The 72,089-nt window shown below is 37.6% G+C and overlaps 1 protein-coding gene across 1 annotated transcript; it reads left to right on the top strand.

Moving 5' to 3' along the window:
- Nucleotides 1–23,796: 23,796 nt before the first annotated feature.
- On the top strand, nt 23,797–63,707 carry SYDE2 (synapse defective Rho GTPase homolog 2). Its single transcript, XM_004369114.1, has 7 exons — nt 23,797–24,532; nt 34,284–34,967; nt 39,184–40,286; nt 45,086–45,212; nt 53,274–53,455; nt 56,216–56,447; nt 63,208–63,707. Exons 1-7 carry the CDS (start codon nt 23,797–23,799, stop codon nt 63,705–63,707), a joined length of 3,564 nt encoding a protein of 1,187 aa, XP_004369171.1.
- The last annotated feature ends 8,382 nt before the right edge of the window (nt 63,708–72,089 follow it).

Here is a 72,089-nt window from a genome sequence, read left to right as displayed (position 1 = left end):
TCTTGATAGAAATCTCTTTCTATATATATACATGCTTTACTGGTTTTTCTTCTCTAGAGAACCCAGCCTAAGACATTGATATAACATCATTAACAACTAGAGCCCCCAAATAACTTAATTTTTGGAACTGGATAAACTAGTCTTTAAGTTCATGCATAAGAATAAATGTCCAACAAAAGCCAAGGAAGTTACGGAAAACAAATAATGTCAGGTATTAAAATATTCCCCAAAGCCACTGAAATTAGAACAGTATGATTTCAGTGGAGGAGTATACAGATAAGTCACTGAAACAGAATAGAGAACCCAGAAATAGATTCAACTCAGGGCTGCTATTCACTTGGTTTGCACGGTTTCCCTGTAACAGTGGTTTACAGATAACATCTGTTCTGACTGGTCTGTGCCCAGGCTATTCTGATTATTTTTATTTTACATATGTTCCTAGTCCCTTGGCATAAGGAAATGTAGTACATGCAAAATGTGGTTCTTCTAATCAGTGGTTAACAGGATGTGGGGCCAAGATGGAGGAGTAGTCAGACGCTTCTGGTGGACCCTCTTACAACAAAGACCTGAAAAAACAAGTGATTTGATTACCTATGGCAATCTGGGAGCCCTGAACAACAAAGGCAGAGTTGAGGAACTGGACTGAGTGGCAGGGGGAGGGAGAGACAGTTCGGACACAGCAAGGAGTTGTCAGACCTGACCCAACGAGAGCCTGAGCCCTTCAGGCCTGATCAGCTCAGGGGTGAGCAGTAAGACAGGTAAGCATCGGTGCTCAGGAGGCGTATTCCACATCAGGAGAGACACAGCCACTGAGGGTCTACTCGGCCACCTAGAACCAGTAAGAAGTTGCCCTCGACGAAAGATAAGTACTTGCATACAGCTTACCAAGCAAATCAAAAACACCCCTCTTAGGGAAAGACCTCTCTCCCATTTACCTTCCCGCTCCCTGCTCTGCACTGGGTCTCGGACTGGCTTCAGCAATTGCCGAGTCCCCTGGGCAAGAAGTAGGACCCGTCACACTCCCTGAGCCATTGTCCTGGTCTTGGAGAGTGAATAAATTAACAAACAGGAAAAAATAAACTGGCAGCTCCCCTAAGCCAGGAACCCAGGGTAGGCACAGCTCCTTTGCCTAGGCACAGGCATAAGAGATCCATGGACTTTGAGTGCCTTTCCCCCTGCATAGACTTGTGTGGGCCCATTTCAAATGCGTAGGTCCTCATTACTGCAGTACTGCAGGGTATATACCAGAACTCTAACTTCAACTGTTTCAGCTGTGAAGTGGCAGGTTCTTAACATTTGACACTGCTCTGCCAATTAAGCAGGGTCTTCACCTATCCATATCAGGGGCCTGAAAACTGGTGGCTCCACCCATGCCACCTAGCCACCTGCCATAGGGGCCCATGAATAAAAGGTACCCCCCAGTCCTTACAGCCAACAGCATTAGCGGCTCATAGTCAGGCTGCAAAACTCACCCACTTACGCGCCATAGGGAACAGGGACATGCCTTCCTCCTGGACACTTGCGGGTGGCCGTCAGTCCCCTGCCTTGCTCAGAGTGTGTCCCCCTGCTGCAGACAGATGCCTGTGCCTACACCAATCACCCATGCCTGTCTAGGACTTTAAGTGAGAGCCTACACCACACACTTGGTGGCTATCTATCTGGGCACCTGAGCTGAATCCATACAGGAGGAGTGGGCAGACTCTTGAGCTCACATACCTAGTAACAGATCTAACCACCTGGTGACAGGACAATAGAGCTTCAAAGGTGCCAATAATCAAACTAGCTCATATAAGCAGCCTATTTGGACATATCAAAACAAAACAAGAAGCTAAGACACAGTAAGCAAACATAAAATAAATAAATATAATAACTTATTGATTGCTCGGTGACAACAGTCAATATCAAGTCACATAAACAGGCAATCTATGATGACTTCAGGAAGCTCCCAAAATAAAGAATCTAGAAATTTTCCAGAGGAGGAAAAATTCTTAGAATTACCAGAGGCAGAATACAAAAGATTAATATACAGAACTCTTCAAGAAATTAGAAAGGAAATTAAACAAAATGCAGGACATGCAATAGAGGAAATTAAAAAGATTAGAGAAGATCAGTGGTAAAGGATGATTTCTTTAAAATAGATTGCTCACACATGCTTGGCTATACATATGTGTGATGGTTAGGATTGTGTGTCAACTTGACTAGGCCATGATTCTCTGTGTTTTGGCAGTTGTATAATGTTATGATCACTTCCCTGTTGAAATTTGATATGGTATCATCCCCATGATGGAATCTGCTGAGCAGTACCAGCAGGGGTGGGGCCTGTGGCAGCTCACTGCCCCCTCAGCCTTCATCTCTCCACTCTCCTCAGGCTACTTCCTTCCTGCTCTCCTTGCCAAGGTTTTTGGCTTGTTCTGGACCAAGAGGCTGCCTCTTGTCATCTCACCTCTGGTTTTTGGGACTTGAGCTAGCAGCTTATCTGTTAATCTTGGGATTTGTCAATCTTCACAGCCTGTGAGCAAGAGTCCTGCTCTCCAACCTGCTGATCTTGGGTTGACCAGCCCCTGCAGCTATGTGAATCAGGAGAAACCTTGTGGTCTTGCCTGCCTATCTTGGAATTCATCAACCTTTGCAGCCTGTGAGCGGGAGCCCTGCTTTCTGACCTGCCAGCCTTGGGTTCACCAGTTTCTGCTGCTGTGTGAATTGGGAGAGGTCTCTACCCTGATCCATGGACTTGGGACTTTCTAGCCTCTGCAATCATGTGAGCTGTTTCCTTGATATAAATCTCCCTCTCTCTATATACATACGCTTTACTGGTTTTGCTTCTCTAGAGAACCCAGCCTAAGACAACAAGGTAGAATAAAAAGTAAGACCGTTGCCTTATACTATATAAATACAAACTTCAAAGAGATTTGAGATTTAAATGTAACAATGGACATTTAGCCCTAGAGGTTGGAGGGACTTTTTAATACAAGTCAGGAAATCCAGAAAAGTAAAAGTAAAGGTAGAAAACTACCCAAATATAAAAAAAATATAGACAGAGAGTGTGGGAAAATATCACAAATTCAACAGACACTGATAGATTAGGAAAAATGTTTCCAGTGCATGGGAAAAATAAAGGATTGAGTTTTATTATACAAAGAGCAAAGAAAAAGATTACCTAGAAGAAAAATGGAGAAAAGATGTAAATAGGCAACTCATGTAAGAGCAAATCCAAGATGGTCATTAAATATAGAAAAAGATGCACAATGTCATGAAGAGTCAGAGAACTGCAAATTAAAGTAACAAGGAAATATCCCTTTACAGACTTAAGATTGGCAAAAATAAAAAAGAGGGATAATAGCTACTGATTTCAGGGATATGTGGAAATGGGCATCCTCACACAGTGCTGTTGGAAAGGTGAATTGCTACAGCATTTGGGAAAGCAAAATAAAAATAAAAATAAAAATAAAATAAAAAAACACTTTTCTCCCCCAGCAATCTCACTCCTAGAATAATTTTTTCATTTAAATAAAAGCACCAGCATGAAAGGATATATGTACAAGAATGTTCATTCAGCCTTGTTTGCCGTTGGGAAAAACCTTAAACGTTAGGCATTCAGTAGTGTTTTGGATTGACTTGTGTCTCCCCAAAAGATACGTACCGGTGATTGTGACCTTGTTTGGATATGAGATCTTTCTTTAAAGATGTTATCAGTTAAGTTAGGAGGTCATACCCTGAGTAGGGTGTGTCCTAATCCCTTGTGAGTGGTGTCTTATAAAAGGGGAGAACAGAAAGGGAGACAGAGTCACACAGGGGGAAAACAGACATCATGTGAAGATGCATTTAAAAGTCAAGGAATGCCAAAAAATGCCCTGGGTTACCAGAAATTGGAAGAGACAAGGAAGGATCTTCTCCTAGAGCAGACAGAGAGGGCACGGCCCTATCAATGCTCTGTTTGGATTCCTAGCCTACCGAACTGTGAGACAATAGATTTCTGTTCTTTAAAACCTCCTACTTTGTGGTATTTTGTTATGGCAGCTTTGGGAAACTAAGATAAGTAGAAAAATGATTAAATAAATTATGGTTCATCCATACCCTAGAAAAATGGAAAAAGTATAGTCATTAAAAAGACTGAGTTAGGACTATATCAAGTCTTTGAGGGGTCTCCACAAGGTAGTTTAGTTGAGAAAGATGAAATGCAGAGAAGTGCATATTACACACACACACACACACACACACAGAATATATGTATCTGATTATATGAGCATGGAGAAAGAAAAGGATCAATTCATAACGTGTTTTGACATTAGTTCCCCTGGGATAAAAAAGAAAACAACGGCCCACATTCTTACAACCGCATAGTTAGTCTTCCTATTTAATGGTTTTATTCCTCTGCCCTGCTTCCTTCAATTTGATTGAACTTTGTGGTAATCAAATTGCTACGACAAACTTATCATTGTACTTTGTCTCCCTATGGCTGTGACACAAAGAATTTATATTGTTGTCAGTTATTTTTTGTGAGCCCATTCATATGTATACGTATCTTCTTTTAACGAGGTGAAAAGCTATTTATAAAAGAAAAGCTGAGCCATAACCCTGAAAAGAACTCGACCCCTTAAGCTACAAAGTGGTTTTATAGGGAGAGGACAGCTAGCATTGAAAGCACTATCAGAATAAACTCGGCACTGATTAGACATGAGAGATACAGCACTAGACATGTAAACCACATTTTTCTCATTTCTGACTCCTTTGGGCTTCTACATTCCAGCCCTCTTAACATTGTCTACTCATTCAGTCTTCTTCTTCTTTCTCTAACTAAAACATTTCATGGTTTTCTTGAGTATTATGTTCCAGTAACTTTTCTTTCACACTGAGGGGCTTACTGGTATCTAGTTTTAACAAGTGTATTTTTTCTTCAGTGACCAGAGTTTTAAAAGGCAAAAGGTATAGGTCCAGTGGAATTTCAGGGTATTCTCGGATCCTCAGAGGGACATGTTATTTTGGAGCAGTGGATCAGGTCAGTTGTGCTGTCAGAGCATTCCAGAGCGGCCCTAGAGCACTAGGCAGCTCCATTCCTCCTCTGGCTGGAAGCTTCACTTTACTATGGGCTGTGAGTAGTGTTCATTTGCTCCCTCAATTCTGCTTCTCCAGAGGCAAGAAAACTTACATGCTAATGGGTAGTGCAAATGGCTAATGCTTTTGGCTACCAATCAAAAAGTTGGAGGTTTGAGTCCACCCAGAGAAGAAAAATTTTTTCTACTTCCAAAAAATCAGCCACTGAAAACTCTATAAAGCACAGATCTACTCAGACATACATGGAGTTACCATGGGTCAGAATTGACTTGAGGGTAACTGATCAGTTTAATGTTAAAAATGGGACCTGTAATACCTACCCAATAAGGAAGTTGTGAAACTTAAGCTATGTTTTTATGGCACTTTTCAACCCATTTCTGAAAGAGCTGCTGAAAGCCAATGTTAGTTTTGTTCCTATGGCTATTGTGACTCATTTTGCTGCAATGATGCAACAAGTAAACAAACAATGGTTGCTCGTGATCAAGATTAAGTTTGAGATTTGCCAACGATTTACTTTTAAAGAAATAAAAACTTGTCATCTACCTTTCCTTAAGGAAAACTGTATTCAAAAGACCCCCTGTAATGATTAGGTATTGGAACATTTTCAAATCAGAGAAATTGTTTTGATGTTCTGGAAAATTCCAGTTGCTCTTTGCCATTTCCTTTTTGACAAGGGCTATCAGGCTTTCCAAGAGGGTCTTATCTGCAAGCTGCAGCAGTTACTGACTGAGCTGCCAAACAGGTTCAGTGGGATTGCACAGCTGCCTGAGAGCTGGAAGCCAGGCTGGGTGAACTCGCAGCTTTCTCCTTTCAAGGCCTGCAGGCTTTGACCTGTAAATAGGTGCCTAAACAGGGTCTAATCTGTCACACAAATATGCTTTAACAAAAGTGGTAATGCCCCTTTATTACCTGGTTTAGCAACAATTCCAGGGCATATATTAAGAGAGGTACTTGCATAAATTGCTATACTTGAAGTTATGCTTGGCATTTCTATAAAACCCTCTTAAGACATGATATAATGATTCAGATTTTATTTATAGCAGCCAGTGGGAACACATTTCTCCCTAGAATACCCTAGTTATCAAAAGCAGCCCTAAAATAACAAACCAGCACGTGCACTTGATGGATGCCCTTTAGGGTGAGCTCAACTGTTCTGCTCTCTGGGTATCGTGTTTTACTAATTTGAGATGGCTTTTCCCATCTCTGCCTACCATGATTTATGATCTTAATGCTTCCATTAAAAAACAGATTTTTTAATTTTTTATTTTTTCTTGATAGTTCAGAGAACTGTTTATAATTTATGAAGAAAACTTCCTAAAATTGGAGTGATCTTTGGCATTCACAGTTACAAAGTAAATTCCTAGCTAAGATTTGCCCTGCTTTATTCCTAAAATAGGAGCCTTGTGGCACAACGATTAAGTGCTTGGCTCCTAACAAAAAGGTTGGCGGTGGAACCTATGCAGCCACTTCTTGAGAGTAAGACCTGGCAATCTCTTTCCGTAAAGATTACAACCAAGAAAACCCTATGGGGAAGTTCTACTCTATTGCACGGGGTCACTACAAGTCAAAAATTTAATCGACGGCTCCTAACAATAACGATATTCCTAAGATAGGGGACCAGTTGGGATAATAATACTGTTCTTCTGGTAAAAAAATTGAAAGTACTTGTCATGGATTGAATTATGTCCCCCCAAAAATGTGTGTACCAATTTGGCTGGGCCATGATTCCTGGTATTGTGTTATTTTCTTGTACGTTGTAAATCCTGCCTCTGTAATGTTAATGAGGGAGGATGGGCGGCAGTTGTGTTAGTGAGGCTTGACTCAATCTACAAGATTGGATTGTGTCTTGAGGCAATCTCTTGAGATATAAGAGAGATAAACAAGCAGAGAGACAGGGGACCTCATACCACCAAAAAAGCAGTGCCAGGAGCAGAGCTTGTCCTCTGGACACGGGGTCCCTGCGTGGAGAAACTCCTAGTCCGGGGGAAGATTGATGAGAAGGCTGACAGAGAGAGAGGCTTCCCTGGAGCTAACGCCCTGAATTTGGACTTTTAGCCTACTTGATTGTGAGAAAATAAATTTCTCTTTGTTAAAGCCATCCACATATGATATTTCTGTTATAGCAGCACTAGATGACTAAGACGGTACCACTCAAATGTAAGTTATTCTCATGAAGACCATTTGGCAGGTTGCTTGGGGAAAAAACTAATTAGAAGAGAGATTAGGCCTTCCACTCATGAATTAATGTAAATATTTTTAATATCTCCAGCAGTTTGCACACTCTAATAGCTAAAGCCTTATCGGAGTAGCATTTTTCTTTTGAAGTGGGAAGAGTAACAACTGGGTCATTCTGTTCTGCAGTATCAAGCCACAACTCATTATCATAAAAGACATTAAACTATTAAACATTCTCTTTATTAATGCACATTAATTGATTTATTAATGTCAATATTTTATAAAGAAGAACAGCGGTTATATTTACAAATTATTAAAAAAGTATTTAGCATTTAGTATATATGGTAGGAGCCCTGGTGGCACAGTGGTTAAGAGCTTGCCTGCTAATCAAAAGGTCAGCAGTTTGAATCCACCGACTGCTTCTTGGAAACCCTATGGGGCAGTTCTACTCTATTCTATAGGGTCGCTGTGAGTCGAAATTGACTTGATGGCAACGGTTTTTTTTCTGTTTTATATATGGTAAGTTACCTTTTTCTTAAGAGGTATACCTTTATAGAACTGGCTCTGTTGTGGTAAAAAAAAAAAAAAGAAAAGTTAATTATCCAATGTTAAACAATGACTTATTTACCTCTCCTTTTTTTTTTTTTATTTTAAGATGATCTTTTTGAAGATATTATTTAGTGGCTTTTATTCAGGTTGGAAGAACTTTATAATTATTTGCTCCCATCATTAGTTCTAAGATGGAAAGAGATAACAAATATTACAACAAGTATTACCCCGTGTGACTCCTTTTTCACTTACCTTTCGTTCGTTTATTCATTCACCATATATTGACCATGTGCCATACCCTGAGGATATCAGTCAATATTTGACTGAGACTTGGAGATAAAATGGGTTCTACCTCTTCTTGTTCCCTGCCCCTGTGAAGCTTACATCCTAGTGGTGGAGACAGTAACCAAGTAAAAAAGATCAATAAGCAAGATAATTAGTTTCTGATACATGCTATGACAGGAGACTCCTTGCTCCAGTGGTATTTGAGCTAACACCTGAAGGGTGAGCAAGAACCAGCCATGCATTTCCTGCAAAGAGAAATTCTTGTGCAAAGTCCCTGAGCGGGAAATGCTTTGGCAGGTCTAATAAACAAAAAGGTGATTGGTATGGTTGGAGAGTGAAGGAGAGAATGATATGAGGTGAGGACAGAAAGACAGGCAGAAGCCACCTCCTGCAGGCCTTTGTAGGCTGAGGAAGTTTGGAATGTATTCAACCAGCAAGAGGATATTCTATGACAAGACCCTGAAGGGCTTACTTTAGTGGGGGAGGGTCAGGTGGATATGGAGATTATAGGTGCTCAGGGTCAAGTGTCAGGCACATGCAAATGGATGGAGGTAGGAAGAAGTGTGGTAAAATTGTTAAAATTCAGGAACGAGCTCCATGTTTAGAATCTTGTATGGAAATAGATATGATAACTAACTCAAGCATCTTTCTGCACCAAAATTCTGTCACTAGCCACAGATTGGAACCCTCAGAGTGGTGTAGTGGTTAAGAGCTACAGCTGCTAACCAATAGGTCAGCAGTTGGAATCCACCAGCCACTCCTTGGAAACCCTATGGGGCAGTTCTCCTCTGTCTAATAGGGTCACTATGAGTCGGAATCGACTCGACAGCAACGGATCGAGCCACAAATTAAAGGATATCCCATTAAATCCAAAGATTTGAAACACTGTGCTATTGCAATGAAATCAAATCTATATTTTTAAAAAATTAATTTGTAGTGCTCAAATGACATATTAAATGAACCAAGTGAGCAACTTCGACCCATTGCTTTTCTTTTAAAGGACACAAACAGTATCATTCTCTTCTTTTTCTCTGGGTCACAGGTGGGAAATCATTAATGATCCTTCTTATATTTACTGGTTCATTAATTACCACCTTTCTCAAAGGTGTAAGGAGATAATTTATGGTAAAATTGTTCATAGAAATGTGTCAAAATTGTATTAATAGGATGTAATTTTATACTTCTAGGATGTTCAAGTGTTTGAAGAGAAATCCATTATGTGTTTCCAAAAATCTCATTAAATTATGAGTTCAACTTCAGCCTTTGCACTTGCTGTTATTCATCTTGCTGATATTGATGAATATTTGCTCCACATCTTCCCAAAGGGATATTTCTGGTGGATTCTTCCATTGATAGCCTTTTCAGTTATAACTCATCTTCCTAATTCCCCTTTGCCTTTTTGTCTTGGACTGTAACTGACCTCATTCTTGCATTTTCTCAGGTCCTTAAGTATGCCAAGCTCTCCAAGTTTCTTCAAGAGCAGTTTTGGAATGTTTACCTAGAGAATTAGTTTATAGTTTGGCTCATTCTTCTGTTAACATTAATGTTATGGAATGAAATCTTTACTTCCCTTCAGCCTTGACAGGTCTTGGCAGTAACTGCTAGTTTCTTTGTTGTTATTTCCATTTGGGGGAAAAAGTACTCACCTATCTTTTCATACAACAGCCTTGCCTCAGACGTTCCTCCAAATGGTATGTTAAACTTTTTCTCCCTCTTCCCTTTACCCAGCAGCTATCCCCATTTTCTTGTGAAAGCAGACCCCTTGCTTTTCCCAAGCATGTTCTGTACTTTCCTACCTCTATGTCTTTTCTCATGCTGTTCCACTAGCACGGATTCCTTCCCATTCATCTCTACCTAGACAACACTGGCTCCCTGCCTCCTTCACCAAGCCTTTGAAGAATGCTTCTATTGGAAGTTTTTGTTTGACTTCTCATTGGATTTTTTTCCTAAGACCATGAACTATATTACTTAGATTTCTCAAATATAATAGCTATAACCCAATAAATCATTTGATAAACAAAGGGTTAAGTCTATGGCTAGAGTAGGGAGTAAAATAGCCAGGTGTTTGGGGAAGGAGTGGGGTGTAGAGTGGAAAAGCTTAGGCTTTGGAATCAGGTGTATTTTTTTTGGTATGGATCCTAAACCAAACCAAACCCATTGCCATCGAGTCGATTCCAACTAATAGCAACCCTAATAGTCACTTACCAGCTCTGTGACCCTGGATGAGTTACTTTCCCTCCTTGAGCCTCAGGTTCTTCATCTATGAAGTATGGGTAGTGAGCCCTATTTCTCAAAATTATGAGGAATAAATGAGATGATATATGAGTTAGTGCTTGACACTGAGTATGATCTTCATAAATGTTAGTTCTTTTCCTTTAAGTTCTATATGGGAAGAGAAGCAAGGAATTGGTCTAGAATTCCTACTAGCATATGGAAACTCAGTTGAGGTTCCAGTGTGTGTAGGGCTGGAAACAGCATAGGTTAGCTGATGGAAAAGGGGGAGAATACTTACAAGTTGAAAATTAGGAAAGGAAGCAGGTTAGAAGATGCCCAAGGGAATGGAATACCAAGTTGTATCAAGAATGAATAGCAGGGTTTGAGGAAGACTAAAATCAGGACAGCCCATAGGAACTAGTTAGAAATTTAAAGCACAGAGACTGGAAAAGTTGAACGTGTGCCTCCTTGAACTTGGCTGCATGACTTCCTCTGGCAAACGCAATGCAGGCAGAAATGACATGCCAGTTCCAAGTCTAGGCCTTAAGAAGCTCGCCCCAGGTGGTTACTGCTTCCTAAGCCAGGGAACAGAATGAGGCATGTATAGCCAAGCTGACTGGTAGCCTGATAGCATAGCTGACTTACAGACTCATGAGAGAAAAGTAAATAGTCAATTTTGTATGCCCTTAGATTTTGTGTTTGTGTGTTATGAAGTCCTCACAACTGGGCCAATAGACAGCATCATGATAAATGGAGAAGAAAATTGAAGTAGTCAATAATTTTATTCCATTTGGATCAACAATCAACATCAATGGAAGCAACAGTCAAGAAATCAAACAACTTTTACATTGGGCAAATATGTTGCAAAAGACCTCTTTAAAGTTTTCAAAAGCGAAGATGTCACTCTGATGACTAAGGTGTGTCTGATTCAAGCCTTGGTCTTTTCAATCACCTCATATACATGCAAAACTTGGGTAATGAAAAAGGAACACAGAAGAAGAACTGATGTTTTTGAACTGTGATGTTATAAAGAATACTGAATACACTATGGACTGTGAAAAGAACCAATGAATCAGTCTTAGAAGAAATACAACTAGAACGTTCCTTAGAAGTGAGGATGGAAAGACTTTGACTCACTTACTTTGGACATGTCATGAGGAAAGACCAATTGCTAGAAAAGGACATCATGGTTGGTAAAGCAGAGAGTGAAAATGAGGGAAATCCTCAATGAGATGAATTGACACAATAGCCTTGCTGCTGCCTATTTTTGTCCTCTGGCCAACAAGCTGAGGCTTTAGTTGCCTCGCTCTGCTGTATACTTCCATGACTGTGCTCACATCCTGGGCCAAGAGGCAGAAGGACAGAGAGAGAAAGAAAAAGGCAATGAAATTTTGTCCTACCCTCTTACCTACCCTGAATAGCTCCACTATTCAGAGAGAAACGTTCTCCTTCCTTAGAGTTTTGGCTCCTGCAGGCTTCCATTGTGGTCCCTGCCATCACCACCACAGGATTGTTTGCAGGCTGGAGCACAGACAAAGAGAAGAAAAATACCAGTGGGGATTTTTATACTCTCTCTAAGTGTTAGTTCCTTTTCAGCTTTTTGAGAGCAAACTAGAGGGCTTCTCCTGGAGCTCTCCCTTTTGCCCTCAGTGCCAACTTGATTTCAGGCCACATTGTTTTCAGGTCAAGGGATACTGGAGAGAAAAAAGGTAAACGCATCACTGGTTTGGTGATACTTTGAATTCTGATCTTCTCCAATCTGTTATTTACTTTTCAGAGTCATCAAGTAGATGCTGCATGCATTCTGTCCATGTTTTATTGTTATGTTCAGTGTGAGAGATAGAGTGGAGTATACTTAACTCCATCATACCCAGAACCAGAACCCAAAGTTAGCTTTTTTTGCTTTGCAGTTATTTTATTGCACTTGCCATGTTTGCATTTGGGGGTAGGAGGGGGCTACTATTCAAAACTGTGGTCATATGTTCAGTTTTCATTAATAATTTTATCTAAGAAATAATTTCTTGTTTCTCCCTGCCTGTAGTATGTAGACCAAATATAACTGTGATTCATAAATTAAATATGCATTTATTTAATTGAATCCTGAGGTAAACAGAGACATAAAACTTCCATACCTCCAGGCAGTCTTGACTTGTGCATTGAACTTTGTTTAGGAGCTTTGTTCCCTTTTTATTTGAACAATCTTTGGGTATGTAATTATGAGGTTGATGACTAGTGTGTTCATAGTAAGAAAAAAAAGTTTTTGGATTAGTAAACCTTGTCTGTAATTAAAGAAAAAAATTTTTTAAAATATTATTTCACAGAGATCCTGGTAGAAATGACATTCCCTATCGGGGCCTTTGAAATTCCTGTTGCAAAATAAGTTTTTGTGTTTTTTTTTTTTTTTTTACTTTTTTCTTCTTCAGGCATGCTAGATCAAATACACTAGCATGTGCCATGCTGATGTTTATAATAAAACGTCACACCATAAGATAATTGTTCTATATTACCAGAATTTTTTTTTAATACTACTAATGATGTTGAAATATTGAAAAACATGTTTTCCCAGCAGCAAATACACTTCATGTGAAGTTGAAAGCTGAATTCCAATTTAATAGTTGTTGGGTGTGGTGGGCTAACACGAGATGTTTTTTCATTTATATTTATTTTTGTGTATTTTCCAAGTTATCTACTTTTTTTAAAGCATCATTTTCATCAGATAAAAATGCTTTTTAAAATGAAGAGATCAAATGACTTCCCTCTCTGGTCTCAGCTATGTCATCTGAACATAGTTATGATAACCTCTGTTCTACCTACTCCCAAAGGATTTGGATGAGAATCAGACTAAGAGGTAAAGTGAAAACACTTCACTATTCATAAAATTCTGTGCAAACATGAGCCTTATGCTGATACTGAGATCATAATAATGAAAAATAAGGCAAGAGAAGGAAATTTTATCATCACCATAGACACTGGTCCTTTAGGTCATGGAGCTGACAGTAGGCTATTTGAAATTATGGTATTAACTTTTCCTTTCTTCTGGAAACAATTTTTGTGTATTATTTCCTGATTATCAGAGGTCAAAAACTGGCAACTAGCACATAGGTTTTGTCTGACCCATCCAGAATTAGCCTATATAGTATTTTTACAAATGTGAAACTCATCTCCTTAGACAAAGAAGAACCTGAAGCAAGGGTGAGGGAGGGTGTAATGTAGTGGTGTCAGACCTCTTCTAACTTCAGGAGAATAAGGAGAATCACCATCATCAGTCCAAAGCTGATTCCTATGAGGTGGAGTTCAGACACACCTCAATTCTCCAACTTTTTTACCAATTCTGACACCACTGTCCCTCCCATGGCACTCTCTACTTCTCTGCTGGGCTCGATAGTTCATGGTCACATAGAACTCACAGACCATACTCAAGATTAGGAGGTTTACTAGGGAAATAACAGATTACAATTCAGGATCAGTGTCAGCTTGGAAGTAGCAAGAACAACTCAAGAGACAGAATACAATTTGCCAATCAGCTCTCGGCTCCTACTGTCACTGGGCCCTTCGCTCGGGCCTACTGCCACTGGGCCCTGCTGCTTCTTGGCTGCTTTTCACCGTTTCACACTGTCTCTTGCCATCTTCAATGTTACAGCTCCTTCTTCACTCTCTCTTCATGTCTCTTAAAACCTCTATCGGGTAAGCTGCTTATATAGCAAGCTCCTAGTCAATTTCAAGGCATGACCCCCACTCCCACCCCCAGAAAGCCCAAGAACTAACCAATCCCCTAGGTAGTCCACAGTCACCTACTTTGCACAGTAACTAACCAATTCCTGTAAGGGTTTTAGACACCTTATTTCATAGTAAACTGTCCAATCCCTTTTCAAGATTGCGGGCTAGCAAATCATCTTGGCAGAACTACAAACTCAAGGCCAGGAAGGCCATATGTAGAGAGAAATCCACTGCCCTGCAGAGTGGTTCTTTGCGTTTCCTTTTTCCTTGAGCTAAGAAAGTAGTTGTTCCATTTGAACAGGTGAACATAGCATCTGGTTGCCATACCTGGACTGGTACACTCGTTTACATGACCTGTCTGGCCTCAGTAGGCACTGAGTTTGGAGCCCTGTTGTTTGAGATCAAGTTGTCTTTGCATGAAGCTCTTCATTAGCTTCTCTCAGAGCAATTAATGAATTTTCATAAGGTCACTGGTCACTCCATTGACCATGACAATATTGCTGATGTTTGTAGACTCTCATCCTTTCTAGGCCCATCTAAGAAGATCTTCCTTCATGTTTCATCATAAATGAATCAATAGAGGTGATGATTTTGTCTACCCTAATGACAAAATAGAGGGTCCTATTCTCCATCTTGGATTCAGTATTTGATGAAAGAACTTCGTTAACTTCTGGACAAGACATTTAGTAAAATGGTAAGAAGGTGTACTTTGTGAACAGGAATGAGATTTGAGACTGGCATTCAGACTTCAAAAGATAAGTAAAGATATGCAATGCTGGGCCCTATGGATTCAAAGAATAAGACATGATGCCAATCTTCAAGGAAAGTGTCATCCAATAGGAAGCAGGAAAAGATGTCTTTGGGGATTACTGCCTTGTCATGTGATTAATAACTGGAGGCAGAACTCTTCAGAGTAAAGAAATTGCTCTAACTTTTCTGTGTGATTTATCAAAACCCAAGTATGCAGAAACACAAAACCTTTTACTGTGTCCATTTCCTTATCTATAACCCTTTGAAAATATGTTACTTTTAAATCTCTTCTGTTATGAAAGAACCCACTTGAAATGTGTTTCTTGGCATCTACCATTCCTACACTGAATGGACATTTCTGGCCTTACACATACTATGTTCCACTTTCTTGTGTGTGCCATAATTGCATACATGCACCACAAGTTAAAATAGCAACAGAAATAAGATTGAGATTTTTCTGTAGTAAGACCACAGAGTGATTAATAGTTATATGTACTCTTATGAAAATGAGGTTGGTAGAAAAATAGCTGATTTTGTACAATAAGAGTCTGGCGTTCCTTCAAGATTGCCTGAAATGGTTAATAAGTCCTTACCCACAGTTCACTCTTTATATATAATTGAATAATCAGAAGATGATTTTTATCAGGAAAGAAATTATTAGGTGGTTTTTGGTTTATATTTTTCCCTTAAATTGGTTCCCTGCTATTCCAAAATGTTAGGTAATATGGAGCTCCTTACCCTGTAGTTTAGAGAAAATCCTTCAGTAAAGAAATACAAAATGCTAAAGATGTGTTTACTTATTTACCTCTTTTAGTATAATTATGCTTTTTCTCAGTAGTCTCTTGCTTATGAGTGTAAGCAATACTTTTTGGTTTTGTTTACATGAAAGAATCATGAATTTCCAGCAGGGAATGAAAAACCCATTGCCTTCAAGTAGATTCCGACTCATAGTGACCCTACAGGACAAAATAGAACTGCTCAAAAGGGTTTCCAAGGAGCGGCTGGTGGATTCCAACTGCCAACCTTTTGGTTAGCAGCCTGAGCTCTTAACCACTGCGCCACCAGGGTTCTTCAGGAGGTTGTTACTTCTAGATGCTGAAAAAAATTTTTTTCCCCCATTGGTGGTAGTGAGAAGTTGAGGTCAGAAAAGTATCGTTGCTTTGTAAGTCTAGATTTGAATTCATTTAGTAACTGATAAAGAAAAGTAAACCTTAATTAAGAAGCCATTGCATTTATTTTTGAATACGTAGAATTGAAGACTCTTGAAACATGAAAGCATTTCTGACAGCGATTGCACAATGAAACAGCTTTCAAGCTATTCTTATTGCATCTCCAATTCTCTCTTGATGGTTCCTATGAATATTAGGGAGTATAACTAAAGATAGAAGGGCAGGAAAACAGTTCTCCAGGTGAATCCTCATTGTACCTAGCAGGAGGATCGACACTGCCAGCAATGGTGCTGGGGTGCTGGTGCGTTACATTGTTACCTTTTTCTTTCTTTTAACTCTAACTCACATACCATAAAACCCACAATTTTAAAGTGTACAATTCAGTGGTTTCTAGTATATGAGGTTGTGTAACCACCACCACCATCTAACTCCAGAACATTTTCATCACTCCATCAAGAAACCTCATACCCTTTGACAATCACTACCCATTCCTTCTAGGTAACTCCCCTCGACACCCCCTGGAAGCTACTAATTTAGGTGCAGGGGCAGCTATTATAAGAGTGAGCAAGGGAGAGTATCAGAGTACAGATAATGCTGGTTGGTAGACTTGGTGGTGAAAGGATGAGAAAGTTTTCTCCTCCATGTAACAGGGAGAAAAGTGATAACCGAAAGTGACCAATAAGTGGTGGTATCAGAAAATTCAGAGAAAAGGTAAGAGAGCGAATGGACTAGTGTAGTTACCTGACAGTGCTAAGGGACCACTTGAGGTTTGGGATGTGTTTTTCTCCAACTATCAAAGTGCCAATGCAAAATATGTGGGAGAATTCCTTTTAACAAGGTGTCTTAGTTATATAGTGCTGCTATAACAGAAATACCACAAATGGATGGCTTCAACAAATGGAAGTTTATTCTCTCACAGTCTGGTAGGCTAGAAGTCTGAATTCAGGGTGCCAGCTCCAGAGGAAGCCTTTTTCTCTCTGTCAGTTCTGGAGGAAGGTCCTTGTCATCAATCTTCTGGTCTCAGAGCTTCTCCACGCAGGAACCTGGGTCCAAAGTATGTGCTTTGCTCCCAGCACTGCTTTCTTGGTGGTATGAGGTCTCCCTGTCTCTCTGCTCACTTCTCTCTTTTACATCTCAAAAGAGATTGGCTTAAGACATAATCTAATCTTGCATATTTCGTCAATATAACTGCTGCTAACATCTCATTAACATCATAGTGATAGGATTTACAAAACTTAGGAAAATCTCATCAGATGACAAAATGGACAATCACATGATATGGGAATCATGGCCCACCCAAATTGATACACACATTTTTGGGGGACACAATTCAATCCATGACATAAGGGTTGGGGTTTTGCCAAGGGAGTAGGACAATGGGAGACAGGGACAAGAGAGTTGGGGATGTATACATGCAAGGGAGTGATTATAATGAGGACTGTGGCATTTAAACTGGGAAATCTGGGAAGAAAAGACTCATGATGGGTGAGAGACTGGAGTATTGTTTGAGTCTAGGTGCCAAGAGGGAGTGAGCTGGAAAATAGGAAGTGATAGTTGCAGAGTGGGATGCAGCTATTGGTTATGGCAACCTATGACTCTGAGATTAGGCGGCGGAGGTGGGTGAACTACGTTATTAGAGAAGAGACCCAAGAAACCAAACTTGTCGATTCCAACTCATAGTCGACCCTATAGGATTATAGTGACCCTGTAGGACAGAGCAGAACTGCCCCATAGGGCTTCCAAGGGGCAGCTGGTGGATTTGAACTGGCCACCTTTTAGTTAGCAGCCAAGCTCTTAACCACTGTGCCACCAGGGCTCCTGGAGAAGAGAAGTTGAAGAAAACGATTGGCCTAGGTATTGAATGGATCCTTTTTGTAATAATGAAATCACCAAGAGTGATGACAAGAAAAATGGTGGAGAGGAAGAAATAGTAAGGCAGATGCTAGAATGAACGAAGGGGAAGTTGCTAGGTGACTACAAAAAGCAGAGGCAGTAGAGGTTATGGTTTATTGCCAGGTATTTTTAGGAGAGAGGAATAAGGGTCTGGAATTGGCAAAAATAAGACAAAGCTCACTTCCAAGATCAGTGATTAGTTGGTATATGACTGATGAAGTCGATTTGAACTAGTTCTGATTTCAAATCCTGTCCATTATACCACTTCAGGTCTGAACTGTAATTGTAGTTCTTGGACCTAGATTTCAATATTTTCTCACCATCCTTCCAGTGAAAACCATTCAGCTGCCCTCAAAGTTGTGTTGCTCCAAATAGTTGCCAGGATTTATTTTAAAAGTCTGATTCCTGTTTTAAAAAAACGTATTATGGAAATTTCAAACATGTACAGAAGTGGAAAGGCTGGTATAATGACCCCCCACGTACCTATCACCCAGTTTCAACAATTATCAACGTATAACCAGTCTTTGTTCTTCTATACCCTTATTGCCTTCCTTCTTGATTATTTTGAAACAAATCCTTGACTGCATATCATTTTATCAATAAATATTTCAGTATTATCTCTAAAATATAAAGAACTGTTTTTAAAGAAATTACCCCTAAAGTTACAATAATTCCTTATTATCATCAAATATTAGTCAGTGTTCAACCCTCCCTGATGGGCTAATTATTATTATTTTTTCACAGATGTTTATTCAAATCAGGATCCAAATAAAATCCATACATTGTAATTGGTTAATATGTTGAAGAAACTGGGTTCTTTGTTCTGTAGTTTCCCAGGGTTTAGACCAGGCTGATTGCGTCCCTGTGGTGTTATTTAACATGTTTCTCTGTTGTCTGTAATCCCTGTTAAGTTTGTAGTCAGATCTTGAGGCTGATCAGACTCAGGTTTGATTTTTGGCAGGAATATCTCATAGGTAGTGTTGTGTACTTGATCAGTGGTCACATAATGTTAGGTTGTCTCTCCTTGTGATGTTAGCAGCTACTGATGATTTTTGCCTATATTCATTATTAGATCTGTTATTTCATTAGAGTATAAAATGGTGATATTCTATCCATTCTCCTTTATTTATTAGACTGTGAACTTTGAAGCAGAGCAATTTCCCTTAATTAACTCTTTGGCTACCATGAGGCACAAGTCTTGCAAGGCAGGCTTTACTTCTTATCTAGTACTTTTGAAAGGCGCTTATCTGAGAGCTCCTGTGGTTTTAAGGGATGCCTAAATTTTGCCTTTATTTAATTGTAGCTTGTCCTACTTTTAAACAGTAGGATGTTTACAGGATGCAGTTTCACATTGTGGTTTAATATGGATAGATTTATGGTTAAATGGGAATATCCTATAGGATTTAGTGTTAACACTCTTGAAGAGGACCATACTGAGAAGCATTCAAATGTTCAACAAGCAGCTTTCCATTGTTCAGCAGCATTTCACAAAAGCTACTAAAATATTAAACTCTTTTTTGAAAGGTGATCAGCTAAGTAATATACAAAAAACAAAGGTGCATGCCAATAAAAGTGTTAGCAACTGTCTATTCTCTTTTTCTATTCAAGGAAATGTCATGGGGGTGTAGCGGCTTTGGAATCAGACAGATGGGGTTTGAATTCCCCTTTACATGTGAGGACCTTGAGCAAGTTGCTCTAAAAAAACACACACAAAAAAAAACCCGTTGCTGTCCAGTCGGATTCATACTGACCCTATAGGACAGAGTAGAACTGTCCCATAGGGTTTCCAAGGCTGTAATCTTTATGTGAGTAGATGGTCAGGTCTTTTCTCTCACGGAGAACTGATCTTTTGGTCAGCAGCCGAGCGCTTAACCATTGCACCACCAGGGTTCCTGCAAGTTACTCTACGTATCTGATATGTAACAAGAGAATCTGAAGTATCAGTGAATATTCTAAAATGTTACACATTTCTAAAGCATTAGAAAATACATATTTAGCAAAAGTCTCTTTTTCATTACTTTGGTGGGGGTAGGGATGAGGTGGGGAATGTTGCAAATCGCCAGGTATTGTTAATTTAAAACAGTAAAAATTGCTGTATTGAGAACATGGCATCATTGATGCTCAGGCCAGTGGTACTGCAGTCAGTCCTACGCTGAAGTCCTTCTTTCACAGCACTGATGGAGCTGCATTTGAGACCAGGCAGGTCTACACCAAAGGATCCTGTAAGGCAGTTTAGGGAGAGGGAACTGGGCAAATGCCAGAGTTAAACTTGTCTTTGGTTCCACTAAGGGTATGATGGAAGACTAAGCACCAGTGAGACAGAAATGCACTCTAAATTGACTAGAAAATAGCCATAATATACCTAGACGTTTCTATTTCATTATTGTTAACCTTAGCCCCATGCCTCAACCTGCTCTCTTTTCTTTTTTCCCTCTTCCCAGACTGAGTCAGTACTATCCCATTCCTAGTTTGGCTCCCTGCCTTATTGGAGCCCTATTATCCCACAGTTGTTTCATCTTTTGTGACAGCGCAAACACAATTTCATAGTTGTTAATTCATGGGGCATCCAAATGATTTCCAAGTCGTTGAGAAAAATGTATAAACACTGGAAAATGTATCCCTACCCCCTAATTTACATGGGTATCTATAGATTTGAAAGATATGAAAATTAAGAATAGTAGGGGTACAGGGTATAAACTGTTAATACACAAAAAGGATTTTACAAAGTATAGCTTATGTTCATATCTTGTCACTGTCTTAATCATGTGTATAATTTAAGTTTACATTTTTACAAACTTTTTATTGAAGTGTAATACACATACAGAAAAGTGGGATTTACATTTTGGGATTTATATATTTAAGGTCATTAAGTAGTGTCATATAGCCATGACTGCCTTATTAATTTCTGTGATGACCCCAAATACTGTTAAAATTGTGAATTCATGTGATGGCACGTTCTCATCTTTAAAGTAGTATTAAGTTCAGTTGTGCTGTGCTGCATCACACTTAGCTCTGAGTAGAGTCTAGAACAATGCATAGTTTTTTATATTAGCTAATGTGTCTTATGAGCTGGAACCAACTCGATGGCACATAAAAACAACAACAACAAAAAACATGTCTTATAACTCTTGAACTCAACAAGCTGACAAGCTGAATTAAGGATAAAGTTCAACCTAGACCTTCAAGGTTATACTTTTTACACACATACACACACACACATTCGAGAACAATTTATAGTTTCCTTAACAACGAATATGTTAACTACAAAAAGTAAAAAGATTTTGCAACGGAGAGTTGGAATGGAAACAATTTCTGAGATAGAGATCAAATTGTGCTTATAGACAACCATTACTGGCAGTTTTACTATCAGTCATTTCCTGTGGGAATAGTTCACTGGGATGGAAGTTTATGCCTCGACTCTTCATTAAATAGTTCTAGGTCCAGGGAATGAAAATATTTAGAAGTAGAAACACATATAAATTATAGTATAAAATTTCATAGCAGTACTTTCCAGAGATGAGAATTGATTACTAAACTGTTTCTTATTCATCACTGAAACTGACTCTAAGATAACACTAATACAGTATGGTCTAGTGGAGAGTTAGGCAATAGACTAGAAATTAAAGCCATTTGTTTCCTCTAAATTAAAACTGATATGAATTCAACAAATATTTATTCATTAGTACAGTACGTAGGATGCTACACTGGTTCTGTGGAGAGTGGAAAGGTGACCTAAATAGTCTCTGCCTCTATGGAGTTTATGATTTTTCTTATAAATGAGACAGGGCATGCATACAAATTGTATAAAACAAACAACAATAAATATACTACAAATGGGTATGAATAAAGTACTACTGGAGTTTGGAAGAATGAAAAATTACATCCATCTGGAAGATCAGAGACAACTTCATGAAGGAGAAGGCAGTTGAGCAGAGTCTTAAAGGATGAATAAGATTTCTGCAAACAGAGATGAAGGCAAAATTATTCCAGGATGTAGAGATTAAGTACTAATAAAGGTATAAACCAAAGCACATTTAAAGACTGGAGCCTCTGACTGGTGCAAAAGAAATTTACACAGGAAAAGATAGCTGGAAATAAGTTAGGCTATTTTCTTTTATTCAATTATGCAAGCATTCACTTATTCAACAAATATGTGCAGATACCGTACAGGTTTAGGAGTGCATTCACAAGCAACTCAGACAAAAGCCCCTTCTAATATATAAAGACTAAAATGTGTAAATCTGAAGTCAGGGGTGATGGCAACACTGATTCTTATCAATCACTGATTTCAGTTGATCTGTGACTACAAGAGGTACTTTAGCTTAGAACTGATACACAGAACATGGGATTTAGTGTTTGTGGGAGAGAATTAGAATTTCCAAATAGCACTGTTTCTCAATTTCAATCCAATTGTTCTCAACTCACTGTTTTAACTGAAATGAAATGTTAACTGTTTTTTTTTTTTAAATATTTGAAAGCTGCAAAACTATGTTTTTAATATGGTAGTGTTTAGGCAGGGTGGTGGGGCCACTCTATTTGCAGCTCCAGCTTACAAGTTTTGGTTAATGTGATAATTTTGTGCTAGAATGCATTAACTGAAAAAAGAAAAACAGACTTAAAGGAGAGACACCCGTTGGTGATTCTTTTCTTTCCCTCATTTTTTTTTTTTTTTTTGGTGAAAAAATACACAGCAAAAGATACACTATTTCAACAATTTCTACATGTGCAATCCAGTGACAAATTCAAGTCGTGCAACCTTTCTCGCTATCCTTTTCCAAATTATCCCGGTGATTTTCTTGACAAAAGGATTCAGCTAACTCCTCGTGCAATTAAAATGATTCGGAACTTTTCTAGAACACACTGCACTAAATGAGATACACTTATACTTTGTTCTTCAAAACAATCTCTGTTTTCTCTCAGACTTAAGACCTCCCATCTTAGACAAGCCTCAGGCAATGGTGACGATGGCGGATGCTAACGGTGATGGGGTGACGGTCAGGACACTTTCCCTTTCTGCGGCTCCCTAACCAAAACCTTGCAGCCTCCAGTCGTCCCAGACTCACCCTCCCGCTTGTTTTTTCATCCTTCCATAACTCTTACTGCACCCCTCCCGCACTGAGCGCTAGCCGTTGCTTCCTAGGTCTGCTTTACCTCACCCTCAACCCGGCTCCCTTCCCGCGCCCTCCGCTTCGCCCCGCGCCGCGCGCCCCGTCGCGGCCCGGAGGTCCGGGGCATGCGCGCTGCGGCGCCGCCGCCCTCCCCCACCCCTTCCAGCGGCACAGTTATGCCAAGTATGTGAGGAGCCCGCGAGGGCCAGCGCCGGTCATGGGGAGCAGCCGCCGCCTCCGCGAGCGCGGCATTCTCTGGAGCGGAGCTCAGACCTCTCCCCGAGGCGGGGGCAAGCCTGGTTGCTGAGGCGGAGGGAATGGGCGATCCTCTGAGGAGGACGTTGTCCAGGCTCCGGGGGAGGCGGGGTCCCCGCGGCGCCGGGGGTCTCGGGCTTCGGGCGGCCGCTGTAGCGACTGTGGCGGCCGCCTCGGGGGACTCCGGGAGTGCTGCGGCCGTCCCTGCACGCGAGCACGCGGGAGGACCTCGGCAGAGCCTGGGGCAATCCCCGCAGTCGCCTCCGCCGTGGGGGATCGAGGCGCGGGTTCTGGGAGGGCGCCCGGAGCAGTCGAGGGCGCTGGGGCCTCGACCATGCGGCGGAAAGGAGGCCGACCCCCCGGGCAGCGGGCTCACCGGTGCCTCCTTTCTGCACGCTCCGCGGGGCCCCGAGGGCAGCGGAGAGGAGGACGACGAGTACGCCGCAGACTATTACGAAAACCTGCCCGGCGGCTCGCAGCCCACGTCCCAGGCTGAGGGGGCGGAGGCGAAGTGGCGGCCCCCGCCTTCCCCCGCGGCGGGCTCCTCCCCGGGGGCGGAGGGTGGCCGTTTGGAGACGGGCAGGCTGCGGACCCAGTTGCGAGAGGCCTATTATCTGCTGATCCAGGCCATGCACGACCTGCCCCCTGACTCGGGCGCGCGGCAGGGCAGCTGGGGCTTGGCAGATCGCTGCTGCCCTTCGGGAGCCTGGGCTTCGGGCCAGCCGCCTTCCCCCAGCGGCGCTGCGGACCGCCGAGACTGGGAGCGGGGAGGCGGCGACCGCTCTCGGCAGCAGGTGTCCCCGCCCCGGTCGCCTCCGAGGGAGTCGGGGGGAGGCCGCCTGCGGACTCCTCGGATGCAGCTGTCCTGCAGCAGAAGCCTCGAGAGCCTCCCGGTGGATGTCAAGCGGCCTCCCTTCCAGCGGTGGCCGAGCGACAGCTGGATCAGGTGCGGGACACGCGGGGACCGGGACGCTCCCCCGCCACGTGGAGGTGGAATGGACGGCTGGAACCGCGGTAGCTCCCCGGCCGCGGCCCCAGCCGGCTTCCTGCTTCCCCAGTCCAAGGACCCCGGTCGCTCCTCGCGGAGCACTTTCAGGGATCCTGCGGGGTCCTCTGTGATACGTAGCGGCAAAGGAGACGTCCAGGAGGGGCCCCCCTTCCTCAAGCCGCCCGCGGTGACAGTCAGAAAGCTGCAGAAGTGGATGTACAAAGGACGCCTTCTGTCCCTGGGAATGAAAGGTCGCGCCCATGGGACACCCCCCAAAGTCACCGGAGCGCAGACAGCCTCCCCAAATCTGGGCACTTTGAAACTTCATGAAAGCCAAGCCCTCGCGGTGCCTACAGACCAAAGAATTACCCTGACAGGTAGAGTACTTGGCAATCAAAATGCTAACACTGAGAGCTTTCATGTTTACCAACTAGGCTTCTGCCTTAACGAAGAATAGGAATGTTTTTGCAGACAGGTGCGTGAACGTGCTAAAGTCAGTGTCATGTAAGTGGCAGCTTAAAGCGATTTCGAGGTTACTTAGTATAATGCATTCACTCATTTTGCTTTTTTAAAAGGAGAGTGGCATGAAGTTTTTTTTTTATTATTTCTGTAAGAACCGATGTGCCTACTTGTCAGCACAGAAGTGCGTAAAGGTTAAGTTCGCCACACTTTTAGTAGTTTTAGAGAGGATAGTGCTGCCTTGGTTTTTGTTCTTTGTAGCTCTAGGCAAATCCGTAGACTTTTGTGGAGTTTGTGAATTTGAATTTGATCCAAGGTAGACTTTATCAGCTTCATAAACTGTCATTTTACTGATTATACCTTTTTCCCCTCCCACTCTGCCACGCAGAAAACGCACACACACCAAGCCAAACCAAAGCTATCATGAGTAAAAAAGTTTTTTTAGTCAGGTAGGATTTCACATACTCCTTCCCGCCACCCCTTCGGTGTGTGGGGGGGGGGGCAACAAAGGGAGTTACCTTTTTCGTGTGGAAATCAAGGGTTTCCTTCTTAACTACATTTTTTTTTGCGCATGTGAATGCGCAGTGGTTAAGCGCTTGGCTGCTAAAAGGAAGTTGGAATCCAGCAGTTCCTCTGAGGGAGAAAGATGTGGTCTTTCAGTCTCCCGTATAGATTACAGCCTCAACGGGTTTTTCAAATCCAGTGTCTTATTTGGGCACTAGTGTTTTAATCAAAAGAAAGATGTTTCACATGTACTTTTAAAAAGAGTGCACACTTTTAAACTTATTTGTAAACTAAAATCTTGTTTATATTAGAAGTAAATTAGTTTAAAAAATTATATCTGTTCTTAGAATAGGATTTAGGTCTCTATATGCATGATTTTTAATTTTCACTGAAAGTGTAGTTTATCAGTTGTAGAAATCTCTTAGCTGTGTTGTAAATAACAAAATATGTTGTCTAAAAGAGGTATAATACCTTCAAACTGAGCAAAAAACAAAATGGTCTTTTGACCTACATACTTAAATATAAAGATTTTTAGTGATCTTAAAGACTTACGTGTCAATAATTTAAAGAAGATTAAATGCTGAGATGTAAAAAATGTGTTCAAAGTAGTTGGCAGTTTTTCTGGTAAGAATTACAAATCTTACAGGATTGGGTTTATACAGGTTAACTTTGTTTAACCAATAAGCAGAAAACAGTGGGGGGAAACAAAGTTCACAAAACTTCTAACGACACAATGAAGACAAATCAAATGGTTTATTTTGTATGCGTATAAAAGAAAAAAATTAAAGCTCACGCAAACTTGAAAAGTTTTTGAAAGTATAAATCTCTAATATACAAACTTTTCCCTCAAATTTAAATATTCCATTTCATTGGAATAAAAGGATGTTGTTGTTGTTAGGTGCCATCCAGTAGATTCTGACTCATAGCAACCCCATGTGACAGAGTTGAACTGCCCCATAGGGTTTTCTAGGCTATAATCTTTATGAAAGCAGATTGCCAGGTCTTTCTCTTGAGGAGCTTCTGGGTGGGTTTGAACTGCCAACCTTTCAGTTAGTAAAAGGTTAGCAGCCAAGTGATTAACCATTTGTGCCACCGGTGCTCTGTATGAAAGGATAGTGGAATGTAAATTCTTTATGAAGTTTATTTTAAAATATGCATTTCCAGGAGAAAAGTGTTTGTAATCCTTTATTAGATTTCATTGCCACAATATCTTTACCTCCCCTGATCTTGGCCCAGTTAACCTTTTGTAATCTAAATGTCAGCCAGTACTAAATCTGTATAAAACTTTAGTCAGACATTTTTTACCCTTTTGTTACAGAGGTAAAACATTTACCATCTGATGGCTTTTAATGCCTTCAGTCCTAGTGTAAACATTCTAGGGTTTAAAAAATAGTAATAAAATAGCTCCTCAAAGGAATGAATTAGTTGATTTTTCCACTGGGAAACTAACCAAATGAAACTAATAACTTTAAAAGAAACCAAAATGAAACATTAGAACTATGATATATATGTATAGCTAATTACATAGGTATATTGAAAACTTTTGAGACCATGTGACAAATGGAAGCCAAATGATTTTCTGTGCGATTTCTGGCTCCTACTAAAACCAAACCCGTTGCCATTGAGTCAGTTCCAACTCAGAGCGACCCTGTAGGACCGAGTAGAACTGCCCCATAGGGCTTCCAAGGAGCAGCTGGTGGATTCAAACTGCTGACCTTTTGGTTAGCAGCCGAGCTCTTGTGGGTCCTACTAAGAACCACTGAAACTTTTGCTAGTAGAGTCGGCGCTCCCTGCGGATGGAAGATATTCAGGAAAAAAAAAAGTTCCCCAAAACAAAACTTGAATTTGCTGCAGGCTGAGCAGTGTGCTGAATTCACACAAATGAAATGAAGCATACCCTGCTGTAGCCTCCCACCATTTCACAGATTCTCAGTCTCTCTTTAGCACTTGTTGTTTGAGCTTGCAAAGACTGAGAAAGCATTAATTAACCCTTTCATGACCCAATTATTTTTTTCCTTTTAATTTTTTGTTGATACTATGTGTTTTCCGTAACAGAGGGCATGCTGAATCATTGAGTGTGTCTGAATTTTTGGTAGGTAATACGGTTTTTGTTTTATGCCTCATTCCACAGATTGTACACTTGGAGTCTAGAGGTACATATGCGTACCCCCTGTGAACACAAATTTTACCCCCATAGTCCAGAGGTACATATATATACCAAACAAAAATTTTCAAAATTCATGTTTTTCCTACCCAAAATTCCGTGATTCAGCACCACCTCATACAATACCCTGTAAAAACAGTAAATTGCAGCACATGCCTGTTTTTTCTATGTCAAACTGTTATATAGGGCCCTGCCTGCTGGCAGCACATACTGTCAATGGGACAGAAGCTTTCCAGTGAACCCCAGAATTACAAAAAGTAAATGGTGTGCTGCTGGTCCTGAAAGGGTTAAGTGTTAAGTGTAACCATTAGCAACTATTTACATAGCATTTACATTGTATTAGATATTATAAGTAATCTAGAGATGCCTGCATAGGTTATATGCAAATATAGCACCATTTTATATAAGGGACTTAAGCATCCTCAGATTTTGGTATCCTCCAGGGTCCTGGAACCAATCCCCCACAGATGCCTAGGGATGACTGGACTATAATGCAGTTATTTTGATTTGATGCAGTTGGGTATTTAGTATTCACAGATTAGTTAATTTGTTCTAATTGAGATGATTATTTAAGAAATCTAAAGTCATTGCACATAGTAAATATTGTCAAGTTTCTGCAAGCTTTAAGATTAGAAGGAATCAATTTATTTGCCAACTAAATCTTAATGAATTTATACTGCTCAAGAGAGCGTTGGTGGCATGGTGGTTAAGAGCTAACGAAAAGGTTGGCTGTTCAAATCCACCAGCCATTCCTTGAAAACCCTTTGGGGCAGTTCTAACCTGTCCTACAGGGTTGTTATGAGTCGGAATTGACTCGACCACAGCTGGTATACTACTCATAAGTAAATTCAAAGGCCCCAGGTTGAATTGAACTCTTTTGTCTTTTTATTGCTTAAAAAAAATTAGCCTACTTTGACTCCATTTTTCCTGCTACATGATCTCTGAAAGAAAAAAATTAGGGCCTGTAACTTGTTAATATTTTGTCTAAAATCTTTAGACGGTTCTTTTAAAGTAGTATTAATTTGTCAGTATGACCTTGTGCATTATATCTTAAAGTGAAGTTGACACTTACTAGGATGCAGACTCCTGTCTATTTCTCCTAGTTTCTCAATTATTTATAGCTCTGATTTCTTATATTTATGAGCTGCATTATCTTTGTGTATTTTTTCAGCAAATTCTGTTATGCATTGGCGCTCTTCAAGATTAGCCGCAATAGGCATGTAACTTTTGGCTGTCTTCTAACTTTAAATCCCTCTGAGAAATTCTGACTTGTGGCCCTAGAAGCAAGTCTAGTTGTTTTGTTTTGGGCTGTTTTTTTTTTTTTTGGAAGAGTGCCATAAAACACTGGTGGTGTTTGTTGTTGGAAAACTTTGAAAACTACAGATTCAGCAGAAAATAGTGTTGTGTTGATTTGAATGTCCTACATTTCTGGATCATTGATTCCCAAGAGATATGTGACATTTGTGTTTTGAGAACTACTAAGACCACATTCTAGACCTTTGCCACTCAAAGTGGGATTCACAGTTCTAGAGCAGTGCTTTTTATACTTAAGGGGTATGTGAATTCCCTGGAGATCTTATTAAAATGCAGATTCAGTAGGTGTGGGGTAAGACCTATGTTATGGATTGAATTGTGTCCCCCCAAAATGTGTGTCAACTTGGCTAGGCCAAGATTACCAGTATTGTGTGGTTGCCTACCATTTTGTTATCTGATGTGATTTCCTATGTGTTGTAAATCCTACCTCGATGATGTTAATGGGGCAGGAGTAAAGGCAGTTATGTTAATCAGGCAGTACTCAATTTATAAGATTAGGTTGTGTCTTAAGCCAGTCTCTTTTGAGATATAAAAGAGAGAAGTGAGCAGAGAGACGTGGGGACCTCATACCACCAAGAAACAAGAGCCAGGAGAATAGCGTGTCCTTTGGACCTAGGGTCGCTGTGCTGAGAATCTCCTCGACCAGGAAAGATTGATGACAAGGACCTTCCCCAGAGCCGACAGAGAGAGAAAGCCTTCCCCTGGAGCTGGCACCCTGAATGGGGACTTCTAGCCTCCTAGACTGTGAGCAATAAATTTGTTTGTTAAAGCCATCCACCTGTGGTATTTCTGTTACAGCAGCACTACATAACTAAGACAACCTGAGATTCTGTACTTTCACAAACTCCCAGTGTAGATGATGCTTTTTGGTGGACTACACTTTGAGTAGTAAGATTCTGGAGATCACATGTCCCCCCAGTCACATTCTACCTTATTTTGATGCTTAAACTAACTCCTATTAGAGCAAAGCACTTGATTTCTTTCTGGTTTGGTTTTATATGTGTGAATTTATACTTACCATTTATGAATAATGAATTTGGGCAATTTCCTCCATATTGGTCCCACCTTATACCAATAAATAATTGTGAGAGTTTGGAATCTGCAAGAGAGGAGGCCATACAGTATAGTGGTTAACAGAATAGAGACTCCAGAGGCAGATTGTCTGGGTTTCTAATTAGACCCTACCACTTACCAGGCTTGTGTCCTTGAACAAGTTACTCAACCTTGCCCAAGCCTCAGTCCTCATGTTCCTCATTTGTAAAATGAAGATGATAGTACCTACCTCCTAAGGTTGCTGTGAGGATGAAAAAAGATAATCCACTTAAGGCATTTAGTACCGTGCCTGGCACTTAGCTGTTATTATCAAGAGAAAGGCAAGCAGATTCTTTGAGAATATTGCCTTGTACCAGATCATTAGGATTCTGGATGAAGAAAGAGGGAAATAGAAGAAGTTGAGGAGTACTGCCTTGAGGAGTATTGGAAATTGAATTAGAGGAAACCCCTTCAGGGGCCCTTATTCATTCTGTTCATCTTTTGTGCTTCTTTCCCTTGCTCCTCCCCATTACTTTTGCGGAACTGAACCCAGTTGCAAGGATTTCTTCTCTGTTTTCCTGTCCCTAAAACTAGCACACAGCTTTCTTCTTAAGGGTTTTTATTACTATTCACAAGGGAGAAAAAATAAAAATAGGAAAAGTGCTTCTTTCCTTTTCCTCTCCCTCCCCTCCCCTCCAATTTAGATTCATCTGGGAAAGATATATATATATATATATGCATCTCACATATATAAACCTAGAGCTTAAATTTATTCTGTTCATTTCATCTGGGCTACCTGGCTTGACTCTGTAAGCAGGGACCGCTTATATTTATTTAGGAATCTAGCACGATGTTCATATGAATGCTTTTGTTTAGGATTTTTTTTAGGAGAAGTAAGCAAAAGCAATAGTTTGTGCAGTAGAAATTTAAAAATGAGGAAAAGCTGTCTGTAGATAACAGTACATTTTTGGCGAGGATTGAAATATATCTCAGAATGTTTGCTGATGCTTTTGAGCTGGGGCACTGGTTAAACGTTCAGTAATAGTCACCTAGGTTTATTTTGAAATAATAGCTGAGAAAACCAAATTGGATTGAGTAGTTCACTGCTATTTAAAATATTTTTCTGAGTGAAAAACTTTGAATTGTCACCACCGCATTCTCTTACAGGCCTTTAAAGGGAAATGACTTTAATTAGAATCTGAAAATTATACCATAACATTCATAGTTGCAAGACAATGAGGATTTTTTTTTGCCTTGCAACTTTGCATACTTATTTTTATATTTTATTTATGCCTTCTTTTAATACATATATATCATCTGAGGCTAAAGGTAAGGTTATAAATCTATGCTAATTGGTTTAAATATTAATTTTAGCATAAAATGAGAGAGCAGGGAAGATTGCAAATACCTTTCCATTTCTGTGTAATTTATGTTCTATACATCTGTTTAACTTAGATAAAAATTAAATATTTAAAATTATTTATAAAAAAGTGCTTAGGAAAATTTATTGCCCTTGATAATGTGTTGCTTATATTCAATTTTAATAATGAAATAAATTAGGCTTTTATCAGAAATTATAATAATGTAGCTGTTCATATCTAAATTTAAACTTCAGCATCATGTATTTTGAAACATTCGAAAATAATCAGATTATACAAGTTTCAGGTTTTTGTAGTTCATAGTTTTATTAAGAATACTTGAAGTGGGTCTCACGAGTATAACCATTTTAATATCACACTTCCATTAAATGCTTGTATCAATAGAAGTACCAACTTGCTTACATATAGGATGCTAGTAGCTTTATTTTTCTCATTGCAGTTCGTTGAAATGTAGTAAAAGTAATAATGTATTTAAGAAATCATTTATAGTATATGTCAAAAGACTCTGTTAGGTCTCAAGATAATATGCCTAGCTATATAAAATTCTAGTTGTTCTGAGAGCCTCCAGAGAAAACAATGAAGTGAGATGTAATACATAGCCATCTTGAGTTATTTAATTTCATAATTTTTGCTTCAAGCTTATAATTGTGTCAAAATTATGCATAAAACTTTGTGAAGATCTGAAATACTGTTAAATAACATGTGATTTGGGCTCAAATGTGAAATAGATCTAGATTTCAGTGCTCTTGACAGAAGATGAGGTCACTAAAAACCCAGAAGTCCCAGTGATTCCTGAGTATGTTAATTTTCCGTTCTTAATTTTAAGTGTAAAGGAGACAGAGCCGAAAATAAACTCTTGAATCTTCAGATTTTCATTAATTAAACTAAATCAATTCAAGATATTTATTGAATATTTGTTTTATGTTTATATGTTAAATACTGGGAGGGTGGGGTGCGTATCCTTAGCAGTAGAGGCCCAGGTGTACTGTTACAAACTTTGGACTCAGGAAGCTGACTTCAAATGCTGCCTTTTCCATTTACTAGCTAGGTGGTCTTAGGCAAGTTACTTGACTTTACTGAATCATACTTTATAGTTTTCAAAGTATTTTCTACTGTTATGTAATTCTCACAAGTAGCCGTCCTATAAGGTAAACTGGGTTGTTATTATCTCCATGTGCAGAAAGGGTCACCTACTTCCCTACTGTTAGTGGGTAGCATGATATGGGGGAGAGGGGTAAGAGTGTGGATTTTAGGGTTAGACAGGCTTAAGTCTGAATCCTGGGGCTCAACCATATTCTTCATATTCTTTTAAGCACATAGAGATAATTGTGCATGTCTCAAGATTGTTGTGGGGGCTAAATGAGGGTACCCGTTACGCATTGGCATGGAGTTGATTCCCACTCATAGCAACAATATAGGACAGAATAGAACTATCTCATAGGGTTTCCAAGGCTGTAAATGTTTACGGAAGCAGACTGCCTTATTTTTTTCCTGTGGAGCGGCTGGTAGATTTGAACTGCCGACCTTTCGGTTAACATCCAAGTGCTTAACCACTGTGCCACCAAGGCTCCTCTAAATATGGGTCCAAACCAAACCCGTTGCCTTCAAGTTTAATTCTGACTCACAGAGTTTCCAATGCTGTATACATCTTTACGGAAGCAGACTGCCATATCTTTTTCCTGTGGAGCCGCTGGTGGGTTCGAACCGCTGACCTTTCAGCTAGCAGCCAAGTGCTTAACCACTGCGCCACCAGGCCTGTCCCCTCAAATTGGAAAAGAATAAGTGAAATTTTATTTAGATTAAGATTATAGTGGAGTGGGAACATATTAGCAATTAATTTATCCAAAAATAACTCTGCCCACTTAGAGAAATAGATGTTCGAATTCAAGATCAAGTTCTCTCAACACGGTTGAATGAGTATTGCCTTGGAATGAACCTGAGTTCCTGAATGTGATTCTCCTTTTTAATTAAGGATAGGTAGGTAGGTGGTAGGAGTCTTGGTGGCACAGTGGTTAAGAGCTACAGCTGCTAACCAAAAGTTCGGCAGTTCAAATCCACCAGCCACTCCTTGGAAACACTATAGGGCAGTTCTATTCTGTCCTGTAGGGTCGCTATAAGTTGAAACTGACTCCACAGCAATGGGTTTAGGTAGGTGGTTGCGTGGATGGATGGATGGATGGATGGTACAAAGCTGCCAATTAAGACAGGCAAACTCTTTTATCTGGTGCCCAAGCAAAGGGGTAGTCGTCTGTTCTCCTGGAAGAAAAACTAACTGTGTTGTGCTTACCGTGAGACAGTATACTGGGTTCTAGACTGGGGCCAAGGAATTTTCAAGGGTAATTTTAGCTCTTTGATTTTTGTTTAGAACTTAAACCCTGCATGAGATGCTACTGCACTAAATGGTTAGGAAACAAATGTTATGTAGAAATTTTAGTAACCGGTAAGGCCTACTTTTTAAAAAGATTATTCAAAGTTAATATTTGTGTGAAGAGATAGGAATATTATGTGTTTTCTAATGACTTACTAGTCCTTGTAATAGTGAGTTGAAAATTATTCAAACATTAATTAAAGGGATACTGTGTACAAAGCACTTTATATGAGCTTTTTATAAAGTATATTTTGCTTAGGGTAAGGCTTTGCTAGCAGTGTAACCAAAAAACCAAACCCATTGCTGTTGTAGAACTGCCCTGTATGGTTTCCAAGGCTATAATCTTTATGGAAACAGACTGCCACATCTTTCTCCTGCAGAGCAGCTGGTGAGTTTGAACCACCAACCTTTTAGTTAGCAGCCGAGTGCATAACCACTGCATCACCAGGGCTCCTTGCCAGCACTATACCAAAAACACCAAACCCATTGCTGTTGAGTCGATTCTGACTCATAGCAACCCTATAGGTCAGAGTAGAACTGCCCCATAGAGTTTCCAAGGAGCACCTTGTAGATTTCAACTGCGGACCTTTTGGTTAGCGGACGTAGCTCTTAACCACTATGCCACCAGGGTTTCCTGCCAGCATTATAGCTTTTATAAATGCAGCCTCAGAGTTTGTATATCCTTTTTCTTAGACTTTTTATTGCACGTACTAACAGTATGATTTCTAAGTAACAGAAATCATATTTAAATGGAAAAATCCAAAATATTTCCTGTAGAATTTTGGTCCCTGAATGTGATTAATATTACTTTTCTTTTTTGAAGTAGTACTTTAATAACTGGTGTGAAGTGACCCGTCTTTCTGGTATACCAGGTATTATATTCTACCTTTTTTTCTTCTTTGTAACAGATTTATTTGAAAATGTCTACGAGTCTTCCATGAAGAGAAGAGAACTTGAAGAACTGAAGGATAATATTGAATTCAGAGGTCATAAGCCACTTAACAGCATCACTGTTTCAAAGAAACGTAATTGGCTGTATCAGAGTACTCTGAGATCTCTTAATCTGGAGGAAGAAAATAAAAAATACCAAGATAAAAGTAATTTGCCCATCTCACCCATGTCTCTGACTAAACGTCAGCTATCACAAGCATTCCCCAGATCATCTGAAGACTTTTGTACATATGTGGTGTGTAATGCTACAAACTCTTCATTCTCCAGAAACTCGTCTTTGGACTTTAATGAGGAAAATGATGCAGATGATGAAGGAGAAATATGGTACAACCCCATTCCTGAGGATGATGACTTTGCCTCTAGTTTTGGTGAGGCAAACCCTGCTGTTTTAAAGCTTCCTGCTCTCAGTTTGAGAGTATTGGCTGGTAGTGACCTGACCAAAGCAGAGCAGCACGCTGAAGACTTGCTGTGCTCTTCTGAACACACAGGTGATGTTCAGCCCACACAGTCAAATGAAATGAATCCCGTAGATTCCAGACATTCCCCAGAATTTGTGCAGCAGTATAAGCAAAGGCTTGGACACAAGACACAAGAAGGTATGATGGTGGAGGACAGTCCCATGTTGAAATCTCCCCTTGGAGGTAAAGATGATCATATGTCTGCCTTTCCTTGCGTTTTGAATTCTTTCACAGTAGCTAAAACTAAATATAGAAGATGTCTGTTGTATCCATGTACCCTTTCCTCATAAAATGAATATATTTTCACAAATATAAAGAAAACATAAAAAGGTTTACAAACATTTTTGTATAGTTGGTGGTTTAATTATTCCTCTCACAGACTTTGTTTTGTAATCTACTGTGCTTTAATATGCCAATCCTTTGAAATAGTAATTACTTTTCTCTTAGTTGAAAGAATGGAATCATGAGGAGTAGAAGAGACATATTCTTTATTTAAATCTTATTTTGCTTCATTCATTCACTTATACCTCGCCTAGCCACAACTGAGAAAGGTGTATTTTCAGTATGCTAGTAGTCATTATTTTGCTTAGCTTCTGTGCCCCGAGTTTTCCTCATGGGCAACAGAAAGGAAGAAGAGAAAAAGAAATGAGATAAAAGTAAAGACCTTGCAAATATCTGCTATAATAGTATGCAATCCAGAAAGGAAATCATTAAAGTTTGGTATATATTAAGTTGAACTATATAAAATTTCCATATTCAACCTTTTTTGATCTGCAGAACACAGCATTTCATATGGTTCAACCTAATGGTTTTATTATTCCTTGATTGCCTTTGATTTTCTGGTGTGCTTCTTTCTTTTCATATTTAGTCCCAGGTACACGACTCAGGACCCAGAGCATAAGGCATGTTTTAGTTGCAAGTACCAAATATTGAATTAAAAAGCAGTTCTATTTTATTCCATGTCTTTCATAGAATTTCAAATGATGTAGAATATTCAAAAATGTTGGGTGTAGCAGATGCTGTCAGTTCATTGCGTCTATTCCTTGGGTTTTACAACTTCCGTGGGAGCAACCTACTTCCAACCACAAGTACCTGCATCTCTGCCTGAAGGCTTTTTCAGAAGTCTTAGAGAGTTTCCTGCGGGGCGTCCTGAGAGTACCCCTCAACCAGTGACTGACAGGAGTTGATGTGTGACTATCACAGCTCCCTTATCCCTTGGGTAGGACAATTCTGAGGCAAGTATCCTACGTTGTTTACCAGAGTTTTCTCGAGGTGAAGCTGCAGTTGCCCATAGGGGTAGCAGGCTTTATAATTTACCTTGGTCAGGCTGCATTCCTTTCCTTGAATTTCCTCACTTCTTTGCTAGTGTTTCTGTCCTTTGCAAATAAACTACTTGGATTTTAATCCTTTTCTCAGGGACATTGGGACATGGAGTAAATATTATATTGTTAAAGAAAAAGGGAATTACACAATAGTGTATGATGTCAGTTTTGAAAGAAACACTGAAAAGCTATACTGAAAATATTAACTTGTTTTTACTATGGAATGTTTTAGACTAGTAAACCAGTAGAATTGTACTGTGATTTGTGGTACAAGGGATTGCTTTGTTCAGTTTATCAAACACTACATTTCTTATTAGCTGCTTACCAGAAAAGCCCAGCAGGCATAGTTAAAATAGTCCTTTCTCTATAAAGAAACCACTTATTTTTGTTAGGACATATAAAGGGGTGCGGCGGAGTGTTATAATAATACTTCTAAGAAGATAATTTAATTTACTGATCTTTGCAATGAATAAAAACTTTTTTTTCTCATTTTAATTGTGAGATGTAGGGGATAAAACAATGGGCTCAAGCGTAACAACGATTGTGAGGATGGCGCAGGACCTGGCCGTATTTCATTTTGTTGTTCATATAGGGTCACTATGAGTCAGAACCTACTCGACGGCACCTAACAACAACAGGGATAAAAATGCTACATAGATTAGCCTCTGATATTAGGGTCAGTAGAGATCTTCCTCTTTAAGGAATGGTTACACAAAGTATGCAAAATTAGTTTAAATTTCACATAATTGGGATAATACTAGATTTTATCAAAGTTATAGTTTAAATTTATATAATACTAGATTTTAATAGATACTTTCATTTTGCTTTATTAGTTTGAAAACTTACTAGGAACAAGTTCAAATTTTAAAATGAAATGATTAGTCTATACATAAATTTTTTAACTGGGGGATTGAACTATTTAACTTTTTTTTTTTTAATAGTATTTTATTGTGTTTTCGGTGAAAGTTTACACAGCAGTTCAGGTTCCCATTCAACAATTTCTGCACAAACAAGTTATTCAGTGACATTGGCTACATTCTTCACAGTGGGTGAACATTCTCATTATTTCCGTTCTGGTTGTTCCGTTTGAACTCTTTAACTTTTTGATAATAATTGAGAGAGGTCTTTAAAAACTATTTAATGTGTACGTATGGACAGAGTAATGTTTAGAAAGATGAATAGGCTAAAAGTGTAGTAGTTAAAAGTATGGGCTCTGAAGCCTGTGCTTAGGCTTGAGTCCTGGCTATGCCACTACCAGCTTTGTGATCCTTGACAAATTAGACAGCTCTGCACCTGATGTTCCTCCTGGAGAATGGGGTACTAATGGTATCTAACTCAGAGGGCTGTTGTGAGAACTAAGGGAGCATCTTTGCATGCTAAGTAACTCAGTAAATTTGACTGGTATTACTATCAGAGCCGTGGTGGTACAGTGGTTAAGAGCTCAGCTGCTAACCAAAAGGTTGGCAGTTCGAATCTACCAGCCACTCCTTGGAAACCCTATGTGATAGTTCTACTCTGTCCTATAGGGTTGCTATGAGTCGAAATCGACTCCATGGCAATGGATTTTTTGGTTTGGTATTATTACTACTTTTAATATTATTTTTACCAAAGTATTTATAATGGTTAATCACTAGATAGTGCAGTTTGGACCATTATTTAGTTGTATTAAAAATTTTTTTTTTTACCAATAGGCCTGAATTATTTTGACATTCAGAAAAGAATAAAGCTATTTTGTGTAGAGAAAATTTCAAAAGTATTTAAAGGTTTTACTCTTTGTGAAAATTGAAAAATTTTGAAAATTATACCTTTGCACTGATGTTTAACATTGAAAATTGTACGGAAAAGTCTTTAGTTTAACTTTTGAGATTCTAGGGGGTTATTGTATATGAATAATGTAAGAAGGAAAATGTCCTAACACTTTTGAGAATTGTACAGTTAGATTTATGATATTCAGTATTCAGCTATTTTGATTGACTAGAGTTCATTCTATATAATCTTTGGTGATAGGCTGCCATAGAATTTTAGAACAAGGAGGGGCTCTTAGCGGTCAAAATTATAAACTTGTTTGGTTATTAACTTTTTTTTTTAACCAGCACTCCTTTGGGTTAAAATTGAGATTTTAGAGGATTATAAATATAGATGAAATACTTTTAGTATAGGACTTCTGGTTGAAATAAACATTTTATTGTTGTACTTTAAGTGAAAGTTCACAATTCAAGTTAGTCTCATACAAAAATTTATACATACATTGTTATGTTACCCTAATTGCTCTCCCTATACTATGACAGCACACTCTTCCTTTCCACCCATGATTTCCCGTGTTCATTCAACCAACTCCCAACCCTCTCTGCCTTCTCATCTCACCTCCGGACAGGAGCTGCTCATTTAGTCTCATGTATCTACTTGAGCTAAGAAGCATACTCTTCACGAATATTATTTGATGCCCGAGAGTCCAGTCTAATCTTTGTCTGAAGAGTTGGCCTTGGGAATGGTTTTAGTTCTGGGTTGACAGAGAGTCCGGGGGCCATGCTTTTTCTGTGGTTCCTCCAGTCTTAGACCATTAAGTCTGGTCTTCTTACTAGAATTTCAGTTCTGCACCCCACCTTTCTCCTGCCCCATCAGGGACTCTCTGTTGTGTTCCCTGTCAGGGCGGTCATTGGTGGTAGCCAGGCACCATCTAGTTCTTCTGGTCACAGGCTGATGCAGTCTCTGGTTTGAGATAAACATTTAAAAATAGACAGCTTTTCCTGTTTTCTCTGATAGCTACTATTTAAGGTTATAAAATAACACACTTGCTGAGGTATATTGGAGTGGAAAAGATTCAAAAGGAACCTATATTACCCTTTCTCAAAATCTTCAGAATGGAGAAGCAGATGGAGAAGGAGATACTTCTTTCCATTAGACATCATTTGGAGATCCTCACTATTCTGCTTGAACCTGACATCTTTTTCCCTTGAGATCAGACGGGAAGAATTTCTGTCCATGTGAGAGCTTGTTTAGTTGATAACTATATAAAAGCAAAACAAGGAATCAAAACATATCACTTAGTAATATCCCCTTTTTTTTTTTTTAAAAAGGTCCTGGGATCCTAGCTGCTACAAATAGGACTGAATTGGGCGTTATAGAGCCATGTTCTCCAAGTCCTAGCCCCGTGAAAAAAGGCAGTTCAATTAATTGGTCTTTCCCGGATAAAATAAAATCTCCACGAACTGTGAGGAAACTTTCCATGAAAATGAAAAAGTTGCCAGAACTTAGCCGAAAGCTGAGCGTTAAAGGAACCTTGAACTATATACACAGTCCAGATAATACTCCTTCTTTGTCTAAATGTCACTATCAAGAAATTCATCATACTGTCATCCTGCCTTCTGGGAACACAACCACAGCTGCTAAGAGGAATGTTATAAGCCGGTACCATCTTGACACCAGTGTATCTTCTCAACACAGCTATCAGAAGAAACCCTCTATGAATTCTAAGTATTCCTGCAAAGGTGGTTACCTCAGTGATGGAGATTCACCCGAACTCATAACTAAATCTAGCAAACATGGATCTGAAAACAAATTTGGAAAAGGAAAAGAAATAATTCCAAATAGTTGTAGCAAAAATGAAATAGACATTGATGCTTTTAGACATTATAGCTTTTCTGATCAACCTAAGTGTTCACAGTACATATCTGGACTCATGAGTGTCCATTTCTATGGAGCCGAGGATTTAAAGCCACCCCGGATAGACTCAAAAGATGTCTTTTGTGCAATTCAGGTAGACTCAGTAAACAAAGCAAGAACAGCTTTGCTCACATGTCGGACAACCTTTTTAGACATGGATCACACTTTCAACATAGAAATTGAAAATGCACAGCATTTGAAATTAGTAGTATTCAGTTGGGAACCTACTCCAAGGAAAAATCGAGTGTGTTGTCATGGGACTGTTGTTCTCCCTACCTTATTCAGAGTGACAAAGACACATCAGTTGGCTGTCAAACTTGAACCTAGAGGTCTTATATATGTGAAAGTGACCCTTATGGAACAGTGGGAGAATTCTCTTCATGGACTGGATACAAATCGTGAACCAGTAATATTTGGGGTTGATATTCGAAAAGTTGTAGAGAAAGAAAATGTAGGATCGATGGTGCCACTCCTGATACAGAAATGTATTATGGAAATTGAAAAGAGAGGCTGTCAGGTAGTATTTCCGTGTGTTTCTCTACTACCTCCTTTATTATTTATTTATAGTGAGTTTTGGAGGAAGGAATTCAAGGTAAAAAACAAAAAAACCTAAACATTTTCCCATTCTTTTTATTTTATTTCATTAATGTTTTGGATATAATTTATAATCTATGTTGTCAGTGATTAAGAGCATGCTATATGGTTCCATAGTTTATATTGTGATACAGAACTACATGAGCCTTATACCTGTAGGTCAAGGTTGTTTTACAGTGGCATTCCTAGGACAAGCCAGAGCTGATAACATAGACGAATTCATTTAAGGAGCGCTTCTGCAGAGTTTGCCATTCCTATGGTAGAAAGTTTCAATAGTGAGTATTGCAGCCCTCCTTAACTCCTAAAATTAACTCCCTGTCCTTATTCGACACTACCCCTTAGTTCCACTCTTTAGAAGGCGTTAGCTTATTCTCTTACCTTTGGGATAGCATGGAGGTTGAGGAGAGGCCCTACTAATAACACATCTCATTCTCTTTTCCTTTTAAATAAGAAGGCAAAGGGAAACCCACTAAAACAAACAAAAAATCTGTTATTCATAGCAAGATAGGTAAAGGATAGCCAGTTAGTAGACTTTATTTTCATTAATACATGTGGACTCTGATAATGAGAAATAGCATTTTACTGAGGGTATTATTCTGAAATACGAGTAATTGTTTATATCATTTTGTGATACAAATTAGACCTAAAAATCATTACAGTCAGATATTTCTGCTGTAGCAGTTTTAGAATTTACAACATTGGTTAAAAAGATAAAAGACATTGAGAATAAATGTCTGAAATATGATTTCTTTATATGTAAAAAGGAATTTAAAATAGCTTACTTTGAAATTAACATGGAAACTCTAGAAACAGCTTAGATTAGTGTTCTGCATTAAGATGTAGAACACCTGGACTCTGGTTTCTTCTCCATTATTAATTAGCTGTGTGATGTTGGGCAAGTCACTTAATCTCTTTGGTTCTTACTTGCTTATGTCTATAAAAATAGATACAGTCGCTTCCTGACACTAAGAGGTAGCACATCTGAACTTTTGAAACCTCTTCTAACAGATATATGATCCTATCAAGCCCAGTTTATGTTGCCTTTGTGGAAGTGAGGCCTTTTAGTTTCAAGTCCAACTTTTGACCAAATCTGGTTACAGTTTCTCTGTGGTTTTCCTCCATTTTTCTCAGGCAGCCTGTAAAAGTGCAGAGATTAGGCAGGCTTTATAGCCAACTGTTAAACAGAAACTTTTATAATTGAATATTAAAATAAGTAACTCAAATAGAACTGTACTTTTATGGCTTATTTTCTGAAATAGTTTATAAAGAGCAAGTGTATAAGACTATTATAACTTATTTCAAATGCCAAGACATATTTTTAGCCATGCTTTTTATCTCTATACTTAAGGTTAAAAAGATTTATTTTAATTAATGAAGAATTATTTCCTGTGAACTAAAAAGTAACTTTTACGTTGTGCATTTGGAACTGCATTTTTTTTTTTTTAGAATCCCCTGGGGAGCTTTTTATTGCTGTTGAAAATATACACAGCAAAACATACACCAGTTCAACAATTCTACATGTACAATACAATGACATTGATTACATTCTTCAAATTGTGCAACCATTCTCACTCTCCTTTTCTAATTTGTTCCTCCCCTGTTGACATAAACTCACTGCCCCCTAAGTTTCCTATCTAATCTTTTGAGTTGCTGTTGTCAATTTGATCCCAAGAGCACAATGCTCATGGCAGACATTCTTTACTAGTTAAGATAGACTGTTGTTTGGTTTAAAGAAGGCTTCAGGGAATATTGTTGATTCATGATTTCAGGCTTAAAGATTGTCTCAGGGCAGTAGTTTCAGGGGTTCATCCACCTGGAGAGCTTTTAAAAATCCCAGAACAATTAAATCAGAATTTTTAGGGATAAGATCCAGGTGTCAGTTTTTTGTGTTTTTTTTTTTTTAAATTGTGCTTTAATGAAAGTTTACAATTCAAGTTAGTCTCTCATACAAAAATTTATGCATACATTGTTATGTGACCCTAGTTGCTCTCCCTATACTGTGACAGCACACTCCTCCTTTCTACCCCTGATTTCCCATGTCCATTTAACCAGCTCCTGACCTTCTCTGCCTTCTCATCTCACCTCTGGACAGGAGCTCCCCATTTAGTCTCATGTATCTACTTGAGCTAAGAAGCACACTCTTCACGAGTATCATTTTATGTCCCATAGTCCGGTCTGATCTTTGTCTGAAGAGTTGGCCTCGGGAATGATTTTAGTTTTGGGCTAACAGAGAGTCCAGGGGCCATGTCTTCCGGGGTCCCTCCAGTCTCAATTAAGCCATTAAGTCTAGTCTTTTTACTGGAATTTCAGTTCTGCACCCCACTTTTCTCTTGCTCTGTCAGGGACTCTTGGGACTGCACTTTTTAAAGACCTTTTTTTTGTGTTGTTTCTTTTGCTTCCCCCCACCCCCCCACACACAGACGTGGGTTTATTGTGCCTGCATTTTACAGACTGGACTACTCTTTAAAAGGAGCCCTGGTGGTGCAATGGTTAAGTGTTCGGCTGCTAACCGAAAAGTTGGTAGGTGGAACCCACTCAGCCACTCTACAGGAGAAAGACCTGGCGATCTGCTCCTGTAAAAGATTACAGCCAAGAAAACCCTATGGGGCAGTTCTACCCTATCACATGGGGTAGCTATGAGTCGGGATCAACCTGATGGCAGCAAACGATAATACTGTTTAAATTTTGTTTACCTTTAAAAATTTTTCCTTGCTTTTTCACTGTGCAAATCAGATTTTGATAGATTCATACAAAAATAACTTGTGGCATGGACCTTGCATCTTCCAAAAGCTTTGAATACTACTACCACCCATCCTCTGCTTCCAGTGGGAAAAAATTACTTCAGAGATCATACTCATGGTTCATCTGATAGAGGCATCAAGCATGTACTGCACGTGCTTGATTCAAGAAGTCAGCCTCTGAAACTAGGGATATATTCTAAAAATCCTTTCCTTGAAATAACCTGTATTAGATCTTCCTTTTGTTTATTCTTATCTTTTTAAAATTTATCTTTGTAATTTGAGCTTTTTAGGATAATATGTTCCATTAATATATTACCTACTACTGAAGTAGTAAGCACTTTAATTTGTTCTGGACTCATCTCCTTCTCAAGTTCAAGGGGAAACATCTTTTTTCTATAGTATTACGGGATTTGAAAACACTTAAGTATCACTCTTTTGAAGGTCTCTAATCAATTTAGTTTCTTCTAATGTGGTAGCATTTCCTTTGATCCTGTTTAATGCTTAAGCTTCATTTTCTGGACCATCTCCAGTTTTACTATGTCTTTCTTGAGATGACGTGGCCAGAATAGCACATGATATTCTCAATGCACCATGAATTTGAATAAGAGGAGAAAATTTGAATTTTCTTCCCAGTACATTCCTTGGCTTCCCATATTATGTTAATCCTTTGGAATGCAGCAGCACCTTGCATTACCATCTCTTAGAAATAGTTTTAGGTTCTTTACTGTTTTTCAATTAATACTTAATAGCTTATCTCAAATATTTTGGATAACATTTCCTTGTTTCTGTTACTGACATTTTCCTGTATTGAGACCTACCTGCCACTTATCTAAATTCCTACAAAGTCTTGTAACATTTTTTTGTACTCTATTCTACCTGTTTCTTATTTAATGACCCAGAAGAGCTTAGTGTCATAAGTAAACCTAGAAATTTCATTGTGTGCTCTGTCCTCTAGATCATTTATAACATTATAAAGTGATTTTTAAATTCAAATCCTTGGGGATCCCTATTGTTTGTTTTTACTTTATTCCTGTTTTGAAATAATTTCTTTATGTGTAATTTTTCCTTCAATTCAAGATGTTTGAGCGTCCTAAGTAGTCTTTGATGTGGAAGTATTGATGACAACCACTTATTCTCCTTAATTTTCTTGAAGGTTTATTCTTCTAAAGAATTTTGACAGATTAGTCATGCATGTTTTCTCTTTACAGAGACCATGTTAATTTCTTATCCATGAATTTATATTAAACTTCTTAAGACTTCAAACCAGTATGAACTGTTTAAAAAACAAATCTATTCAATGTAGATTTTGGGGGGGGTGGTCTGTACATCTTATATAAATTTTGAACTAGAGGTTTTATTTTACCTTCAATATATTATTTAATTAAATTTCCTTCATTACTTTATAAACAATTAATTTGACAAGTTAAAAAAAAGCCCTAGGTTTGCTTAATTTCTTCCTCAGGATCTATTTTTTTCTAAAATACTAGCTTTCCATACATAAATAGTATACTAGAATCTTATTTCAATTATATGTGTATTTTATAGATAAAGAAACTGAATTTTAAAGAGATTAAGTAACTTGCCCAAATTCACCAGACGAGAAGTGGTAGGGTGGGGCTTTAAGACCCTGAAACCCTTGTTTAACCACTATGCTGTACTATTTCAGTCTAGAACAAAAGATGTTAAAGGACACATTCTTGGGACATGGAGATATTGGTTGAGCATATAAAGCAAAAGGGAAGGAATCTTTACTTGAGATAGCCAGCATATAGAAATAGTATATTGTTTGAATTTAAATGAAGAAGGTTTTTGTTAAACTAATATAGTCTACAGTGAGATTTCAAAAGCTGTGTTTGAGGTATTTTTAATTAAATGCCATCAAAACATATTGGATTGACAACTTCATGTGATTTATACATGCTGTACTATTATATTTTCTCTTTATCTATTTACCATAATGTGGCCATAATTTTATTTCTAGGTAGTAGGCCTGTATCGATTATGTGGTTCGGCAGCAGTCAAGAAAGAACTTCGAGAGGCTTTTGAGAGGGATAGCAAAGCAGTTGGTCTGTGTGAAAACCAGTACCCAGATATAAATGTAATAACAGGTAATAAATAGATTTTATTTTATGTACTCATTTTGGAAAGTCTACATCTGCAGGAAAGAGAACTAAAATACCATTTTGTAACCTAAATTAATTTGATTTTATTCTGTAATCTTACTTTCCTCTTTCACGAATACTACTGTATTACTTTCTGTGGGGACATGCTAAGATATCTTCCCTGCCTTCAAACAGCCAACAAAGGTTAGAGGGCAGTAGTACCTATACTGAATAAGCTGTGGTAGCCAGCAGAAAGAAAGGGTACCTTCACAGGGGTATAAATAAAATGCCATGGGAGATCAGTTGACTGGAGCTTAGATAATGTAAAGGGTGTTGACTATCTTGTTAGATAATTTACATTTATTTAGTAGGCAGAGAGGATCCATTAAAGATTTTTGAGCAGGGGAGCAAAATGGTCAGATATAGTCTTCAGAAATATTTATCTGGCAACTGTACATGATGGATTGAAATTGGAAAAGACCAGGGGGAAAATCAGTTAGGAACCTTTGACAGTAGTCCCAGGAAAGAGGTAATGAGTACTGAAGGAGGTTTGTGGCAGCAGAAGTAGGAAAGAGTAGAATTGAAAGGGTGTGAAGAAAGAGTGGCCCAGACAAAAATGACTGAGTTTAAGACCTGGTTGATTGGGAGAATAATGCCATGACCATTAGCAGAAATAAGAAAGCTGGGAAGAGAGCTACTGTCTTTAGTGGGAAAATGTAGATTATGAATTGAGTTTTGAATACATTGAATTTGAGGTGCGAGTAGGAGACATAAGTCAATGTGTCAAACAAAATTGAAAGTGCTCATCTGTCCTTAAGGAGAGGATGTGGTGAAATTTGAGGTGTCTTTTCTTCACCCAGGTGATACTGTAATAGCACTGAAAATAAACTTCTAGTGCGCCTGAGAAATGGAGATGGAAAATGGCAATTTAAGGGTCCTTGGCCTCTAGGAGGTCCCTAGTGGCATAAGCGGTTTGTTTGTGCTTGACTACTAACCAAAAGAAAGTTTGGTGGTTAGAACCCACCCAGTGGTACCATGGAAGAAAGACCTAGCAGTCTGCTTCCATAAAGACTACAGCCAAGAAAACCCTATGGAGCTCAGTTCTACACTGTAACATATTGGGTCGCCATGAGTTGGAATCAAAGGCAGCAGGGTTTTTGGTTTTGGCCTGTAGGTATAATGAAACCATGCAATTATCTGTAAAGTTTGAAAAGACAAGAACTTTAGGGAATCTTCAAACTTTGGAGACAAGCAAAAGAAAGGAGAAACAGCTAAAGACGTTGAGAGGGAAGGAGTTAGAAAGGTTGGGAAGCAAGAGACAACAGAGTTTCAGGAGAGATGTGATGTAGCTTCATTTTATGGAGAGATCATGTAAGATGAGAACAGAGAAAAAGTCTTTGAATTTGACCATTAGGAGATTGTTTATAAACTTATTGATATCTTTAGGGGCTATTGGGTTAGGGTTCTGTGCTTCTTCTTGTTTTACTTTTTATTATCAAAGTATTCAAGCATATGTGTAAGTAGAGAGAACACTATTATAAACCTCCATTGTTCATCATCTGGCAAAGATTACAGCCTTGGAAACCCTGAGGGGTACTTCTGCTCATATACAGACGCTGTGAATTGGAATCAACTCATTGGCAGTGGGTTTGTTTTTTTTCGTTAACCCTGGATTATTTTGAAGCAAATCTCAGATTTCATATCATTTCATCTATAAAGCTTAAGTATATATCTCTAGATGTTTGATGTATTTTGATAATTCTTTCTCTTCTCTTTACTGTCAACTGTCATTTTTTCTTGTTATAATGATGTTTATCTCTTCTAATTTGCTTTCTTATTTTACACACAATTATCTGGGTGAGAATTTGAGGAAGGTTCAATTTGTACATTTTAGACATTTTTGTTGGTTGAAATCCATAAAGCTTACTTTTAGGATTAAAGCTTTCCAAATAGTTGAGGTTCTCAATCTCTGAACACTGATTGACTGTATTTTCATGGAGCCCTGGTGGTACAGTGGTTAAGAGTTAAGCTGCTAACCAAAAGGTCAGCCATTCGAATCCACCAGCTGCTGGAGCATTTAATATATACTTGTGGATAACCAAAAGTTTTATCCCAACCATTTTAATTCTAAGGGAAAAGAAACCAAGGCACTTTTTCTTTCATATAAATTTTAGCAAATCAGAAAGAATGTTTACTTTTATTTTTTATAAAGGAAGAAAGGCTTCTAATTTCTATTTAAAAAAGATGTTTTTCCCTTGTTAGTGTGTAATTAACAAAATCAGCAAAGGACCTATTTTATGAATACATTAAAGAGAAATTTTATAAATAGCAATTCTTAGGAAAGTATACTCTATAACTAAATGAAAGTAGATTTTTATCTTGGTGAAGCCTTGTCTTAGAAATAAAAATGTCAAACGTACAAATTACAAAGATGAAATGATGTGATTTTGATTTATTATTTGCTATTAAGAGAGAGTCCTTAGTTTTGGAAATTAGCAGCATGTGCAGGATATATGAACAATAGGTCAATAAATGTTAGATTTATAACTTTTTTTTTATTATAATTTATAATTGGGTATTTCTTGGCTCCCTACTCTTTTTTACTGTTCCATTTCAGTAATGAGTAATGGAAAGAACCTAGAGCTATTTTCTCTTTTGATAAAAAGCCAGCAAAATGATTTAAGATTTGTCTGAGAAATATCTTTGGAATTGCAATAAATTATACGCAGGGTCTCATAGTGGCTCAAAATAAAGGGTATTGCTGATTTGGGACATTGGCCAGTAATGGTGTTACCTCATGTGTTTGTTCCACTGGAACTCACATTTCTGAGTAAACCTTGAAATATAACTAACGGTCTAGTAAGTCTAAAAATGAGAAACAAATGAAGTGAATTATGAAGTTTACTCACAGTTTAATGTGGTTTTAGTAGTTAGTTTGTCTGGAGCACAGAACAGACTGTGGTAATCTATGAATACTATTCTGCAACAACAACAGCAAGAAAAAACAGTTGCCATCAAGTGGATCCTGATTCGTGATGACCCCATGTGTGTCAGAGTAGAACTGCTCCATAAGGTTTTCAATGGCTGATTTTTCAGAAGTAGATTTCCAGGCCTTTCTTCCGAGGCACATTTGGGTGGACTTGAACCACAAACCTTCCAGTTAGCAGCCAAGCGTGTTAGCCATTTGAACCACCCAGACACTCCAAAGCATCATGCTAGAATCCCAGGAATGTAGAGTGCTAGATTTAAAACTCCAGTCCTGATTTGAAGAAAATAAAACAAAACAAATAATCTTTCAGTAGTTACGCTTTAAATATGCAACATAAGTGCATAATTTTTTAAAGTGTTTTTTTTTACTAAATACTGTACACAGGAATTTAAAAATTCCAGTGATTCTCTCTGAATATAATGTGCAGTTTGGTTTAATCAGTATTTGTTAATAATAATGCCCCCTTATTTGCTCTCAAATTATAGTGAAGTAAATGATCTTGGGTTAATTTAACATTCCATTTATATTAACAACTGTTTAGTATATTAATTACATAAAGGATAATGATATTTGAAATATGAGTTTTATTAAGCTGTAAAATTATCTTTTCTGGAGATCTTTTAGGTTTTTATTTAATATAATTGCATTATAGGGCAAGTCTCAAACTACCAGGGCAAATTGAGTTTTGTAAGAACTAACAAGTCTTGCTTTGTTAAGAAACAAATATGGGATCCCTTTTTTTAATCACGCCCTGGAGGGTTAGTAGTGTCTTTATTTGGCAACTGCAGAAAATTGGATTTCCGCTTTCTAATTGTAACCCAATTGTCCCTCTACACTGAATGTTGCTATTGATTTTAGATAGATTTAGACTGAAAAATCTAACAATGGGAGTAAAGATCACATGATATAAATTAAGAAATGTGAATAAACAATTATTGCATGCCCACTGTGTACTAAATACTTTATCATATCATCACTATTAAAGCTTACAGGTATTGATTACTTGTGATATGCCAGGCATTTTATCTGTCCTTCATATATGTCAAGGAAGAAGTTTGATCAGTATTCTCTTGGCTCCCTTGTGCTATTTCTAGATTATTACCTTTCTACTGAGTAGAAACTTATGTTGTCCTGAGACTTATGCCACATGCCTACATACATACCACCTGTATGTACCCTTTTTATTTAATGTCGTCTACAGAACTCTTGGGCACTCCCATTCATTCATTGAAGAGTTTGATATCTCACCTGTGGTTATATTTTCATCATAAGTTCTGTCATCATCCTAGGTGACATTAACATGCACATAACCAATCCAGAATCTTAGACTCTCAGTTCCTGTCATCTCCAGTGACCTTTCATATCAACTCGACTTCAGTGACCTATTCCTAAAATTATAACTTGGTTCTTGTCATCATCCCGAATTGCTCGGCCTCTGAAACTTTGAATTTATTTAGATCTGTAACTGTAGTTTTCTATTTGTCAGGTGCTCTCTTATTCCTCCTTTTCCTGTTTTTCACCTCATTAGCCATTCTTAAATTTATTTTTTCTCTATCAGTTCCCTTTGGTCTGAATTTCCTGCTGTAGTCGTATTAGATTTCAGGGTTCATTGTTTTAGCCACTTTCATGCAAATGTCCTTAATTTCCTTGCCTGATTGCCCCTCTATGCCATCCATCTGGCAAAACCTCCACTGCAGAATGTCAGTTGTCAGTCTTAGTTTTTTTCCCCTCACAACTTTATTGAGGTATAATTACCATATAATGAACTACATATATTTAAAATATACAATTGGATAAGTCTTGACATATGTATACATCCTGGAACCATTACCACAGTCAAGATAATGAACATAACAATCACCCCAAAAGTTTCTTCATGCCCATTTATAATGCTTCCCTCCCACCCGTCTCTCCCCACTGTCCCCTGTCCCGAGGCAACCATTGATCTGTTTTCTGCCATTATAGATTAGTTTTTATATATAAGTATATGATATATAAAATATACATATAGGTTTGTTGTTAGTTGCCATTGAGTTGATTCTGACTCATGGCCTCCCCATGTGTGCAGAGTAGAACTGTGCCCCAGAGGGTTTCCAAGGCTGTAGATCTTTATGGAAGCAGACTTCCACATCTTTCTCTTGCGGAGCTGCTGGTGGGCTCAAACCACTGACCTTTCGGTTAGCAGCCAAGCACTTAACCACCGCACCACCAGGGATCCTAAATATATACATAATTATTAGATTTTTATATAAATGGAATCATATAGTATATACTCTTTTATATTGTCTGGTTACTTTTACTAGATAGTTGTTTTGAAATTCATCCGTGTTATTATGTGTATCAATAGTCCATTCCTTTTTATTGCTAAATAGTATTCCACTGTTATCAATGTACTGCCATTGGTTTATCCATTGATTTGTTGATAGACATTTACATTGTTTCCACTTTGGACTATTACAAAAGCTGCTATGATCATACATGTAAAAATGTATCAGTCTTTGTATGGGCATATACTTTCACTTCTCTTGGGTAAATACCTAGGAGTGGAATGGCTGGGTCATACACACACTAGGTATGTGCTTACCTTCTTAAGAAATTGCCAAACTTTTTCCAGTTTTACATTCCCACCAGCAATATGTGAGAATTACAGTTGATACACATGGTATGGCCAATCTTTTAATTTTAGCCATTCTGATAGATATATGGTGGTATCTCATTGTGACTTTAATTTTGCATTACCTAGCAAGTAATAATAGTGAGCCTCTTTTCCAATACTTATTTACCACCTGTGTATTTTCACTTGTGAAATATCTATTCAAATTTTTTGCTTATTTTAAAAATTAGAGTGTTGGTTTTCTTATTATTGAGGTTTGAAAGTTCTTTATATATTGTGGATACAAATCCTTTATCAGACATGTGATTTGCAAATATTTTCTCCCAGGCTCTAGCTTGTCATTTCATTTTTTTACTCCCTGTCTTTTGAAGAACAGAAGTTAATTTTATCAGTTTTTTTCTTTTGTGGACAGTGCTTTTGATGTTGTATTTAAGAACTCTTTCCCTAACCTAAGGACACAAATATTTTCTCCCATGTTTTCTTTAGAGGTTTTATGGTTTTACATTTAGGCCTCTGATCCATTTTGAGTTAATTTTTGTGTATGGTATGAGGTATGGATTGATGTTTATTTTTTACATATGGCTATCCAATTGTTCCAGCATCGTTTGATGAAAAGACTCTTTTTCTCTACTAAATTGCATTGACACTTTTGTCAAAAACAAATCGACCATATATATGTGTATCTCCTTTTGGACTCTATTTTGTTTCATTGATCTTTGTATCTATTCTATGCCAAAATCTCGGTGTCTTGATTACTATAGCTTTACAGTGAGTCTTGAATTTAAGTACTGTAATTCTCCAACGTTTTTTTTTTTCTCAAAATTATTTTAGCTATTCTAGGTCATTTGCATTTCCATATGAATTGTAGAATCACTTCGTCAATTTCTCCAAAATCTCTCTTGGCTTTTATTAAGATTACATTGAATTACAAATGTACTTACCCTTTGATTTATCAGTCCTGCTTTGGGAATTTATCCTACAGACATATCTATATACATGCAGAGCGATGATGTGCAAAGTTATTTATTGTAGCGTGGTTTGGAGTAACGGAAGATTAGAAACAATCTAAGAGTCCAACTGTAGGGGATTGAATTAAACAAAACTGTGGGACATCCATACAATGGAGTACTATGATGTGGCTGTACAAAAGATTGAGGAAGCTCTCTATGTACTGAAATGAAAAGATTTCTAGGATATGATGTTAAATGAAAGAGCAAGAAACAAGTATGACATATATACTATCTTTTATGTAGGAATTTACATGAACAAACACTGGGAGGATGCATAAGAAAATAATGAAATAATGCCCCTTTTATTTATAAAGAACTAGGGTGGTGGGGGACAAGGTGGACGAAATCAGAGGTGACACTGAGAGTTTAAGTGTTCAACTGCTAACCGAAGGTCCGTAGTTTGAACCTACCAGTGGCTCTTCAGTAGAAAGATGTGGTAGTCTGCTTGCATAAAGATTTCAGCCTAGGAAATCCTATGGAGCAGTTCTACTCTGTCCTCTAGGGTTGCTATGAGTTGGAATCTACTTGATGGCACACAACAACAACCACTGTTAAAATTTTCTAAATTATCAGGTGGGAAGCTACTATATGATCATGTTTAAGTTCAGTCTATAGCTAATCTGAGAGCACGTTCTCAGTCAGTGTTGAATATGTTTAGGTTTTTGGCATTGGAACTGTTTGGCCTTGTGATCACATTCCAGCCTTTAGCTAGTACCTTATATATATGAGGTATATTGCTTATATGAAACAACCATTACTCTTTCTCATTTCCTTTACTGTAGGTAATATCTGTTCGATCCTAAGCACTTGGGCTGTGTTTGCAATTGATTTCCCTCACACCTTTTGTATTGACAGGTCTGATGTTTACTGTTCTTGGCTTTTGGTTTTAGAAATGATTTTTTTTTTCTTTCGTAGAAGAGTGTAGTATTAGAGATTATCCAGCTGTCTAGTATAAACACATCTCCGATATTAAAGAGGAAGTATATAACTTTATTTATTTGCAAGGGCTTTGGACCATTGGTATTCTTTCAGTATTAAAGTCTAGAAACTCAAAATTCTTATTATTAGGATTATTTGCAGTTAATATTAATGTGCCTTGTTTACTTAACTTTTGTTTTATACCCATTTAGAGGAGCTTTTTCTTGGAGGGGGAAGTAACATGGTATATGTATCAAGAACAGCTTACTTTATGAGTAACAAACCTAATGTGTATGGTAATTTAAGATTATACATATGCATTTTTAGCATGCTTTCAAAACAAAAAGCAACTTATAGGAGTACAAAATGCTAGTGTTTTGTTTTAATACTTTCTTTTCATGTTATTGCTTGTATGGTTTTCCGAATAGTAAAACAGTTGGCCACAATAATACTTAAATTAAAAAAAAAAATTACCGTAGTTCTTGATTTCACTCTGAAGACAAATAGCCAACTCTTTCTAGTTTGTTTTTTTAAAGGTGTTCTTAAGGATTATTTAAGAGAACTTCCTTCTCCTCTGATAACAAAGCAACTTTATGAGGCCGTATTAGCTGTAATAGCAAAAAATCCTTTGAAAATGTCGTTAAATGGTTGTGAGAATAATACAAGTGACTCCAAGTATGCTGTTGACCTGCTGGATTGTCTGCCTGATGTTGAGAAGGTAAGCATGATTGGTGTGCATTTTTTCTGCAAGTCAGCTAATAAACTATACTTAACTCCCAAGTTACAAATAGTATTTTACGTGTTTGACATTTGTGGCATTCATAGGGTTAAGCTCTGCCTTTATAGCTTTTTAAACAGAATACCTCTAAAAACTGCTTCTTAAACAGATTAAATCTAGAAAGCAATTTTTTTTTATATGATTTTAACCTAGGTAAGAATACTACTCCCTATAAGTTTTATTTTGTTATTATTATTTGTTTTTATTTTTATTATTTAAATTTATACTTATTATCATTTACTTATTTTTATTAAAATAGTATACACTTATTAAAAAGTTGGGAAGATATAGAAAAGAAGAATGGAAAATAACAACGATCAATATCCAGAGGCAATTATGATGAATATTTTGGTGTATTTCCTTAGTATTTTAAAAATATGATTGTGAACATTTTTTACATACAATTTTTAACCATTTTGGGGGGTTGGTTTTTAAAACTTGACATTACAGCGTAAGTATTTTAAATTGATAAAACTGTTCGTGTACATGGCTTAGCTTCAAGACTTAAGCAGCCTCCCCTTTGCCCCATTTCCTTCCTCCTTACGTTTTCTGATTACCCTCCTCCCCACACTGTACATCTGGGAACCAGCATTCTCAGGTATGCCTGCAGGAGGTACAGAAGAAGGATGGCTGGGTCTGCAGAACAAGCATTAGCTTCACTTTAGCTGTTGTTCCTTAGAACAAAAAGAAAAAATAAGAGAAAGAGATGCAGCCGGGCTTGTCCAGAAGAGGCCAACTTTGCCTGGATTTGCTAACCATATAGAGGCAGAAAGTGCAAAAATGAGTGGGTAGAAACTTTAAGTAAGCCCAGTAACTTTATCCACTAGTTTGCTGTGATCCCCTGAGTGTCCTGGCCTCTGTCCAATTAGATTAGCAATTGCTTCTCCTTTGGATTGAAAGAAGGGAACAGCTACAAAGAAATGAGTAGAAGCAGGAGGGTGGAGTGAAGGGGTAAAAATATTCCCTTGCCAGCGCTTGGTAAAATTGTAAGTACCACTTTAAGATAATGAAAACGAGCGTCAGGCAATTTAAATCACTTGTCCAAGGTTATATAGCTTGTGAATGTTGTAGCTGGCCACGTGAATTTAGTCTGATTCTAAAGCCCACATTGTGAACAGCCTTTCTAAAAGTATGCATAATATGCCATTGAGTGGATCTGACATGATTTATCACAATGCCCCTTGGTGTTATATTTAGGTTTTGAACTTTTTGTTTATATTTGTACATAGAGATTTCTTTTCATTTAGAATTATTTATTTAGAATAGAACCTCAGAAGTGGAATAGCTGGTTTAAATGCTCTTAATGCATGTTTTCAGATTATGCTTCAAAAGAGACATAGCAATTACATTTTTGGCTCATCTTACTTAGCAGACTAAAAAAAAAAAAGCATCTTATTCTAAATTTCATTTTGTTGTTTGCGTTTGAGATCGAACCTAATAATTTAACCATTTGTGGTTGTGTATGTGTGTGTTTGAACGTGAATGTTTCACAGTTATTATGCACTGACAATAGCCTTAATAGGTCAATGTATATGGAGCCCCACTCCTGTTAGGAAATGTATAGTGAAAAAGAGGCAGGGGCAAATATTTATTATTTGCATTCTTTTATGATTCATGTATTTGACTTGTTTTGATTTCAAAATACCAATTATTATCTTGTCTCGCATTCATTCTGTCTTCATTCCTCCCCTTCACAGTCAAACATTGAAAGAATGTTTATCTTCACTGTCATCACTTCTTCATACTCATTTACTACTCAACCCGTTGCAGTCTGGCTTCCTACCTCATCTCTCTGAGCTTGTTCTTGCCAAAGTTATAATAACTTTCTAATCGCCAAATCTAATTGTCCTTTTTGGCACCAGAAATAATATGCCATCTTGATTTCTTCTTTATTTATAAGATTTTTAACTTACAGTTTTTGACATTTCTTCAGTGTACTTTATAAAGAAGAAATTACACACTAATTTTATTATTAAATGATTGGTCATATGACACTGCCTCAAAAAAACGTTACCCCTTCCCATAATTGCTTAAACTAAATAAAATACTACTGACCATTCCACTTCTTGGGCCTTTACTAGTTTCTTCAAGGATTTTTTAAAAATTTGTTTTCAATAAATTTTTCTTTTATTTCTAACTATACCCTTTTTCTCTTTTGTATGGTTCATCTGCATAAAATGTTTATTAGTTAAGAAGCACATTGGCCTTTTTATAAGTCTTTCACAGTTTGGACCATGATAGAACTTGGCCATGTTTTGAAATGGTTAGCTTCCTAGATTTAAGTATGGTAATATGCTTCTTAAGCCTACAGGATTTACCTGTACTTAAAAATGAATGTTCTTTTCCTAATCCTCTGTCTATCACAGCCTTTGCTGTTGTCATTTTAGAGAAGGGAAGAGAATAGAGTTGATGATGCATTTTCCTAGGATCTCCAGCTGAAATTTCAATACATTTCTGAGTATTTTATAGAGTGTATTTTTTAACCATTTAATGGGTTAAATTATGTCATCGGAATCTACGGACCCTGTGTAATGTTTCTATAAGAAAAGAAGTTACAAGTTCCAGACATCTAAGTTACAAGCAAACTTTTGAAGCAACCCTCTAAAAGTGATAAGATGCCTGCCTATATTATCTGCTATATATTGTTTCCTTGAATTTGCCCATGTATGACTATATTAAGTGAAATTTAATTTAATTTAGGCGACCCTAAAGATGTTGTTGGATCATTTGAAATTGGTGGCTTCTTATCATGAAGTGAATAAGATGACCTGCCAGAATTTGGCTGTGTGCTTTGGACCAGTATTATTAAGTCAGAGGCAAGAGACTTCCACCTGTAACAACAGAGTCTTTACTGACTCAGAAGAACTTGCAAGTGCTCTGGATTTTAAAAAACATATTGAAGTTCTTCATTACCTACTCCAACTCTGGCCAGGTAATGAACCTATGGAAATATTTTTCTGTTTCAATGTTAGGGTGTTTAAATTAGCTAATCATTAAATATGCCCGTATATGATTGAAGAAAATCTAGATTTTTTTTTCATATAGTTATGAATTGATACCTGCCTTTTAGATTGCTCCATTTAAATTTCCTGCCTTTGCTGATATTATTATAGACATATAGACCAATGTACACATTTTGGATTTGATCAGATCTTGATTTGAATCCTGGTTGTGCCACTTGTTAGCAGTCTGACCTTGAACAAGTTCGTTAACATCATAGAGCCTTGATATCATCTTCGTCATATGGTTTTAATGATATATTTATAGAGTTTATATGAGGATGAAATGAAAAAGTATGTATATAAGGTGCTCAGCATAGCTCTTGACACATAATATCAAAACCAAAAACCAAATCTGTTGCCATCGAGTTGATTCCAACTCACAGTGACCCTATAGGACAGGGTAGAACTGTCCCATAGGGTTTCCAAGGAGCGGCTGATGGATTTGAACTGCCGACCTTTGGCTAAGCAGCCGAGCTCTTAACTACTACACCACCAGGGCTCCTGACACATAATAGGTACTCAATAAATATTAATTTCTTTACTCTTCTCATTTTTAGTTCAACTTACATGAAGCAGAATTCATTTTTTCAAATCAGTTCTTACTGACATATATTATATTCATGATCATTCAAATTATCCAGACTTGAACTGACAATTATCTTTTATCTTCACATCTTTCTTATCCATTCCTTATTCTGGTCAGTAAGGAAAAGTTGACAGTTATTTTCCTAAAATATCTCATATATAGTTTTAGAGCTAAAAGTAGTATGTATTCAATTAGATGTTTTGTAAAGCATCCTGTACTTAAGTCCCTGAATTTTCTTATCCTGTGGTAATTCTTGCTTTCCTCCCACTACCCTGTATAGTACCAATGGTGAAAGTACTTAGATGCTTAGTGTAGAGAATAGTGGTAAAAGTTCATGGGCCCCACATTCAGACCTGGATTCAGATCCTAGCTGGGGTACTTAGCAGCAGTGTAGCCTCAGACTACAAGCTAATGCTCAGAGCATTAACTTCTCTAAGCCTCAGTTCTTTTCTCTGTCAATGGTGCCTACCTCATAGGGTTGTTGTGAAGATCAAGATAAAGCATCTAAGGGAATGAGCAAAGCTCAGCACAAAGTATGCCCTCAATAAATGTTCTATTGATGTATATGAGAAGTATAGTCAAAAGTACAAGGGAATGCTTGTGAGAGTCTTAAATCTAATTTTTAAAGGTAGATTAAAAATAAAGCTAATAAAAGTTTCCAACCTAAACCTGGAAAGTTAAAGTTTTTACTTTTTTTTAAAACACAGGTTTTAAAACTTAGTTTATTTTTTAACTGAATTGGAATGTATTTATTAATTATTTAAAAACCTGAATCGAGATTGTCTGGGTACTTGGGCTGATTACTGCATGTGGTACCCAATATAAGGGATCTCAGGTTAAATTTTAAAATGTGTGATTCCTAGCATTTTCTAGAACTGCTTTAATTCTAATAAACATCAGGAATTTGGAAGAGGCGCCATCTCATCATTGCAATTACAAATGAAAACTGGTTTTCCTGGAGATACTAAGTTTATTTCAGTACCTGAATTCCTTGTCATTAAATTCTGTATCAGAGGTTAATGTCACTTCATTATTTTGCACTAGCCTCCTTAGTTCTATGTTTGTGATCAAAAGCTTAATTAATATATGTTTTATAGCAAAAGCAGGTTCAGATTTCATATTTTGCTGTATTTTAATGACAACCTTTAACAACTGTCTCCTAGAATTCAGTCCTTCATCCCAAAGATTTTTGTTGTTAGTTTTAAAAAAATAACTGCCCCTTTTTCTATAACCTGTTATTTTTCTTTAGTTGTAGCATCTCAGACAAAGGACAGAACAGGGCTGAAGGATGAGAGGAAACAACAGTGAGTTTCGCCCTCTAAATCACTTGTAGTGCAGTTACTGGGCTTTAGAAAATCGATGGTGACATGGAGGATGTAGTGAGGACTGGGCCATATGTAGCATATTAACTTGGTGAATGCCTATCTCCATGCATTTAGTAGAAGGTCTTTGGCTCTCTTGCTGTGCATATCTTCTTTTTCTTTTTGGACTTTTTCCCTCTCCATAGGTAAAAAGAGTTGATTTTCCCCCTATTCATTTTGTTTTATTGTGGTATACTGTATTGTTGTTGTTGGGTGCTGTTGAGTCGATTCCAACTCATAGCAACCCCATGTAATGGAGGAGAACTGCCCCATAAGATTTTCTTGGCTGTAATCTTTATGAAAGCAGGTTGCTGGGTCTTTTCTCTCAAAGAACCACTGGGTGGGTTCAAACTGCCAACCTTTCAGTTAGCAGCCTAGTCTTAGCCATTGTACCACCAGGGCTCTACACAACATGAAATTTGCCATTTTAACCATTTTCAAGTGTACAATCTAGTAGCATTAGTCACACTCACAATGTTGTGTAGTCATCACCACTATTTGTTTCCAAAACTTCATCACCCCCAGTAGAAACTCTGTACCCATCATGCAATAACTCCCCATTCCCAACCTTTCCCAGCCCCTGGTAAACTCTAATCTACTTTCTGTTTCTATGCATTTGTGTATTCTAGATATTTCATGTAAGTGGGATCCTATATTATTTATCCTTTTGTGTCTAATTTATTTCACTCAGCATTATGTTTTCAAGTTTCATCCATATCACAGCATGTATCAGTGCTTCATTTTACTTTATGTCTGAACAATATTCCATTGTATGGAATTAATCACCTTTTGTTTATCCATTGGTCTGTTGATGGACATTTCGGTTGTTTCTACCTCTTGGCTGTTGTGAATAGTGCTGCAGTGAGCATTGGTGTACAAGTATCTGTTTGAGTCCTTGCTTTCAGTTCTTTTGGGTATATTATAGGAGTGAAATTTCTAGGTCATATGGTAATTCTACGCTTAACTTTATATATATATATATATATATATATAATTGTACTTTAGATGAAGGTTTACAGAACAAATAGTTTCTCATTAAACAGTCAGTATGTATATTGTTTTATGACATTGGTTAACAACCCCACAACGTGTCAATACTCTCCCTTCTTGACCTTGGAAGACCTTTTTTTTTTTGGTGAAAATATACATAGCCGAAGTTACACCATTTCAAAAGTTTCTACATGTACAATTCAGTGACATCGATTACGTTCTTCCAGTTGTGCTGCTATTCTCACTATCCTCTTCCAAATTATTCCATCACCATTATCTTCAACTCACTGCCCCCTAGGCTTCCCATCAAACCTTTTGAGTTGCTGTTGTCAATTTGATCTCACGTAGATAATTCTTTTTTTTTTTGTACCTTAGATGAAGGTTTGCAGAACAAATTGTTTCTCATTAAACAAATAGCCCTATGACAATGGCTGACAACCCCACAACATGTCAACACTGTCCCTTCCAACCTTGGTTTCCCTATCACCAGCTTTCTTGTCCCCTCCTGCCTGCTAGTCCTTGTCCCTGGACTGCTGTGCCTCATTAGTCCCGTTTTGTTTTATGAGGCTGTCCAATCCCTGCTTGAACGGTGAACTTCTGGAGTGACTTCACCACTGAGCTAAAAGGGTGTCCCGGGGCCATACTCTCGGGGTTTCTCCAGTCTGTCAGGCCAGTAAATCTAGTCTTTTTTTTTTGTGAGTTAGAATTTTGTTCTACATCCTTTTCCAGCTCTGCCCAGGACCCTCTATTGTGATCCCGGTCAGAGCAGTCAGTGGTGGTAGCCGGGCACCATCTAGCTGTACTGGACTCAGTCTGGTGGAGGCCATGGTAGCTGTGGTCCATTAGTCCTTTGGACTAATCCTTTCCTTGTATCCTGTTCTCGTCATTCTCCCTTGCTCCCGAAGAGGTGAGACCTGTGGAATATCTTAGATGGCTGCTCACAGGCCTTTAAGACCCCAGACGCTACTCACCAAGGTAGAATTCTACATTTAACTTTTTGAGGAACCACCAAAATGTTTTCCATAGCGATTATACCATTTTGCATTACCACCAGCTGTGGATGAGGCTTCCAGTTTCTCCACATCCTCACCAACACTTTTTTTTTCAATTTGGAGCAAGAATTTGCCTGGAGCTTTCTTTTTGAAAAATCTTGTCTGCAAAGTGATTGGTTAGAACTCTAGCATATCAGCACCAGAAGGTAAAAATCATTCTGCCAAGAGTTTTTCAAGATTGTATTCCCTAGGGTTCTTTGAAAGTGACTTTGGTACCGTATTGGCAAAGTGTGGGGGAAAAAAATGGAAATGCATCTTCCTTTTTATTGGAACAGTTTTCTTTTCATCTGTTTTATGCATTGGGTTTTTACAAAATTTTTCCTTTTAAAAATGGATTTACTGTTTTAAGAAGAATGTTGAAAATTACTGATAGGTTACCCTTTTACTTTACAGATAAGGAAACAGGTTTAGAGAGTGATTCCTAGACCAGCTTTTTATTGTACCACATTTCTATGATGAGTAGTAGATTTGGGGCAGTTTTTTTTGAGGAAAAGGTAGCAATTTTTCCCTAATCCCTTTTATTTGAGTTCCTCACAGGACAGTAAGCTTCATAAGGGCAGGACTATACATTACTTACCCTTAAATTCCCAGCTCTTAACTGAGTACTTGGCACCAACTAGGCTCTCAGTATGTTTTGTTAAATAAGGTAATTATACTATAGGTAAAAAGTTAATAAGCCAGTGATTAAAAGCATAAATCTATTGGTAGAAAACAAGATAAGGAAAAACTGAGTTTCTTAGTACTTATCGTTATTTTGGAATTTTTTTCAGAAATCTTATAGACTGCTTTTTTTTTTTCCCCCATTCTTTTGAAGGTAGGTAGTCAACAGTGCTATGAGAACTAAGAGCTTTCCTTTTGGGTTACAATAAACCATTTCTTCTGAATATTTAATACAAAGTCATTCCAGCATCAGCAGTTAAAAAGCCAGTGAAGATGATTTTTCAGAAGTTGAATTTTTAGTCTAGAAGAAATAAAATATTAACTTAATTGGCTTCTTAAATATTTTCCAAGAAAATATAAAAAAATATATTTTAATACATAAGATGCTTGAATAGGGTCTTGGTTAAACAACTTTGAGCGGCTGGCTCAAATTTTGCAGGTGAATGTCAGAAAATGCAGGCACAATAAGGCAAGCTTAACACATAGTTGAAAGATGTTTGGTTGAATCACAGACCAGATGACTTGAAGATGAGCAAAGTAGTGTAATTGGTTGGCAAAAACAACAGGCATGACAGTTAAGCACTAAGAAAAACAAGAATAGCACACAGAATGAAGGAAAAAAAGCAAGGAGGCTTAGTGGAGTAAGCAACCAGAGGAAGAAGAGGAGTATGAATAATTCAACACTGGAAAAATTCAGATATCCATTCCCCAGGTACATTAGATAATGGCATGGAATGTTATTTATTATAACTGATATTAAAGATCAGTTTAAAGTATTTATCAGACCTTTCTAAAAAATTTTAGATCAAGAACTTTTACCTTTCTATAATGGTATGTAATAACCGATGTATGTAAATAGAGAAGTTAAAATCATACCTATATATGGTTATCAAGTATTTTAGTAAAATGTAACTAAAAAAATTATGTGGTCTCTGAAAAATGTTATGAGTATCACTACAAATTTGGAAAACTAGAATCATACACATTTATATAGTTTCCCAATTTTCTTATTTTGTACAACAGCACGTAAGCATTCATTGTATGTTGGAGAGTGTAAAGCTGGTTTGTTACCACTGACCCATGTTCCCTTTACTTAAGGGGGGTATAAATGGAGAGGCACTTTTTAAAGTAGAACAAACAAGCAAAAAGAGAAAGGTGTCTTGAACAATTTTTAATAGCCAAGTCTGGACATTTTAAATAAAGTCCGTTTCATTTACAGAAGAGCCTTAGGCAAATGTTTTGTTCAGTATACACAAAAGAGTAACCAGGAAAGCCTTTGTTAAGAGGAATCGTGTGTCTTTTGGTAATCTTCTATATGTCCAGCATGATGCATACTCTCAGAAGAAATTTGCCTTGATATGAGGAATATTATTTGGGATTGTTAGGTACCTAACCAGAATGGGAAAATAAAATATTTGTACTATTTTCAGGCAATAAATGAAGACTATTAGTAGCTAATGCTGTATAATCAAACTCAGGTAACAAGTGGTCAAGTCTAGTTTTCGTGCATTTTATCAAAGTGAAATTTGGGCTGCTTAGTAAAGTAAATTATGACATTGCTGCTAATAGAATTGCAAAAAAACAAAGGTCAGAACTTTTAGAGTGGTCACTTTAGATGCCTTTGCCTCATTTAGATGTTTGCAGACGAAAGAACTTTTTGTTTTGTTTTACACCAACGTGCCTTGCCTGCTTTTTGCTCTAGCTTTTAATTTAGAAGAAGCTACCAGCTTAGCTACTGTTTGAATTCTAGCTAGATAATAATTAACTGGCACAGAAAGTTAATCAACATTGGAAGTTTGATTTGTTTGGGAACATTATGATATGGCATGAATCAGCACCACTAAACATTCTACTGGCTTCTATCCCTAATTTTGATTATGTCTGCTGATAGGAAAAATAATTATGGAATGCTTTATTTTTATAGTGTGCATGTTTTAATGCATGTTTGTAGCTGATTATTAAATGGCTTATCTTTAGCTCTTTTTTTTTTTAAGACCAATTGGACTACTGTCACTAACACAAATTTATTCTTCGTTTCCAGTGCAACGTTTAACTGTCAAAGAATCGACAGACAGTTTGTCCCTAGAGCAGCAATTTTCTCTGAATTATTTGAGGCGGAAGAAAGAACGGCCTTGCATGTTAAATTTATGTGGTACTGAGACATCAGGAGTACTTAGGCCAAGGCAAGCCAGGTTAGACAGCCCACTTAGCAATCGTTATGCAGGAGACTGGAGCAGCTGCGGAGAAAGCTACTTTTTAAATACAAAAGAAAATTTAAATGATGTGGATTATGATGATGTCCCTTCAGAAGATAGAGAAAATGGAGAAGATTATGGCAAAATAGATGGACCAGATATAATGATTGAACAGCCAAACCCCGTATCCAAAGAGTGCACATTCCAGACATATTTTACAATGCAGACAATCGAGTCTACAGCGGATCAAAAAGCCAATCTTAAAGATCTACAAGAAAGTATTGATACTTTGATTGGAAATCTGGAGCGTGAGCTCAACAAAAGCAAACTTAATATGAGTGTTTGAGATTGAGGGTTTTTTTTTTTTTTTTTACATAATGTTTTACTGTTTCAAATCAATCTTTTCTTATACTTCTCACAGTGATGTTTTTTGTACTTGAAATCTTCAGTTTCTAATAAGTTTATGTGATATAATTAAAAAAAACTATTGATTAATATAATTTTTACTCATCCCATTGGAAAATTTTTCCAGGGGTAAAGATAACTTGGACTTCTTGTGGATATTTTAATAAATCTTGCCAATTCTAATGGATATAACTTTTAAATGCACTTAAAAGGTTCAAATAAGTTACTAGCATCTTAAGATTTTTGTCCTTCATGGGAACTGCTCTTCTGTAGCTGAGACAGACTTTCCTTTTAGGGAAATGTTGCAGTTGCTCAGTCTGATTTTCAGTGTGAGTCAGTGTACACTGCAACAGCGTTTGGCCACGTGATTTGCATTTGCATTGCAAAGGCTGCTAAAGAAAACTTTTATAAATAAAAGTAAAATTATACAAAGATTAATGTATTCTATATTAACACTGAATAATTATTTAAGCTTATAAAAAATAAATACTTTTATAATTCTGAAAATATGTATATATTTGTAAGAGCATATATGTATAGGTGTTAGAATGGGGAGTTGGCTGTAGAATCACATGTATCTTTAAAGTATATATGTCAAGAGGCCAAAATCATTAGCTTAAAAATATCTTTTTTCAGGAAAAGTACATTTAAGTTAAAGGAGGAGATATATAGAAACACTTGGACAAAAAGGAAATTATCATTCTAGAAGCATCTATCTAAATAGAAATAATAGACTTTCTTTTATTCACAGAAAGTCACACTATCCCCTGTGAAAGTCATCTTTTAAATTGAAATTCCCTAACTCCTTAAAGGATTAAGTGCCCAGATTTCTGCACTGGCTACTTATTTAAAAAAAAAAAAAACAAACTTCACCTACATTCTGTGCTTTTTTATATTCTGCTTTAAGTGTTTATTTATAATAGTATATTTGTAGCATTGACTTTACAATTACCCCCATTTGTTTCTAAAGAAATCTTGCTACTATACTACATGTTATTGATTTTTAAAAATTAACTTATTTTGGCTAAGTATATCTAGAAGGTAGTCATTATAACAATCACAGCAGTGTTTGCAAATGTAAATTTAGGAGGCTTTTTTTAAAAAAAAATTAAATCAGAATGTATTTTCTTAAACTTTTATACTTATGGATTGTGTAATTTTAAAATTATAAATAAAATTTGAATTACCAACTTAAATGTGTAGCAGCCATTAAAAAAAACTGACTTGATGTTTTTCTAAATATTAAAGTATTTAACTATTTCTATGCAATATACATTGGTAAAGAGAACACATTATTTAATTTGAAAACCCAATTGTTTAAAAACCAGGTGAATAACTATTTTTCTAAGAAATTTTCATTTTTTAAAGCTTTGTATACTGATTCAGAAGAATACCAAAAAAAATGTGACAGGTCTATGTATTGCCTAAGCTGTCAAAGAAATGTACTTTGAAATGTCTTATAGGAAGGCGGTTTCAGTTTTCTTCATTTTATTTGCTATATTGAGTATATTGTATAAATTGAAGAAGTTCTAGAAATGTAAAAATTTTATTAAAATATTATAACCTTGGTATCATGCTATTACTTATCACAGTGATTGTAAGGATCATTTATTTTAATATTATTCTTTTTAAACAATGATATTAAAGCATTGGACTGTCATGTATTATTCATAAATGTATGTAATAACATTTATTTGTCCAAAATTTAATTTTCTGAATCTGAAATATTTTAAGAGTATTTTGTTAAATTATTTTAGTTAGGAATATTTTTAAAATTGATCTCTGCCATCTTAAATAGAGAATACTAAAAATTTTTTGTTGTCTAAATCACCAAGTCATAAGCCTCTTTTATTGACCCTGCTGTTTTCAGTAGGGCTGAATAAGTTTTAAAGTATTTACTTTAAATGGTCTTTTACTTCAAATACTTATTTGTTTTTATACCTGCTTTTTATAACTTCCTGAGATCTTCCTACACTTTTAAACTGAGCCTGTCAGCCTAGTGCTTTTTAGGATTAAAAACAATTTTAATGCATGTACCTGCATAAAAATTTTAAACAATTCAGATGAATAGAAAATAAAAAGTAAAAGTGCTCCTCCTTGCCATCCACACCGATCCGCCCTCTTACATGTAACAACCACTTTTTATTCTTCAGGTAGTCACCTCCATCCCTCTGCTATGTTTATTGCTGCTGTTTCTTGATTTGTCATTGAGCAGTATCTGTTGATTGTCCATTAAAAATGATAGCAGTTTATCACACTCCCTTCCTTCTCCCCATTCTTGTTAGTTATGTTTTTAGTTTTTCTTTTGGTTTCCTATATAACTTTAGGTAGTAACCTTTATCTCTGGATCCATCGATTTTTAAATGGTATCTCTTAACTCTCTACCATTGAGAAAATGATCAATCCTGTACTGATGTTCCAACTCATTACTGCTCTTTACCTCCTAATTTCTGTCAGTTATACTACTATTTTATATAATGAATATTTATAGATATGTATTATTTTGGGGAACAATAATTGACTTAGTTTCTCCTTTATATATTGCTTCCCAAAACTGCAAATCAATAACCGGCAGTCATGCTAGATTATGCAAAAGTATTCACAGGTAAACCAGGTGATTTTACCTCCTTCTGTGTACCCAGTCTTATATCCTCAAGTCTATGCTGATTTAAACAGAATGTTCCAAAGGTGAAGGTCAAATGGTTTATCTTACAGCCATCACCTTCTCAAAATCATGCCATGTGTTACTGGCTTCATAATTGGGTCATGGATTTTGCAGATTTTTGTTTTTCCTGGAGTATGTAATTGCTTTTTTTTTGACAGAAGAAAAATTCTTCATTATAACCCTGAGATTATTTTAAGCTTCTTTTAATCATACCATTGAATTACCAAATTTGTTCAGAGTGCTTTCAGCTCTCATCCTGGGATTCCTAAAGTATATTCTTGCCTTTATTTTTTCTTTGACAGAAGAAAAATATCTTCTTCACTGTAACCCTGAGTTTATTTTAAGCTTAATCAAATTTATCAAATTTAGGCAAAGTGATTTTAGCTATCATCTTGGGATGTATTTTCTTTGTACTCCTATGTTCCGCCTCTCCCTGGATCCCACTCTTTCTTGAATTCCTTTTTTCTTTTGGTATGCGGAAGTATATTCACAAGTATTACCTCCACCCCCCACCCCTAGAAAGGAAGCATGGGAGATAAACTTTGGGTCACTGAATGTCTGACAGGCATTTATTTCTCCTCCACACTTCATTTTTGTTAGACTTGCCATTGTAGGTTCAAAATCATTTTCCTTTAGAACTTTGAAGGCATTTCTATATTTAAGCGTCCAGTTTTACAGTAATCCAAGTAAGAATGGTGGTTGTTCAGATCAGGGTAGAAGCAATAAAGGTGAGAAATGGCTGGATTCTGGATATATTTTGAAGTAGGAGCCAAAAGGATCTGCCAGTGGGCTGTGAGAGAAAGGAGTAACGCCTGAGCAACTGAAGAGTGGAATTGCCATCAAATGAGATTGAGACAGAGCCATCATATTTTTAAAATGATTTCCTTGTTTTGGATGTTAGTAGTAATACAGTGCCTATAGAAATGCCTTATAATGTCCTGTTAACTATAAGTACTAATGTTTCTCTACGTGGAGATGATGCCCATAGAGTCACTGCTAGAATAAGAAAGCAAGAAGACTCCATGTCTAGGCAAAGTTTGGGAAATTCCAGATTGCGTACCTTTATACTAGGGGCCTAAACAAACAAGTTTGGGTAGTGTTACAGTTCTTGGGAAGAATTTAGTTTCTAGACCACAGAAAGAGTTTGAGGGTTAGAGTTTTATAATTTTAAAACATTAATGTTTAGGTCCTTGGCTTGTGATAAAGCTGTCTTATGTTTACTAATAACAAATCCTAATTTGAGTCTTACTGACCTGAGGACATTGGTACAAACAGGAATGCTCTTTTGCTCCTTTCTCTGCCTAATTTTCGTTTTTAATGCAGTAGGGCTTTGATGTGATAAACTTAAGTACCAAATTGGTTGCATTCTGACTCAGCCAAAAACTGGCTCTGGCTAACTCCGACAGAAATTGAATTTATTGGAAAAATAATGTCTCAGAGGAAAAGCTGTTTTAGGGTGCTGAAAGTGTTTGATATCTTGATCTGGGTGGGGGTTTCACAGATGTTTATGTACATACCAATTGCATACTTAAGATTTTTGCACTTTATAAAGTCATACTTCGACTTTGTTTAAAGTCAATTAAAACTAAAAACTGGGAAATCTGCAAAAGTAAACTTGGAAAATAAGCAAAGACAAGGGGCCCAGAGGTCAGTATGACAGCAATCAAGGCAATGCTGCTGCAGCCACCACCACCAAACAGCCCCACACGCGCTGCTGGAGCTGATTATAAACCATCCCTCTTCTCTGCATCATTCCTAATTCAAAGTCACTGACTTTGAATCACACTGGCTGAACTTGGGCCATACAGTTGTGCCCCAGCTTCCAGGAATTAGTCATTAGCTAGTTATTTGGCAACCATCCTTTCCCTAAAACTCACACAGTAGTAAATTCTATGAATACAAGAAGGGATTCAGATGCTGAGCAGACAAAACTGGCAAATGTGTACACTTCCCTAGTCTTCATTTTACCCAGTTGCCCCAGAATGGGGGTCTTTCAGCCCCATTTCCAACCCATCAACAGGTCTGGCTACTATATAACCTATCCTGACACTGCCCTTTGTCACTGCTGGCACCCTAGTCCAAACCACTGTCATCTCTCAGTCTCTTCCTGTTTCATCTCTTGCTATCTCTCTCCCCTCCCACAATCCATTCTATCCATAGAAGCTAAAGTAATCTTTTTAAAAGATAAATCACATCATTTCCTAGGCCATTTCCCTTGCTGTCCATGCTTTAGTGATTCTAGGCTTTATTTCTGTTCCCCAGGCGTATGGACCTCATTGCTGTCCTTAGGGTCGTTGTACTTGCCATTCCCTCTGCCTAGAAAGGTCTATCCAGATCTTACTTGGGTAGCTTCTTTTTTGTCATTCACTGCTTTGCTCAAATTTCACTTCAGGGAGGCTGCCTCTGAAAACTGAATCAGTAGCCTGCTCTGAGAATTGAGGGAGGAAAGAAATGGGGATTTCTGTTCTTGTAGCAAGCACTATGGTAATATTTGATTAAACTATAGGCATTTATAACTTTGTTAGATGTGAAAAGCAAATTCAAGGAGAAAAAAAAATTTAAAAAGTAAATGCACACCCATTGCAACTGTTCATCATTTCACTCTGGCTTATTTTTATCATGATATTTATCACGGTCTGAAATTAACTTGTTTATTTATTATCTATGTCCCCCCTACTAGAATGTAATCTCTATAGCAGCAGGGACATTGTATATCTAGTTCATTGCCGTATACTTAGACGTTCGATTGTGAATGTAAAGGGATACTCGAAAATGATAAAAATTGTCTTTTTGTCAGGAAGAGATTAAGGACTATGAGATGCCATGTCTATGTAATTTTTAAAATATTCACTCCTGAGTAATAAATTATTTGTGGTTAAGAAATAATGTTATCTTTTTTTTCTTAAGTGATTGGTATTTTAGAATTAGAGTGGGTTTGGAAAAATGAGTAACTTAAGAAGTTAATGGGTTGGTACATTTGGATAATTTTTTGTAATAGTGCTACAGTAGAAACAGTTATTTAAGTATGTGTAAATGGAAAGGTACATCTTGCTGTAAGAAAGGAGGGACTCCACGAAAGCTTTTGCTAAAATGTATCATTTATTTCTTTACAGAAATCATGAATGAAATATGCCCTGCTAGCAACTTGATGGCAAAGGATTAAAGTTATGGCCCAATTCACTTTAGTATGCACTTTTGCTAGAACTAGAAAAAACCTATTTTTCATTTTATTAAAAGAAAATATTTTTATAAAAGTTGATGAATCCTATAAATAGAAATCTTTATTAGAATCGCAGAGAACACCCTTATGGGGCAGGCACACATTTAATGTATTTATTTTCTGAATGCCAAGTGTTTGTTTTTAAGCAAGTGAGAAAAAACGTCTAAATATCATCCCTAGATTGGGCTAACTTAATCCTTATTTGTTTGATAAGGCTATTTGGCATGCTTTTAAGTCATTTGGATTAATTGAGCTTTTTCTCTGAATGGAGGTATAGATGTAGTGAAAACTTGGTGTTGACCTCAATATCCTACATACACCTTTGACTAGAAACTATTCTTCAAACTAAAATCTTCCAAGTAGAGTTTAAAATTTCAACTTTAGAAAAGCACAATGGATGTTAAGTCAAGTAAAGGGAAAGCCCCTAGAATTCAAGACTCTTTGTGAAAGTTATGAGACAGCAAGCCTGCCACTCACATTTTTTCACAGCTGCAGATACTAAACAGTGACCCCTTGTTCTTGACCTTTGTTCAAGACACAGGCTGCAGGTTGCAGCCTCTTTGTGTCTGCTCTTGCCTAACTTCTTTCCCCCTGTGGCCATCGTAAACCCCACGTTTTAACCTAAGAGCAAGTTTAAGTCATTAGGTAAGTGCAAACAGCTTGTCTGAACTGGTAGATAAGAAATGTCAGGGCATAAGGTGCTGTCTGTCCAGGGTTATGAATTGGCATTTGATCTGTACTCTGTCAAAACTCACCTGCACAGTCAACCAAACTAGACATGAGAGAAGCCACATTAGTATCTTTTCCCCTTAACATTCTATCATGAACACTTCAAGTACAGAGAAAAGTTGAAAAGTGCACAGTGAACACCTATATACCCACCACCTAGATTCTATAATTGTAACCATTTTGCTATATTTGCTTGATCATAAATTTATCCAACTGTCGATCTATCATCCATCTTATTTTTTTGTGCATTTTAAAGTAAGTTGCAGACATCAATACACTTCACAATAAGTGTCATTTTGAAAGTCAAAAAATTGAATTGAGTGTGAACTTTGTGTGATATAATTAACCTCCAGAAGTGTCACATAATGCATGACTTCACCACAAATCCTAGGATTCAAATCCTTTTCTGTTACATAGATCCAACATTGCTATTACTAGGCTTTAAAAAGTAATGAGTATCTTGGATATCTTGTGATCCCTTCCACATTACTTTTAGATATCTCAAACTTCCATCATTCACAGACAACCTTCATAATTTATAGCATATTCAAGACTTCTGGCAAAATGGCGCTCTAGGCAGAAGCACCATGCCGTCCCTCCACAGCAAAGATCTGAAAAACTAAGCCGAACAGAGAAAACAGCAATCCTGAAACCCTAAAACATCAAATGAAGAGATAAAGAACTCAGCCAAGCACCAAATGGAGTGAAAAAACTGACAGAGAATGGAGAGTGAGGAGAGATTCATGCAGAGGTCCCCTATCAGCTAACGCAGTGTGGATCTGCCATCTTGGACTCCTATCGGATACCAGCAAACGGGGTATGAGAAAGCAGCTTCACGGAGCTTCCAGCGGGAGACGAAACAACTGGTAATTTGCAATATATGCTTTCCCACCCCCCACACTTCTTCACCCCCACTCAGCCTCCTCTGCTTCCCGCAGCCACAGTCTCTTGTCTGGGAAGCACCGGCTGCTTGCATTCCACCCACCCAAACTGGCTGGCTCTCTTAGTGCCATTTGTTGGCTGCTGGTGTTGCTTTTTTCCACTTCTTTTGATTTCTTCCTTACCTCTCACCACCTCCCCCTCCTTTGGCTCAAATACCTGGCTCTGTGCGCCATCTTTGCTTCTTCCTGAGGGGCTGCGGAGCTCCATTGAAGTGTGGAACTGCTTCCTGGTCTGGGCTGCCACACTGGTGGGATCCCGGGGCTTTGGTTTGTTTTGAATTGTTTGTTTGTTTTCTTTTCCTTTTCTTGAGTTGGGAGCCCGTTCTGGCCAGGCGGTGCCACGTGGCTTTGAACCTACCCCCTTGGCTTGCGCAGACATGCAGAGGGATCCCTGAGGGCATTTCTTTTTTTGTGGGTTTTTGTTTTTTCTGTTTTTTGGGGACTTTTCTTGTTCTTTTTTTTTTTTAATTCATTTTGTTTTCTTTTCCCTCTTTTTCCCTTTTTGTCTTTCTTCATTACTCAGTTTCTTGTCTCTCTATACCTTCCTTCTCTTTCTGTTCCCTGAATACCTGGCGCTGAATACCTCTACGCCTTCTAGCCAGGCTGTACTGCAACACCTGAGAACAACTTCCCCAGACCTCACAGCTGCACCGGTGGGATCCCTGGAACTTTGCTGTTCTTTTCCCTTTCTGATTTTTATTTAGTCATTCTTTTCTTTTTTTTTCCTCTTCTTCTTCCCCTTTTTGTTTTTCTCCATTTCATAGTCTC

The sequence above is a fragment of the Trichechus manatus genome, unplaced genomic scaffold (genome assembly GCF_000243295.1).
Source record: "Trichechus manatus latirostris isolate Lorelei unplaced genomic scaffold, TriManLat1.0 scaffold00003, whole genome shotgun sequence".
Classification (NCBI taxonomy): Eukaryota; Metazoa; Chordata; class Mammalia; order Sirenia; family Trichechidae; genus Trichechus; species Trichechus manatus.
This window is presented reverse-complemented; position numbering and strand designations above follow the sequence as displayed.

Bases quoted from the DNA above. Each gene is read 5' to 3' on its own strand.
- SYDE2 (XM_004369114.1), top strand. From the start codon at position 23,797: ATGCACGACCTGCCCCCTGACTCGGGCGCGCGGCAGGGCAGCTGGGGC. The intron at 45,213-53,273 runs GTAATAAATAGA...GTTTTTTTAAAG, and splicing joins AGATATAAATGTAATAACAG to GTGTTCTTAAGGATTATTTA. The intron at 53,456-56,215 runs GTAAGCATGATT...AATTTAATTTAG, and splicing joins GTCTGCCTGATGTTGAGAAG to GCGACCCTAAAGATGTTGTT.